Here is a 72,089-nt window from a genome sequence, read left to right on the forward strand (position 1 = left end):
TGCCAATCGAAGGTGTACTTCAGACGTACCGTACCCCTCTAAACGTTCCGTTATTTTATTAGACATATTCTAAAGGCAAGATACCACTCTTATGATATCTTCTGATAGGTATCATTCACTATCATAAGCTTTTCATTTCCTCCATCTATTCAATTCTCTACGAGTCTTTACCATAATGTTTTGTACACCCAAGCAGACGTTCGGTGTACTGGGCGAGAATTTAAGATAGGAAAGCTTTATTTACGATAAACGTATAAATCTCCTTATCACTTCGAAACGTTTACATGTTAGTTCTAATCTTGTAATCATACGTTTAGAATCCTACACACATAAGGTTTCCAGATCCGGTCGGCAACAGACCATGGATCCGAACAAATAATAGCATATATGACAAACATATATCATTTAGCACATAAAAGCATTTTAGGCATCTTTCCTAAAAGAAACTAGTGCTCGTGTCTAAAATATGGCAGACACTCATCTCACAATCATCACTTAGCATTCTAAGTTTAACTCTAGAAATCCTACAATTTCTTAGTTCGCTTAAACTAATGCTCTGATACCAACTGTGACATCCCCAAATTCACGGCCAGAAAAGACCGGTTTAATTTATGCTTTTGAAATAATTTCAGAGTAATCATTTGATTAAAAGTGTTGCGGAATTTGTTCCCAGAAAAACATAATAAATATGTTATCAAAACATTTCCGAAGAAATGTATTTTATTCACTTAAACCATTGGGATGTCATTGTCAATACAAAAACATAAGCATAAACAAAACTTACATTCATTTACACTAGTGATCTACTTCTCTTTTAATCTCTCAGTGTAAAGCAACTTCGTATTGATACCTGTGATACAAATAAACTGAGTGGGTCAGGCTTGGGAGCCTGGTGAGCATATAGGGTTTTCAACCCACAATAAATAATAAACTTATTAAGTTCTCAATCAACAATAAATTTATTAATTTCATCAACCAAAATAACCCTAATTACCCATTCCCATTATCCTCACTTTACGTCCCTAAAACAACTATCACAAGGGACCTAGCCTAAGGATTTTCACAAGGGGTGACAGCATTGCTTTTCCTCAGCAATTTATGTCAAACAAACATCCTAACATAAAACAACGAACAAGGTAACAACATTGCTTCCCTCTGCAATATATGTCAAATAAGACAAACACCGGGGTGACAACATTGTTTTCCTTCAGCAATTTATGTCAAATAGGCACGAAGTCACATCGTCGCCATGTGCTAGTCCATAGCTCTTATTCATCGACGGTATTTCCCACGGGAGTTCCCCCCCCCCCCCCCGCAATACATGTCAATGGGTTTTCCATATGCTAAGTCCATAGCTCTTATTCATCGACGATATTTCCTACGGGTGTTCCCCCCCGCAATACATGTCAATGGGTTTTCCATACAGCTGATGGACATACTAAGGGGTTTCCCTAGCCATACATGCCCTAAAGGCACTCATGAGGGGAATAGAGTACAGCGAATGAACACTCTGGTCCATTAAAACCTACAGGTTGCGAGCATGCTAGTGTTCCACAGACCGTCTAGAACAGTCCATGGTTGTCATCCCTACTCTGCTGAATGACGGGGGTCAACGTTTGGGTAAGGGCTTTTCTCATATTGCACCACTCACGCCAACGTTTGGGTAAAAGCTTTTCCCATAATTATTAAACCCTAATAATTAAGCATAAAACACATAATTCACATGATATTCACATAATTCCTTTTCATTTCTTCTAAATGAGTTACAAAGGTTAACCTAGGCATTAAGCAGAGTAGATCATGAGATGATCAGTGATATAGATCATGAGTTGAGAGTGAGTGGTGAAATATGGGAAAAGATTTTACCCAAACGTTGGTGTGAGTGGTGCAATATGAGAAAAGCCATTACCCAAACGTTGACCCCCGTCATTCAGCAGACTAGGGATGATAACCATGGACTGTTCTAGACGGTCTGTGGAACACTAGCAGGCTCGCAACCTGTAGGTGTTAATGGACTAGAGTGTTCATTCGATGTACTCTATTCCCCTCATGAGTGCCTTTAGGGCATGTATGGCTTGGGAAACCCCTTAGTATGTCCATCAGCTGTATGGAAAACCCATTGACATGTATTGCGGGGGGAACACCCGTGGAAATACCGTCGATGAATAAGAGCTATGGACTTAGCATATGGAAAACCCATTGACATGTATTGCGGGGGGGGGGGGGGGGGGGGGAACTCCCGTGGGAAATACCGTCGATGAATAAGAGTTATGGACTAGCACATGGCGACGATGTGACTTCGTGCCTATTTGACATAAATTGCTGAAGGAAAACAATGTTGTCACCCCGGTGTTTGTCTTATTTGACATATATTGCAGAGGGAAGCAATGTTGTCACCTTGTTCGTTGTTTTATGTTAGGATGTTTGTTTGACATAAATTGCTGAGGAAAAGCAATGCTGTCACCCCTTGTGAAAATCCTTAGGCTAGGTCCCTTGTGATAGTTGTTTTAGGGACGTAAAGTGAGGATAATGGGAATGGGTAATTAGGGTTATTTTGGTTGATGAAATTAATAAATTTATTATTGATTGAGAACTTAATAAGTTTATTATTTATTGTGGGTTGAAAACCCTATATGCTCACCAGGCTCCCAAGCCTGACCCACTCAGTTTATTTGTACCACATGTATCGATACGAAGTTGCTTTACACTGAGAGATTAAAAGAGAAGTAGATCACTAGTGTAAATGAATGTAAGTTTTGTTTATGCTTATGTTTTTGTATTGACAATGACATCCCAATGGTTTAAGTGAATAAAATACATTTCTTCGGAAATGATTTGATAACATATTTATTATGTTTTTCTGGGAACAAATTCCGCAACACTTTTAATCAAATGGTTACTCTGAAATTATTTCAAAAGCATAAATTAAACCGGTCTTTTCTGGCCGTGAATTTGGGGATGTCACAAAGCGTCACAGTAGACCACAAAATCATCTACTCCCTCTGGCAGGGTGAGAATCGGTGCCTCGCACAATCGCTGCCTGAGCGTTTTGAAGGCTGCTTGCTGCTCAGGACCCCAGCAATATACAACCGACTTCTTGGTCAGTCGAGTGAGCGGTACTGCTATCTTGGAGAAATCCTGGATGAATCTCCTGTAGTACCTTGCTAAGCCCAGGAAGCTCGGAATCTCAGATGGAGACTTCGGGACCTCCCACTGCATCACGGCCTCTATCTTGGCCGGATCGACTAATATACCCTTCTGGTTGACGAGGTGTCCCAGAAACTGCACCTCACGCAACCATAACTCACACTTGGAGAACTTTGCAAAAAGTCTCTCCCTCCTAAGTGTCTCTAGCACCTCTCTCAGGTGCTCCTCGTGCTGCTCCTGAGTCTTGGAGTAAACCAAGATGTCGTCAATAAACACTATCACAGACCAATCCAGCATCGGCCTGCATACATGGTTCATGAGATCCATGAACGCGGCTGGAGCATTGGTGAGCCCAAATGGCATCACCACAAACTCATAATGACCATAGCGGGTCCTAAAGGCAGTCTTCTGCACATCATCATCTCTGACCCGCATCTGGTGATATCCGGACCGTAGATAAATCTTGGAAAACCAAGATGCCCCCTTGCAGCTGATCGAACAAATCATCTATCCTCGGGAGTGGGTAACGGTTCTTCACCGTTACCTTATTCAGCTCCCGGTAATCAATGCACATACGGTGCGACCCGTCCTTCTTCTTCACAAACAGGATCGGGGCTCCCCATGGCAAACTGCTCGGTCTGATAAAACCCTTGTCTAGTAGCTCCTGCAGCTGCGTAGACAACTCCTGCATCTCAGGAGGAGCCAACCGATACGGTGCCTTGGCTATCGGAGCCGCACCAGGAACCAGATCAATCCTAAACTCAACCTGTCTCTCCAGGGGTATCCCAGGTAAATCCTCTGGGAATACGTCCGGGTACTCTCGCACTACTGGTACATCATCAACTGTCGCCTTACCCTTTTCCCGGGTATCCATAACATAGGCGACGTATCCTGCGCATCCCTGCTGGAAATAGCGCCTCGCTCTCGCTGCTGAGCAAAGAATCGGTCCGCGCTACGGCCTTTCGCCCTGAATCACTAACTCTCCCCCGCTAGGAGTGCGAACCCTCACCAACTGGCGCTCACAGTCAATCACTGCCCCGTTCGGGCTCAACCAATCCATACCTACTATAACTTTATTCCCTCATAAGGGAATAGGAACCAAATCCACCATGAACTACTCGTCATACAGCCGTAATGTACATCCCCTATGGACTCTCGCGACCCTGACGGTCCTAACATCGGCTATCTCAACATCAAGTGGACAATCCATCTCCCCTGGAGCTCTGCTAAATCGCTTGCTAAATACGAGCGAAACGAATGATCGGGTAGCCCCCAAATCAAACAATAACGTAGCTGAAATGCCGTTCACTAAGAACGACCCTATACACAAACACATAATCATGAGAAACAAATTATATCAAAAACAGAGATAAGAGGAAAATACATACCCGTCACCACATCAAGAGTCGCCCGCGCCTCCTCTGCTGTCAGCTGAAAGGCTCTACTCTTCGCCACTGGCGCCTCGGTCCGACCCTGACGGCCGTCTGTAATCCTCAATGTAGCAGGGGCAGGTGCCAGCACCTTCCTTGCTGCTGCTAAGCTCGGACACTGAGACCTCTTATGGCCCCTCTAATTGTACTGAAAGCAAATCAGGTCAGAAAGTGACGTGGTAATAACGGTAGAAGTAGCAATACAATCCCTGCTCATATGACCTGTTCGGCCGCATTTGAAGCAGCCCAAACTCCCTGCCTGCACGCCCCATCGTGCGACCTACCACACTTGCCGCAGCGGCCTCGGCCCTGCTGGCCCTTCCCTCGGGAATCTGTCTTGGGCCTTTTGCCCGAACTGTCTGAACCAGACACTACCTCTGGTTTCCTCTTTCTCTCCATCTCAAGATCAATCTCCCTCTCACGAGCCCTCGAAATCATGTCATCCAGCGTTTTACAGCTGGACCGGCTCACAAACTGTCTGATATCACTCCTCAACATCTCATGGTATCGGGCCTTCTTCATCTCCTCGTCTGCCGCATACTGAGGAACGAGAAGAGCCCTCTCCCTGAACTTGGTGGTAATCTCCGCCACTGTCTCCGTCGTCTGCTGGAGATCCTGGAACTCCCTAGCAAGCTGCTGCACCTCTATGACAGGTGCAAACTCGGCCCTGAACCGGGCCACAAAATCCGTCCAGGTCATAGCATCAAGGGCTGCATCATCCCCAATGACATGTCCGACCTCCTCCCACCAATCACGTGCCCTGCCCTTCAGAAGACAGGATGCAAGTCGGAACTTGTCCCCCTCGGGACATCTGCTAGTGCGAAAGGCGTTGGCCACATCAGCCAACCATCTGGTACTCGCAATGGGGTCTCGGTCCCCCTGGTAATCTGGAGCTCCACAAGCCCGAAACTCCCTGAAGGTCAAAGTACGTGACCCCATCATAGTCACCATCTCAGCGCGGAACGCACTCAACCTCTCATACAACAGCTCAAGAATACCCTCCTTGACCGATCCAAAGATCACAGGAGTTTGCTCAAGTATGCTACGCGTGACCTCTGAAGAGATGAACTCTCTGGTCTGCTCATCCAAATGCTCGGCTCCCGAGCCTGAACCTGATCCCTCTCCGGCACCTGAACTGCCGACTGCTGGTCTAGGGCGTAAAACCACCATTCTGAAACACATAATGACAATCGTCAGAAACACTGATATAACTAGAGGGATCACATCTACCACAAGTTTCCTGGTTTTGCCTCAGCCTTCCTCGATTCGAGTAAGGATACTCTGCTTTCAGTAGTACGGGCCCATACTACCTTCCACATCTATCCGTACTTTCCTCAAGAACTGCCTTGACTCCACCAAGTCCCTTCTACTGCTACTGATCTCTGCTACGCTCTTCCTAAGCTTGCCCTAGGGAAATCTCCAACCCACTCTCCGCCATCAGCTGCGTAAGAAGTCCCTGCTTTCTTCCCCTAACTAGCTCGCAAATACTATTACATATCACTCAGACTAGATAATTCTTCGAATAAGAGATCCTACCCTACAACGGTTGGACTCAAACAAGAGCTGCGAAATAGGGCTAGACCTAAACTTCTAGAATTATTTAGTCCTTGCAATATGTAACTTAACATATTTGTTTACTAGCTAGTGAAAGACAACTAGAACTCCTAAAAGCACAGAGCAAGCAGCATTCGGGCATCGAGTGCACATAATCAAGCATATACTACTCAGGCTATCCTCCTGTCTAATCTGTACTAGCATGCAGTTCTCATAAAGCTGAAACACATATAGCAGGCACATAAGGCATCCTCCTAGATCCTTAGCCCTAATCTAGCATGTTGTTCTACTAAAACTGATAATCATAACATAAACTTGTATGGGTAAATTGGGAGTACTTACTTGAGCTCGGCTGATTGCATGCACCACACCCTTTTCTCTTTTTCAAAACTCTTTTCTCTTTTTAAGTTTCTTTTTCAAAAATTCTTTTCGAAAATGATTTCCTTTTGAAAACCTTATACCATTTCCTAAGTTTGAGTTCAGACACACCCGAAAGCGTGCCCGAATCCCTCAAACCAAGGCTCTGATACCAACTTGTAACATCCCAAAAATACAACCCAAAAATTTCGTTTTCAAAACATTATTAAAGCCATCAACCATCCAAAATCATAAGTAAAATCATAATCATGTATCATAAACATCATAGTATCTGTCTCAAATCAAATCTCATATCCAAATATCATAGTCTAACTCCCATGCTGAAGACTGTGGTGTGTGCCATGTGATCATCCCGAGCCCTTCCCGGTGCTAGTGGAAGTACCTGAAACCAAAACTGAAAACAGTAAGCACAAAGCTTAGTGAGTCTCCCCAATCTACCACATACCATCTACACATAGCATGCAACTAGGAGATACGGGCCTCGCCCACACTCGTGGAGATACGGGCCTCGCCCACACTCCGCTAACTGGGAGATACGGGTCCCGCCCACACTCCTCTATCTAGGAGATACGGGCCTCGCCCACACTCCACTGTCTAGGAGATACGGTCCTCGCCCACACTCCACTATCTCTGAGGTACGGGCCTCGCCCATGCTCAGCTACTTCGAGATACGGGCCTCGCCCACACTCGACTATGATAAGGTACGGGCCTCGCCCACACTCAAATACTAAACCCAACATACAAGTATCACACAGACAACATGTAAAGCTAATCTACTGCTCATACATCATATTTAACTACTACTATGAGATACGGGCCTCGCCCACGCTCTGCTAGGATAGGATACGGGCCCCGCCCACACTCAGCTACTATCATATCACACTACGGGCCGGCCTTGGTGCCGTAGACCCGTTCCTACTGAAGGAGAACTCACCTCGTATAACTGGCTGCTGATATCCCGAGTGAGAAATCCCTGTCCGCTGCTCCGGCGACTCCCCGGCTACAATCACATAACATTCTGAATCAACTGATGATTCCTCATGGAGTAAATGACCAAGTTACCCCCTGGTCAAAGTCAAAGTCCTGGTCAGAGTCAACTTCCAGGTTGACTCTACTCGCCGAGTCCTACTATGGACTCGCCGAGTTCCCTAACTCGCAATTCTCTAACTCGCGACTCGACTCGCCGAGTCGGGGTGTAGACTCGTCGAGTCCTTCTACTTTTAGATCCTTGTTCTAACTCACTGAGTCCTCTTCCACTCACTGATTCAACTCGCAACTCTCAAATCGAAGAAATCGGGAGTTTGCACTCCTACTCGCCGAGTCCAATGAACGACTCGTCGAGTCCTATGCATGTCTTCACTATACAATTTATTCTAATCGATTCTGGTGCATCAAATTCATAGATCTGAGCTTCTAGGGCCGACATAACACGTAAAGTTGCCAACTTTACGTACATGCATAGAGGTATGAAGCTAAAACACCAAAATAAGCTAGAAATGGGAACCTAGGGTTTGGAAAAATGCCTTGCTTTGCATAAAGGTAGCTACTTTGAGCTCCTGGAGCTCAATGATGTCCAGATCTATAGTTCACTACCCTAAGGGGGCTCCAATCTCGAGTTTGGACCTTGAAATGTCCCAAAAGTGGCAAAACAAGCATATATGAAGATCTACTAGGAAAATAAACAAGGTAGAGGCTTTATTACCAGATGAAGTAGCAAATGGAAGCTAGTTTCTGGATCTCCTTCTTCTCCTTTGCACCTTCTCTCCTTCCTTCTCTTCTACACTTCCAAGAATACACCAAAACACTCAAAATCAAGAAGGAATCACTCAACTCACCAATGGAGGGCTAGGGTTTTGAGGGGGAACGCTCTAGAGGTGCTGGAGGCTGGGATGGGGGCTATAAGGACGTTTAAATAGGGTACAAATCCTAAGAATTAGGGTTTCATCCAGACTGGCAGACTCGCCGAGTCGGAAATGGACTCGTCGAGTCGCCCCACTAAGTCCACGTGCATTCCCGCTTCTACTCGACGAGTCGGGGCTACTGACTCGTCGAGTAACCTTTAAGAAAGGAAATTCAATATTTAAATTACATACCAGGAATGGGACGTTACAAAATGTTATGTTTTTATTTAAATAGTAAGTTTTTATTTAAAAAAATTAAAAAATTTTATAATTTATTTTTATAATTACTGAAAAAATGAAAAATAAAAAATAATAATAATAATAAAAGATACTCGAAAATAAAAGAAAAAATGACTTGGAAATTAAAGTGGTTTGGTGTGATGGTGTGGTGGATATTTGTGTTGTGTGGAGAGTAGTGTGGCCTATGATGTGCCAAAATTTGGTGTGAAATGGGTAACTCGTATGCAGCAACCTAAATATAAATAAATTGTTATTGTATTTCATGTTTAAAATTGAGTAACGAATGCGGTTTATTTAATAATAATAAAAATATGATATATTAGTTTGCATTAAGGATCAAAGGGCTTCTAACTCAGCGGTATCAGGTGGTGTTCTTCCTCTTTGAGGTTGAGGGTTCAAGTCCCGTCGTGGACATAGGTGGAATTAGGTGTTAGTTTAGGAGTAGATTATATATTTGTATTTGCCGGTTCAAAAAAAAAAAAAAAGTTTGCATTAAGGAATTATATATGAAAGTTTTTGTAGAGTAAAAGAGTAACTTGAGTAAAGGTTTTTGTGAATTTTAGGTAGAAATGAGATATTTTTTGCATTTTATGTAGCAAAGAATGAGATGTATATTTCTTATAAAATAGTCGGTAGATTAAAAAGTATGTAAGGGAAAATAAACAATAAAATAATGATAATAATACTAATTAATGAGTACCTTGTGAACAAGAAAAACCTAATGCAAATCTACATATGTGATGTGATCTTCAATCTTGGAGAAAACTATATATACATAAAATCAGAAGAAATGGACGTTGTTTATAAAACTGAAATTTAGGATTATAAGTATAATCGATAAATAAATAAATAAATAAATAAATGTCTTAATGAATAAACCCATCATTTTCCACTTAGTTTATTAAGTATATTTTGCTTATTCAGTAAAACATTAAATCCAAAATCATTTATCAAACATGCATTTTTCTCAAAAGTGTGTATGAACAACCATCCTTTTGTGCCTTATACTTGCCTTCTACATGAAAAGGAGGTATCACACTCATATCAGACAAATGGCTTATGCTCGATGGCAGCTAAGAGGGAGGCCCATGTATGTTGACCAATTGGGACGAATGTCAATATCACTTTTATTAATAATTGTGCTCCTTGGGATTTGCATTACAAGAAATTCTGTAGGACTCGCTTAGAGGATTGTTGTGAAGACGAAGTTTGGGTGGAATCTAAAAAGTTTATACGCCTTAATTGGAAAATTGACTTATCATTGAAAGAGAATTTGTCTTTGTTTAAATACACGATGGAATAAGAGATAACTCATAAAGTATAGGAGTTCTATTTAAATATAAAGATATGTATCGCTATCTCCTATTAATAATAGCTTTCTTCACTCTCCTTCAAGTTGGAGTGTGGAGATCACGACCGCCCAAATTGCCAAATAGATATTTAAAACGAACATTGCCAAGAGGTTTGGTAAATATGTCAATTGGTTATTCATCGCCACTTATTGCAACATGTTTTATCTCACCAAACTCGACCCGTTCACGAACAAAATAACAATCCATTTCAACGTGTTTTGTATATTTATGAAACACATGATTGTTTGTTATGTATCTAGTAGCTTGGTTGTCACGGTATAGTGTGGCAGGTCTAGATTTTGAAGCTTCAAGATCAGTTAAGAGCCATCTGAGCCACAAAAGCTCACTGACTATGGAGGTCATTGCATGGTACTCGGCCTCTGCAGAGGATCTAGACACCACATACTGTTTCTTTGTCTTCCAAGAAACAGGTCCCTCCTATAAAGAGTATAGTAATATGTTTTGAAGTTATTCAATTATTCAATAAATTACAAGCTTATATAAAGCTGATTACAGAGGTTGAGAAGAGCTATTCTACAGGAGGTCAATAAGGAGCTAATCTCGGATTTGTTGACTATACTTTTCAATTATACATTTCAAATACAAAATACAAATAGAGTTAATTATAAGTGTGTTTTGGTGAGTTGGGCTGCTGTGGATCTTTGGGCTGTTGTGGATCACTATTGGATTGCTGTTGTGAATCATTATTGGATTGTATATCCTTGATACGCCCCCGCAAGATGGAGGATCCATCGGAAACTCCAATCTTGGAACGATTATGTAAAAATGGTGCTCGAGTGAGAGGTTTGGTGAGCATATCAGCAAGTTGATCTTGAGAGTGCACATGCAAGACTTTGAGATGACCTGATGCAATTTGTTCACGGACAAAATGATAATCGAGAGCCACATGTTTCATTCTTGAATGATAGACTGGATTTGCACATAGGTAAGTGGCACCAGTGTTATCACAAAACAAAGTTGGTGTAGTGGGAGAAGATACGCCTAGTTCACGTAGCAGATTTTTGAGCCAAATGAGCTCGGCTGAGGCATTGGCAATAGCTTTGTACTCAGCTTCTGTTGAAGATCGGGAAACTGACTTTTGACGTGTGGACTTCCATGAGACAATATTGGTGCCAAGGTATAGTAAATACGTTGTTGTTGATCGGTCCGCGCTGTGAACACCGCCCCTATCAGAATCGGAGAAGACCGAGAGGGTTAGGGAGGAATTGCGATTAAGAACAAGACCATGATGGATGGTACCTTTGAGATAACGGAGGACACGTTTGAGTGCTTGCCAATGTGTTTGGCGAGGGTTGTGCATGAATTGCGAAAGTTTGTTAATAGCAAATGAGATATCAGGACGAGTAAAGGCAAGATATTGTAAGGAGCCAACTAGTTTGCGATACGGAGTGGCATCAACGGTAGGGGATTGATCATTGAGGGATAGAGGTTCAGTGGCACTTAGTGGGGTAGTGACATCTTTAGCACCATCCATGTGAAATTGACTTAGGATGTCTTGGATATGACGATGTTGGGAAAGAAAGAGACCCGTGGGAGTGGGAATGACTTCAACTCCAAGAAAGTGATGGAGCATTCCAAGATCCTTGAGAGAAAATTTCATATTTAAGGCTTTGATGAAGTGATCAAGGAAGTTGGAATTGTTACCGGTGAGCACAATGTCATCTACATAGACCATGAAATAACAAGTAACATTGTGTTGGGTATAAATGAATAAGGAAGCATCAGCTAGAGATTTCTTGAAACCGAAATGAAGAAGGAAGGTGGTGAGTTCGATGTACCAAGCTCGCGGAGCTTGTTTGAGGCCATAAATGGATTTTTTTAATTTGCAAATGTGATTTGGGTATTGGAGATGAACATATCCAGGTGGTTGAGACATAAAGACTTCTTCATGAAGTGTCCCATGAAGGAATGCATTATTGACATCGAGTTGTCGGAGAGGCCAATTGTTTGAGAGAGCTATGGAGAGTATGGTTCGAATGGTCACAGGTTTTGTAACAGGGCTGAAAGTGTCGAAGTAATCTTTCCCGTATTGTTGAAGAAAGCCCTTAGCAACAAGTCGGGCTTTGTATTTGGATATGGAGCCAATTTCGTTTTATACGGAAAACCCATTTACAGCCAATGGGTGTGTGAGAGGAGGGAGGAACTAGATCCCATGTGTGATTTTGAAGAAGAGCATTGAACTCAGAATCCATGACATTTCGCCATTTCGGGTCTTTGAGTGCTTGAGTGTGGGTGGAGGGTTCAAGTGCAGGAGGTATAGGATGTAATGTAGTAGTATTGATAAGATTGTCATTGAAGTATTTTGTGTTTTGTTTTCTGTTTCGGTGAGGATGAGAGTTAGCTGGGGCTGCTGGTGGGGATGGTGGTGGAGGAAAGTTTTCTGGAAGTGGTTCTGGGGATGCCGATTGCGGAGATATTGGTTGTGGGGAGGGTGGTTGGGATTGACGATCCAATGAAGGAGTAACAGGAGGGGATGTAAATTGAGGGGTAGAGTATGGTATTGTGCGAGTAATTGGGAGTTGTGGACAGCAAGGTTCAGGTTGGGTTTTAGGTTGTGTATTGGGGATAGAAGAGGTGAGAGTACAAAGAGAATAGGCTGTAGGAAGTGTAGCAGGGGTCTCGGTTTGATATGGATAGACATGTTCAATAAATTCAACATGACGGGAGTGGAAGAGGCGGTGAGAAGTTGGTTCATAACATTTGTAGGCAGATTTTGATGAAGAATAGCCTAGGAAAATGCATTTGGCAGATCTTGGGTGCAATTTGGTTAAAGAGTAAGGTTTTAACCATGGGTAACAAAGACAGCCAAAAGGCTTGAGTTTCTGATAGGTGGATGTGATGTTATGAAGTTTGTCATATGGAGATTTAAATTGGAGAATTGGGGTGGGAAGACGATTTATGAGATGGACTGCGGTTTGAAAAGCATGAGTCCAAAAAATGAGAGGTAAGTTGGCATGATGAAGAAGAGAAAGACCAGTTTCAACAATGTGTCTATGACGTCTTTCTGCGATGCCATTTTGCTCAGGGGTGTGAGGAGGGGTGGTAAAGTGAGATATGTCATTTTGTTGAAGATAAGAGGTAAGTTTAACGTATTCACCACCATTGTCGGTGAATAGAGAAACTAGTGGAGTGTTGTAGTATTTTTCAACGAGTTTATGAAATTGAGGAAATAAAATGGAAACATCAGACTTGTGTTTCATGGGATATAACCAGATGTAGCGCGAGTAATAATCAACAAATGTCACATAATAGGTGAAACCATCATTAGATAGTTGAACAGGGCCCCATACATCAGAGTATACAAGTTGTAATGGTTTGGATGCTTCAAGAGAATTAGAACCAAAAGGTAATTTATGACTTTTATTGATTGAGCATGAATCACAATGAAACGAAACAACTGAATTGTTATTACAAGATAAACCTAAATGACCTAGAAGCAATTTGAGAACTTTAATTGACGGATGTCCAAGCTTGTGATGCCAGGAACCAAGAGATTGAGCTGAAGTGATTGTTGAATTTATTCTTGGAAGATTTTGAAGTGAGCAGATTGCTGCATAGTAAATATCATTAATGTTCACCCCCCGCATGAGAATTCTGCCCGTGCGCAGATCCTTGACAAGAAAGAAAAATGGAAAAAAATTCAACAGAAACTTGGTTAGATTTGCAAAGTTTTGCAACAGAAATAAGATTGTTGCGTAATTGAGGAACAAAAAGGACATTGTTTAAGGTTAGTGGACGAGAGGAAGTGGAAAGAGTGGAATGACCAGTATGAGAGATAGATAGAGTTTTACCATTGTCTAACACAATTTCATCGGGTCCTCCATATTCAGATAGGGTATGAAACGACGCGGGATTGGATGCAACATGATAAGATGCGCCACTATCGAACATCCAGGGTGGTGTGGAAGAAGTCTGACTCGCAGAGGTTGTGTTGACCATTGGGCTTTGTGGAGAAGTCATGGAGATAGTTATGTTGTTTTCTTTAAGAAACCGAGCTAATTTCCTGCACGCTTTGGTCTCATGACCCGGGATATTACAGTATTGACAGTACGTGGCATTCCTAGTACCTTTCTGATTGTTGTTACCTCCATTAAATTGATTAGGAGGACGGGATGGATGAGAGCCAGGATTGTTGGTGTTGTTGAACCTATTAAAGTTTCGGTTGTCATAATTGGGCTTTGGTGGATATCGATTGGAGTGTGTTTGCGTATTGTTGACTGTGGCGATAACAGGTGGAGATTTGGTGTCTTTTAAAGTACGCTCGTGATCAATGAGTTTCTCGAACAGATCAGGAAACTTTATTGGGGTATCTCTGATTTTTAGGGCAGAAACGATGTGAGTGTATTCATCACCAAGTTGGCCCGATATGTGAACTACCAGATCTTCTTCATCTACTGGGCTTTGGGCTAAGGCTAGATCATCCGCAATGTTCTTCATGTCATGTAGGAATTCAGTGATTGAGCGTGTACCTTTAGGGTTATTAGCGAGTCTTGACTTCAAGGAAATAATACGTGATCTTGAAACACTGGCATAGCTTTCTGTGAGTCGTTGGAAGGCTTCACGTGCAGTCTCAGCAGAGGAGACAACTGGTTGAATGGTCTCTGAACAGCTTCCAAGGAGAGCTCCTAAGATGATTTGATCCTGGCGAAACCAAGGAAGGTACGATGGATTTGCTTTTGTGTTGTCTGTGGCAAGAAATTTAGATGGGGCTTCTGTGTCACCAGTTACATAGCTGTCAAGCCCTAATCCAGTTAGGGTTGCGATGACTTGCTTACGCCAGACTGGGAAATTGCTTGAGTTGAGTTTTATGGGGAAGTGAGTGTGAGTGGTGACTTCGACGATTGTCATGGCTGTGTGCGATTGCTGGGTAGTGTAGGAATGGATCGAGGTTTGAAGGAAAAACTCGAAGGAGCTGTTTTGGCTCTGATACCATATAAAGAGTATAGTAATATGTTTTGAAGTTATTCAATCATTCAATAAATTACAAGCTTATATAAAGCTGATTACAGAGGTTGAGAAGAGCTATTCTACAGGAGGTCAATAAGGAGCTAATCTCGGATCTGTTGACTATACTTTTCAATTATACATTTCAAATACAAAATACAAATAGAGTTAATTATAAGCGTGTTTTGGTGAGTTGGGCTGCTGTGGATCTTTGGGCTGTTGTGGATCACTATTGGATTGCTGTTGTGAATCATTATTGGATTGTATATCCTTGATACCTCCCCCCCCCCCCAAGTGATGAATTAGCCTGTCTTAGATCATCGTGTGAAGGGGCAGCCAAGCCAATCGGAGTCGCAATAACCTGCCAAGGTTAAATCTCCATTTTTCGGGAGAAAGATTCCTTGTCTCGGTGTTGTTTTCTATATACTGAAGTATTTTATTTGCAGCATCCAATGGGGAGAAGAAACAAATTGACTAAGGGTATTCACTGCAAGAGTAATATTTGATCAGGTAACTTGTAGATAAAGTAACCTCCCAATGAGGCATCGGTAAGATCCAGGGTCGACAAGTGGTGTGATGTTGGACAGATTGAGTTTTGCATTCTATTCCATTGGGAATGAACTAGGCTGATAACCCTCCGGTCGGCAAGGATATCAAGAGTGTACTTCCTTTGACTCAGAACCATGCCATATGTGGTTCGAGTACCTTTTATGCCAAGGAAATATTTTAGAGGCCCCAAATCCTTTATGCTAAACTGACCACCAAAAAGGTTTTGATTTTTGCAATATAATCATCATTGTTTCCAATGAGAATAACATCGTCAACATATATAAGAGTAGCAACATATATGTTATCTTTCTTATAGGTAAATAGAGAATGGTCAATCCTAGAATGTTGGAAACTAATATGATATAAAGCATTGAACTTATTATACGGGTTGCGAGAAGCTTGTCATAACCCATAGAGTGATTGTCACAACCGACGAACACATGTTTCGCCTTTTGTTGCAAATCCTTGCGGTATCTTCATATAGACCTCTTCATCAAGATCGGCATGTAAGAAGGCATTGTTCACATCCATTTGGTGAATGAACCAATGCTTTTGTACAACAACAACTAACATGGTGCGAACAATGACTAATTTTGCAATTAGTGCAGATGTTTCATGGAAGTCTAACCCAAGTGGAAGGAGTCTCACCTTATGTCACTCTACTTCTCATATTGTTTTGTAATTGATTTTGTATACCTACTTAGAATCTATAGTCTTCATTCATGGGGGTAATTATGTCAAAACCCAATTATTGTTGTTTTCAAGTGCAGTGATTTCTTTCTGCATCGCTTCGCGCCACTCAGAGTGCATAATTGTTTGAGAATAGTGCTTAGGCTCATTATGTGTATAGATAGCCATCAAGAAAGCTTTATAATCATTAGAAAACTTTTCATAAGAGACAAAGTGAGAAAAAGGATGTATCGTGGAGGAAGCTTGATTAGCGTTGGCTAGAGAGTGATCAATGGAGAATGGTAATTTCACTTTGTAATCCTTATATCGTTGCGGCTTCGTTCGGTTCCAATGGGGTATGTTATTGTGATTATGTTCGATACTAGGAGAGTTTTGGTCCATGTTTGTCTCATTTAAACCAATGGTGATAGGGCCGTTTGGAGATCGTGGTTCATGATCATCTCCATTTTGTTGATCAACATTAGTGTGGTGTAAAGACAACTCATCATGTTGTCTTTGTTTTTTAGCATCTTGTTGATTAGGAACTTGACCAAAATCATCAAATACATCATTATCCAAGTTGTCATCAGTAGGTAACGGCTCATTTTCCTTTTTATAAGGGAATTTTGATTCAATAAATGTTACATCTCGTGATACAATAATTTTATTGTCCCTTAGATCAAATATCCAATAACCCTTTTGTGCTTGCAGGTAGCCAACAAAAATCCCCGGTCTCCCCCTTTCATCAAACTTATATTGTCCCACTTTAGTCGCTTTAGCATACACAAGACACCCAGAAGTGTGCATATGATCATATTTGGGCACCAGATAATGAAGGTGTGTGATACACACCCATATATCACAATGAATTAAATCAAAACAATTAACACTTTTTATTGAACTATCAAAGAAAGGGAGTCTGGTTTGTTTAGCCCTTACACATGTGTAACGCCCGCAGATTCGAGCTAGTCAATTTAGAGACAATAAGCATCAAAAATGAATTTTTTTTTGGAAGATTATTTAAAAGGAGTAATCTTAACCAAGTTGTAGTATATGTTACAAGGGTTCCGTACATATAAAGAACGCCGAAATCCGAGTTATAACGAAGAAGTTATGGTTCGTCGAAGTTTCGCGACAAAATCGGCACGACGTTGTGAGACGTAAATAGTGAATTTATGATAGATGACTTTTTAGCCTTAGCAATCTAAACCAAAGACGTAGTGTACGTTAAACCGAGAGAGTGCATAAAAAGAACACCCAAATCTGACTTCGTATGAGGAAGTTATGATTTTTCTAAGATTTGGCTTAACAGTGCACAGCCCGGAATTCGAATTTTAGATCGAGCGGTTTTTGGCCAACGTGACCTAAATGAGAGTTGAATATCTCATTAATAGGAACTCGACGATAAAAATATTGATGAAAACGGAGTCCGTATGAAAAGTTACGAATTTTACGCGGTCATTTAACAGTATAATCTCCTCCTACTGTTAAATTTAAGATCAGTCGAGAATTAGCCGACGGAGTTAAAACGAAAGTTGTAGATTTTATTTTTACCTACGCGTGGATAAAAAGAACGTCGAAAACAGAGCTCGTATGCGAAAGTTATGAATTTTTGAAAATCGGTTGATTTACACCTTGTGTCAGCACCAGGCTCAGCCTTGGTGTCTCCAGCTGGCTCACGACGTGAGCACTAATGACTCACGACGTGAGTGACCCCAATTCAGCCTATAAATACATGAATGAAGGCTACCGAGTTCCTCACACCTCCCATCACTTCTCTCTCTCTCTCTCTCTCTCTCTCTCTCTCTCTCTCTCTCTAGCCTCTAACCCCCCCCCCTAAAGCCTAGGTAAACCCCCTAGCACCCGAAGGAAGCCCCGAGGGTCCCGAAGGCTCCGAGAAAAGAGCTTTTCGGTTCGGAAACGTTGCTCCAGCGAAGCCCGGTTTTTAATAATAACTCGTTGTAAGTGAGATACGCCTACCATACTTTAAATATAGCTTATATATAAATATAATATCGTTATAGATGAGATTTATCAGTGATTCAAAGTCGTTATATTGATTGATCTACTTACAGGAATGATGTCTAGGTTGTGATTTATTGAGGTGTTTAAAGTGGGATTTCCAAACAATATACTTCATATACCAAACGGACCCTACCTCCGATATGATCCTACCTGGTTGTTCCTTACTTGATAGATCATGAAGTAGACTTTGAGTTAACGATGAATCTAGACTAATAATTAGTCGCAATAAAGATTAGACTAAAACTTAGCGATAATAATGCTAGGTTTCGTCGAAGGAAAAATAGAATCGTTAGAAGCGAAGCGCTGCCCGAGTTTGGAATCATCACTTTAACAAATGAGTGCATAGTTACTTTCATCTTACACATAGATATGAAGTATTTAATATAAATTACATGCTATGTGTGCATATTATCTGTATACTTGCTATCTATGCTGGATGAACGATTTTATACATGTTTTAAAGGATTCAAACTGTATACGTATTTTATATCTACAAATTATGTTGGGTAAAACATGGATAGATGAAATATGAGTTGGATGATGAGATGAGAGGTGATATAGACCATGAGATAAGGGCGGGAGGTGAACAATGAGAGGAGCCTTTTTCCCAAGCGTTGGACCTGTCATCTAGCAGAGTATGGATGACAACCACGAACTATTCTAGACAGTCCAGTGGAACACTAGCAGACTCGCAACCTGTAGGTGTTGTGAATGATGTGTTCACCCGGTGTACTCTAAACCCTGGCGACTATGCAACTTAGTGTCCGCTATATAAACGTTGGCGACTATGCGACTTAGTGCTTGTTGTATAAACCCTGGCGACTATGAGACTTAGTGCCTAGACCCTGGTGACTATGAGACTTAGTGCCTAAACCTTGGCGACTATGCGACTTAGTGCATGTTGTATAAACCCTGGCGACTATGAGACTTAGTGCCTAAACTCTGGCGCCTATGTGACTTAGTGTCTGTTGTATAAACCCTTGCGACTATGAGACTTAGTGCCTAAACCCTGGTGACTATGCGACTTAGTGCCTGTTGAGTAAACCCTGGCAACGATGGATTTCGTGCCGATTCCTTAAGATGATCCTTAGGAATGAATGAACGAGGAATAGCTAGTTCTTAGGGTAGATCCTTAAGAGTAAAGAAGATAATGGGGATGGGTAATTGAGTTGATTGTTTGATGTTTAAACATAATAATTATATTATTGTGGGTTGAAAACCCTATGTACTCACCAGGTTTCCCAACCTGACCCACTCAAGCTTATTTGAATCACAGGTGCCGATACGAAGTTACATTACACTGAGAGATTAAAGAGACGTAGATCACTAGTGTAAATGAATGTAAGTTCTGTTTATGCTTATGTTTCTGTATTGACAATGACATCCCAAATGTTTTAAAATGAATAAAAATACATTTCTTCGGAAATGCTTTGATAACGAATTTATCATGTTTTACTGGGAACAAATTCCGCAACATTTTTATTAAAAGAAGTACTCAGATTTTTATAAAGCATAAACAAAATCGGTCTTTTCTGGCCGTGAAAATGGGGATGTCACAACATGAGTCACAATGCTCTAAATCTACGATAGTTCCTATAGAACAAATATTTTAAGGTTTACTTTTTGGAGGCATGACCTAGTCTCTTGTGCCATATCTTTGTGTTCATCCTTACTTACATGATCTTTACTCTTTCATCCATTCCTTCCATTTTGTATAGACCACCCTCGCATTTATCCATGTCGATCAGCTTCCTCGAGTGTAAGTCCTGAATAAAACAGAATTTTGGAAAGAAAGTCATAAAGTAATTTAGGTCATTGGTTATTTTGCTTATGGAAAGTATATTGTATTTAAATTTTGGTATGAACAAGACATCGTCAATCTTTATGTCATTTGGTAATTGTGCACTACAAAAATCGTTGACTAGAACATTGTCACCATTAGGTATACTTACAGGTATGCCACTGTCGGTTCTCTTTAAGTTTGAGAGATTTGATTCACAACAAGCAACATATATGGTGGCTCCTTAATCAATGATCCAAGTAGGTTTGAAATTAAATTTACCTGTCATGTGATCTCTGGTTTCTGAGTATCACCTAGTTGCTTCAATAGTTTGGTATATTGCTCAAGAGTGAGTCCATATATGGGGCTAGTTTCCTGTTCCGCGTTTGCAACTTCGGGTTTTGCTTTATCGCCTTTCTTGGTTTTGTATTGGGTTTCTTTTGACGTGTGTCCCACCAATCAGGGTATCATATCTTCTCAAAACACCCTTCAATGGTGTGGCCATTTTTCCCACAATGCTTGCATTTCATGTTTTCCCAATTGACCTTCTTTTTTCAGTGTGGATTTTATTAGCAACAACAGACAAATGCATCTGAAGAGCGGCGGCTTCCATATTTGTTGTTCTTGCTGCGGTAATGTTTCGTTGTTGCTCGTCTCATTTTTTGCCACAAGGTGATAATTAGTACCATGAGAAGGCATTGGTTTGGTACTTGGTATTTGGGTTTTAACAATGTCGAAGACATCATCAAGTCCCATGAGGAATTCATAAATGTGTTCCTTCTCCTTTGCTTCAACTAGTCTCTTTCGTAAATCGCACCGTACACATGCCGCAAGTGCATCTTGGTGTTGGAAATGTCAATTGGATCTCATCCCATACGCCTCTTAGTTTTGTAATAAAATAGGCTGAAACAGATTGATTATCTTAACTCATTATTGTTAGGGGTCTTTTTAACGCATACGCAAGAGGTGCGCTTTCCTTCCCGAATCTTTCTTCCAAGTCATTCCAGATTTCTTACGCTAGTTTTGCATACTTGACACTATTGTGTATCTCTTTTTCCATTGGTGTAGTCAACCAACCCTTTAATATGGCGTCGCTTCGTTGCCAAGCATTCAACTCCGATGATCCGTCATTAAGTTGGTTTATAGCCCCGTCGATGAATCCTGCATGATTATTGGCAAACAAGAAGCCGTTCATCTCTCTTGCCTAGTCGGCATAATTGTTGCCGTTGAGGCATTCATTAACATGTAGTTGTCGGGGATAATTGTTTGGGTGGATATAGAATGGAGAATTTGGATCGGAGGATGGTTTATCGGTGGTGTGTTTCCTCGCCACTCCCTTTGCCGTTGTCTCCGGTCATGGCGGTATTGTTTTAGGGTCCGCAGGCTAGAGAACTTGCTTTGATACCATGAAAAAATTAATACGTTAATTGGAAAATTGACTTATCATTGAAAGAGGCTTTTGCCTTTTATAAATACACGATGGAATAAGATGGAATAAGAGATAAATCATATACTATAGGAGATCTATTTACATACAAAGATACATATCAATCTCTTCCTATTAATAATAGATTTCTTATTGTTATGGGTCGGTTTTTGGTCGGTCTGCGGAATAAGTATAATTTTAATGAATTCATTCACAAATTGGATTTTCTTATGAACGCGTGGTCATGCATAATAGTGAATACTACGGATCTTCATCTTTTAAATTATTCCATTAGAGGGTTTCGAGAAAGTTAAAAGTTTCAAGGGGTTTGTAATAGTGTTAGTAATATTGTTTGCTCTTTCAAAGACATCACGCCAAAGGTTTTGATTTTCAGGTGTATTTTCATAAAAAGGTTGGCAATGGCAATTCAGGTGTATCTTCTAAAATTTACCCAACATTAACTACAATACCCTGTTAAAAAGGCATAAATAAGACAATTTTGAAAATTTCATTAACGACTAAAAACAGACAAATTGAAAGACCGAAATAACCTTAACATATATTAAATTCCATTTCATTTTCTTTCAACCAAACACATAACAATTTACATCAATCCCTTTGAATTTTCAATTCTTTTGATAGATTTCATTCCTAACAAAAAAACGTTTCGTCTAAATATCATTTTACCTTTTCCAAACCAAAATAAAATTAAGTCCTTTCAACATGGTCCAAAAACTATTAAAAAAAAAGATTAACAAACATGATACAAACAACCGAAATCAATTGGTACAAACATTTGATAAATGACGTGACACATGACATGATCCTTTAATCTTGAAAATCTTGAAAATGAGAAACCCTGATCTTGATTTTACTTTGACCCAATTGCAAATGACAATTTTGGGCGTGATTTGTTTTTACCAAGTAGTTTTTGTTGTTTTGCACGTTCTTCCTCCTCTTGTTGTTTTTTTCTAAGTAATTCTTCTTCTTTTTGTCTTTGGAGTTCTTCAAGTTCCCTATATCGTTCTTCTTCCCTTCTTTGTTGCTCCATTGCTTCCCTCCTTTGACCTTCTTCAATTCTCTTTCGGTTCTCTTCTACTAACCTCTCCAACTCTTCTTTCTCTTTTCGCGCTTGCTCCTATTTTTATTTTTTTTTATTTTTTTTTTAAATACGAAAAACAACCCCTAAAAACAATTTTAAAAATTCAACAAATACCTCTTTTCTTGTAGCCTCAATAACTGCAGCTTCTTTCTCTCTCTCAAGTTGCTCTACAACATCCCTCCCAACTTTCTTCCTTCCCTCCTCCAATCGTATCTTAATTTCCATCTTAATATATTCAGAACTTAATCTTTCTTCAACTTTCTTCCTTATAGCTTCCTCCACTCTTCTTTCAGTTTCTTCCTCCAATAACTTCAATTCCGCTTCTTTTTTACGCCTGATAAAAAAAAATATAATATAAAAAACATTAAACAAAAAATAGGTCATTAATCGTTTATTCACAAACCAATATGCTTAAGCATCTAAAGACACATTTAATTTTCCATATTTCCAATTTTCATCCGTATTTGTTTGTCTTGTCTTTTTTTTTTACACTAACAAATGACAAACTGACCTTTATGTCGACAAGAGCAATATTTATAAGCGTATGTTTGTGTATGCTTTATACCTTTAACGAGTTCCTGATCCAAACAAATCATAAATGAGGCATCCAATTCATCATCAAATAAAACAATTAGTTGAACAACTATAGCTGAAGTATGATAATATCTTCCTTCAATATAGCCTGTGGAGAAAAATGTCAAAGTAACCTTTTTGAAATTTTAAACCCCATTGTTTATAATTTCATGTTTAGATTATAATATAAATCTATAAAGCTAAAATCTAAAGTTTCCAACAACACATTAAGGCACAATCTTGGCTCAAATTATCAGTTCAAAATGTATTCTCGAATGCTAAATATCTGAAGAGAAAGATACAACATCAAAGAAGAAAAGTATTTGCAAGATGAAATGAGAAGGGATAATACAAGAGTTTCTAGCAAATGATATACCTTTTCTTTTGTTCATCTTCTTCTAATTTGGTTTTTTCAGTGACAACTTTGCGCTCAATAGGGGCAATAATGGGAGACTTAGGTATAGGAGACAATGAGGTGCTTCTACTTTTTTGTCTTTTATGACGCCTTGGTGTTGGTGAGCGACTCTTGTGTCTTCTAGGAGATATTGATCGGCTTCTTCGTCTATAAAAAACAAGAAAACAAATGAGAAATGGTTTATATGTTTAAAAAAATAATAATAACAGATAAGACCATAATACCCACCATACTGTCTGACCTAGCACAATAGAGATAAAAGCAATTTACAGTTACCTCTTATATTGCTAAGTACAAACTGTGAGCTCCATCTTTTATCACAAGAAACCGCTAAATGTCACAATCGAGCAAGAAAAGAGCACGAATCAGCACCCATCACCTGCTCACTCCCCATTTGGAGGGGAGCAATTGCTTTATTATGTTTTTTTTTTGTTATGTTACATTTAGTATGCTCTTCACAAGACTCTTCTATATGCCTTTTCAAGATTTAGTTGAAGTCGGATCTCTTACGAGATATGTTTTCAAGTCAAAAACTTGGAGAAAGATTTGAGAGTCATCAAAACCAAATATCACAGGTTTCATATGAATACTGCTACATGTCATTTGAGCATTAGGGGGAAAGCACATATTGAATTCAAGTAAAAACCCAATGTTTCTGGTGAAAGCTCCTGTCAAATATGCAGTCCATATCTATTATATCATAGCTCCACCCTATGATGAAACTGAAAGTTCCTCTCTAAATTCTTCCTCATGACTGAATAATAAGAACTGTGTTTGTACAGAAACAATCTCACAAACATGGTATGGCTGCAGCATCCTAGATTTGTAAAGATATAAGCCAGGTACCAGAGAAAACCGAAAAAAGTTCTTAAATTTGGAGAGTTAATGCTCTTTTAAGCTCGATAAAGCCAAAACCAATCACATAACTTTAACTATATGTCACATATCATAACGCCCAAACTTCACTCGAAGTAAAAGATAAGAACTTAACTATGACAAGAAAGTTGACTACTACACAGAAATATAACTGTTTAAAATCATAGAGAACTGTTCATAAAACTCACAAAAGTGTACTAAGAGGTAAAAATCTACATTCAGTTGACTGCTAAAAAATCAAACGCACAGGGATTAGGGTAATCTTAATCGGGTATCAATCACCTGCTATGAGAATAAGGAGATCGGCTGCTTCTATCTCTTCGGCTTCTGTATCGGCGGCTGCTATACCTGTGTACCACCGGCGACGGTGACCTTGAATACCTCCGCCTTTTATACGACGGTGACCGAGACAATTCCCTATCTCGAGCCATATCTCCACCAATAGATTATATCTAAAACAAAAAGTATCTCCTGAAATTGTAGTATTGTTCCGATATTAATACAAAGTTTTATAAGAATCAGATTGACTGAAATTATAGCGAAAAATTATAGAAATTTCGTATTGGTAGTTGAAAATTCTGACGAATCATAATCACGAATTCACCTGTCAAGACGATTAGTAAGATGTGCAGAAGACGATCGTACCTGAAAAGGCGTTGGAACCCTAGAATGTAGATTGTGTCCTTTTTTTTCCTTTCAGTTTTAGAACTTCAATCCTAACCAAACACGGATGAGAAAGACAAAATTACAAAAATGTCCCTATGGTTTGCCAAAAGTAACAAAGTTAGTCCCTATTAATTTTTTTTGATGCAAATGGCCCCTTTGGTTTGCAAAACTTGCACAAATGGCCCTTTTTACTAACGCCGTTAGTATTCAGCCGTTAGGGACTGAATTAGCAAGGGTATTTTCGTCTTTTCAAGTATAAAGGGACTGGATTCGCAACTTTAGGTAAACCATAGGGACCATTTTTGTAATTCTGTCTAAAAATGATAAAAAATAAGGGGAGAAGAACCAAAGCTCTAACCAACTAGCCTAGAGCCAAACTTGTTATTTAATTCCGAAAATTAATTAATATTATATAAAAACGTAAATAATTAATAATAAAAAAATATTTAGAAAAAAAAATTAATAAAACAAAATATATTTTTAGCATATTGTAAAAAATATTTTTTACAAAAAATTTACTTTTTTTTACGTATTTGTTTTACATAAAATATTTTTTTAATGTATTTCAAAAAATACGTTTTCGTATACTATGTTATTACATTGTTATGATCCTAAAACATTATTTTACGTTTTCATATAAAAATACGTTTTTTTTTTCTTTCACATAGAAAAAAAAAATTTACGTATAAAATATGTTTTTTATATATTTAAAAAATACATTTTCGCATAAAATGTTTTTACGTAAAAACATTAAGAACGTGATAACATAACGTAAAAATATGTTTTAAGATCAAATCAAAACGACTTATATTTTTTTACGTAAAGCAAACTAAAGACGTTAACATAATGTAAAAATGCGTTATTTTTTACGTAAAAATGTGTTTTTTTTACGTAAAAATGCGTTTTTTTACGTAAAACAAACTAAAGACGTTTTTTTTACGTATGGGTGATTGATCCCTCACCCATATAACGTTTTTTTTTTTACTTAAAAACGTTAACGTGATAACATATTATATGAAAACGTATTTTTATGCATTTTATGTAAAACAAATACGTAAAAAAACAAGTAAATTTTTTGTAAAAAATATTTTTTTACAATACACAAAAAATATATTTTGTTTTATTAATTTTTTTGTCTAAATATATTTTTTTATTTTTTTATTATTAATTATTTACGCTTTTATATAATATTAATTAATTTTCAGAATTAAATAACAAGTTTGGCTCTAGCCTAGTTGGTTAGAGCTTTGGTTGAATAAGGAGGGGGAAGGATGTCCCAAGTTTGAATCCTCCTCCCCTCATTTTTAGACAGAATTACAAAAATGGTCCCTATGGTTTAACTAAAGTTGCGAATCCAGTCCCTTTATACTTGAAAAGACGAAAATACCCTTGCTAATTCAGTCTCTAACGGCTGAATACTAACGGCGTTAGTAAAAAGGGTCATCTGTGCAAGTTTTGCAAACCACAGGGGCCATTTGCATCAAAAAAAATTAATAGGGACTAACCTTGTTATTTTTGGCAAACCACAGGGACCATTGTTGTAATTTTATCGATGAGAAATAATAACTGTGGGAATCTAAGGGGCTCTTTATGACATTAAATGTAATATAGTAATGTTTATCAAGTTTTTATTTGAAATTGCAAATTACTCCCTTAAATTTTAATTTTACCTTTTTAGTCTAAAAACTAAAATAAACCAACACATTTAGTCAAATCTATGGTCTAGAAAGAAATGAACTGTTAATTTATTTATGTTATTGATCTAAAAAAAGTTAGGCAGTTTTTTTCTGCTTCTAGTTGAAGGGAAAGGGGAAATGATCAAAAGCTTATGTTTTTATAATTTTGTTAATAAAGAAAAGTTGTCGGTTTGTTTCTTTCCAAATGAAGGAAAAAAACTTATGTTATCACAAATCCGTCATAATATTTGATAATGGTAAGAAATTAAAAATATGAGACATTTTTCTATCATAAAACCTTTTAAAATCTTTTCTTTTCTTTCCCATTCTCTATCCTTTTGTCAAAAAAAAAATATTGAGAACATTGTGTAACATTTAGAATATGTTTAGCAAAACTAGGTGGTGGATTGCTATCGGAATTTGATAATCGATAGAATTGTTCAACAAAAGTAGATGTTATCTTTTAAAAGTGTAAAATTACCTACAAACCAAAAATAAAAAGCTCCCAAAATTACTTGAAATAGCTTTAAGATTTTAATCTAAAAGTTCGTATTGCCGAACAAAACTTTTTTTATTACTGAGTTTTTTCTTAAATTCTAAAAACTAAAAAATACTCAAAAGTTGGTTGTCGAACATCCCTTTAATAAGCTCATACCTTCCCTGAAACGAGACTTATTTCTAGTTATAGATCTTAACGTGGGGCATTGGGGCATACCAAATATAAAGATATAATTACAAATACTTATAATTCTATTCTAGTAATTTGAACATGATATAGTTAAATCTCAAACTGGATTTAAAATTTAGGAATAGCTAACATGATAAACCTTTGGTGAGAATGTTAGCATATTAATTAGGGTTTGCCTACCAATTGTTATATATATATATATATATATATATATATATATATATATATATATATATATATATATATATATATATATATATATATATATACCGATTATGTATTATGTAGGTGCGTAATTGTTTACATGATAGCTTTTTTACGTATCATACTATCAGATGTTTCATTCAATTTTGTAAATATTAGACCCCGCTCCTCCAACAACATCAATACATTATCCCAATTCTGCAGTTTCGCACCATCAATAGGCGTGTCACCGTCCTTGTCTTGTAGTGTACTGCATAAAACCCAACAAAACTACTACTGTTAGTGATACTGATATTGATACTGATATTTTGATGTACTGTCAATATTTTGATGTACTGTTTGGGTTGGTGGTTTCATAAGCTTACATGTCAGCACCATAATCAAGCAAAAAGGCAACACATTCTTTCTCTCCATAAGCAGCAGCATAGTGCAAGGGGGTGTCGTTATTATTATCTAAAGCATCAACTTTGGCTCCAGCCTCAAGGAGAACTTTTGCACATTTCACCTACACAAATATATAAATATATAAGCAATAAAGAATTAAGTAATTAATTAATTTAATGGAAGGAAGATACTAAAAATATTACTTCCCCAAATCCACATGCGAAATGCAAGGCTCTCCTTCCCTCTGAATCTTCCTCCTCCTTGTCTGCCCCATAATATAAAGCTCTCATTAAACCCTATATTTATTTCACCAAACATTCATTTTTTATTTTAATTTCAACTTATGATATCGGTATACAAAATACAAAAATGCACCACATACTTTCACCATTTTGTCAACTTAGCCCCTTAACTATTTTCTTTAATCATTACACCATCATTTTTTACCCATGTTTTTTATAAACAAATAAAAAAAGTAGAGAAAAATGTTTGTGAAGATTGTGTACCTGCAAATTACCAATAATAGCAGTCTTATGAACAATACACTTTTTTTTTCAGCATCAACTTTTTTGACTGGAAGACTCATTTCTTCACCAAATTTAATCAAAAGATCTTTGGCATTCCAGTATCTAATATTTAAGCACAAAAAGGTTATTAAAAAAAACAATGTAAAAGTGTATAATGTTGTTGTAAACAGTTACCTTTTAGTAATGTACTTCCATCGATTTGTTTATTATAGCATCTTACTTTCATTTCTTCACAAATACCCGATCAATATCATAGCAATGTCATATATACATAAAAGATAATACACAAACCAATTTTCAAAGTACAATTTCTTAATAAGAAAAAGAGTAATTAAAAGTAAAAAGTTGTAATAAAAATGAAATGCAAGTAGGTTGCTATATTACACAAATAAATGAAAGTATGTTGCTTAAATGCAAGAAAATAGCAACATACTTCCATTGATTATGTAGCATCCTACTGTTACTTCTTCCTATTACAGCATTGTATTTTGAAATGAGAAAAAATCTAAAAGCATAATGCTTTAATAGAATAAAAATGTAAGTAAAATGCTATATTACAAAAAAAAATTAAAGTATGTTGCTATTTCTTGCATTTAACATTTGTATTAATCATGATATGCAAGCTTGTTCACCTCATCATTGCAGTTAGACCACCAGTTTCAATATCTTCCAAGATATGTTTCAAGGAAGGATCCTCTTTCATGCTAGCCATCTTTTCTTCAATTTGTTTCTTATGATGTGGATTAGATGCACTCTCAACATTTAACAAGTTTAAAAGATTATAAATTCTCAACATCTGAGACATTGAAGGATCCTGCAAAACATAAACAAATGAAATCGTTTGTAATTTGCAGTGTTTTTTATATGAACTTAATGAATGTAGGTAGACTTTTGTAAATTCAACACAATAAGAATAAGGTGTTGTTTCTTTTCGACTTAATGAACTTAATGAGAACGTCTTGATCAGGTAAGCTAGCAAAAGAAAGGAGTAACATACATCAAGTAGGGCAGCCATAGATGAGAAGTCAAAGGGAATTGCAGGAAATCCAGCTCCTGGTACAGATGTGAATTAGAAGATTACAAAATCAATCAAGAAAATATTAACTGATCAACATCTATTTCAAAGAGAACATCATTTAAGTGGATTGAGAGGAACTAGACTCATTCAATTCCCAAAATAAGAGCACTCTGACTCCTAGAGAGCTAATTGTGAGCTCATAAACCCTAATTACACCATCGATTAATCTTTTATCAATCATCATCTTAAAGCAATCTAAAAGTTTGAAGTTGATATAGTCAACACAAAGAAGAACAAACCGGTGTCGATTGTAGTAGGTGTGGCATCAGGAACCTTCTCGTTCACCTGCAAATGAAACATAATCAAAATCATCGATCAACAAAACTTCGCACAGGTGTAAGTCGATTCAAGTTTAAAATAAATCCAGACATTCAAATTTGACGAAGATTAAGACTACAGTGAATCGAACTGTGACGTGATTGAAAAGAATAACAGGTTTATGCAAATGGCATCTGATATGATAAGGCGGCGCATCATTTGATTAGGTACTGTGTTTCCCCCTTCTCTCCCGAAGATCAATCACAGAAGGTTGAAAGAACAAAAGCGCGGCAAAATCAGGCGAAATGTAACGATATAAATATGGAAAATATAGTAATAAAGCAATCAAACACGAAGAAAAGAGTATAATTAACAAACCTTCGATATCCTTCTCCTCCGCACATCATCTGCTAGCTTAGGTCGCTCGTTGTCACCCTTGCTTTCACATCCATCAGCTTCTCCTCCGTGAACATCTACGTTTCCAGATTGATCTTCATCCTCGAATTCTTCGTCCTCTTCTTCATCATACTCATTTCCAACATCGTCGCCATCATTCATCGATTGCTGCTGCTCTTGTTCCCGCTTCTGCTTGTCGTAGTACTGGACCTGAACGTTCCCTTCATCATTCATCTCGTATTGAGCCGAGTGCGATGGTGGTGATCGAAGTTCAGAGTCTATGGTCTTCCTTCTAGGTCTGCCCTTGATCGGATTTGTATTGATCCGATTTGACGAAGGGTTAGTGTTTCTTCGTGCAGTCATTTACCCTTTTTCTCTCGAATCGTTGAGTGCAGACAAGAGATGCAAACGGGGGCGCATTTAGACGGATACCACATCCATCCCCGCCCCCGCCCGACTTAATCCCGACGGATTCGGGTGAAAAAATCCCCGTCGTATACGGGGACCCGTTTGATAAATAAATTCCGATATTTTTCTAAAATCTAAAAAATATATAAATAATACTAAGCGAAACTTGGAAAAGCACACGAGAAGGAAAACAAAGCCACAATATGTCAATATAGACTAGCCATTAACAACGAAGAATACTAGCTAAACAAAATTAAAAAAAAAAAAAAACTTGGCTTGCTAAATTATAAAATTTATGACAACAACAAAATGAGTGTGGCCAAGGTTGCATCAACCACAAAAAGAAATTAACACTTTGAATATGAAGAAAAGCAAATCGCTGAAGGTAAATACTCATTGGTTTTAGGAAATTAGAAAAGACACTAATGGTATTTAACGAAATTTGGATTTTCGATAAATGCTCCAAGTAATTATAGCAGACGATTCAATACTCTAACACATTTAATAATATTTAGTAAAACTTTGAATTCCAATATATATATATATATATATATATATATATATATATATATATAATCGGGTTTTAAATGGAGCGGATAGTAGCATAACCGTCCCCGCCCCGTCCCCGCTTCGGGTAGAAAAATCAAGACCCGTCCCCGCCCCATTACCCGTTATAACGGACAATACCCGCCCCGTTAGGGTCGGATACCCGCGGGTACCCGAATCCGCGGGTCAAACTTGCATCCCTATGGCTTTAATACCATTCGGAAATTCTGGGTAAGTAGGGGTTGCATGCCGCGAAACCTTAAAAAATTAAAATGGTGTAATTGAAAAATTATAGAGAGGATTTTATGGGTCAACCCATCTATTAATTGATTTCAAAAGGCCCAACATTTTTATTTAAATGGATAGATATTTCTAATCCAACCTAACCTTTCAAATAAATTGGTTATCATCGGGTTGATCCGTTTATGTAATTCCTAACCCAACCTATTAAATATATAGGTTAAACCTGAGCTAACTCATTTAAAATAGAAAAGTAAATAAATTAACTAAAGATTAAACCACTTAAATTAGTTCAAAACGTAAGTAAACTTTCAAAAGTATAATAAATGCTTAAATGTACAATCCTAATTCATAAACACAAAGAAATTGTTCAGATAACATTAAAGATATATAATTTCGAAATGATTTTAAAAAGTCACTAGTGTTGTCGGCGCAAAGAAAAAAAATAAGAATTATGATTGCATTTTTTAAAACATAAATAATAATACAACATTGTAATTTATAAATTATATATATATATTAAAGTTATGAAGAAAAGTAACAGTAAACTTGCCCATTTTTTGTCAATTTTGGTCCCCATACTTATGTTGGTTATTTCTACCAATGTATTTGTCATTTTTTTATTTTTATTTTTCTTCCATCGTTGTTTTTTTGTTAAAGTTGCTTCCTGTCAAATGTTTATGGTTTCCACGTGTAATTATCTACATTGGGATGGACACGTGTTTCTGTTTTCGAACGTATGTCCAGCTCCACCGCCTTTGACTGCTTTCAAACTTTGACATATTCTCGATTCTTCTTCAGTTTTTCTAGCCGTACCATCTCGGATAAACATTCACATTTTCTTCCTTCTTCTATCTAAAAAATTGTTCATTAATCTTCCAAAATCCTTTCATCCTTTCCATTTCCCATCTCTTGCCTCCGACCCAACCTTCTCCTCTTTCCTCAACAATTCAACGTATTTCTTTCACTGTCGGTCACTTATAGATTTGGACCGATCGGATACCACCGATCGGAACTGTGTCTGCAACGACTTATAGCCCTAAACATAGAGGGAAACATTGACTGCGATGTACTCCAAGTCTGACGATCGCCAACTTTAATCCCGACTATTCGGAGTGATCAATGGTCCGCGCCTGAACGTTCTTCTTCCACGGATTCCATCATCGCACTAAACAAACTGCAGGTTCCAGTCCGATTTCACATTTCACAGTTCTCTTTCTGTAAGTCCTACACCCAAAAATGGTATGTCTTCTCAAAATTAGGGCATTCTTTTTTTTAGTTGTCGTTAGTTTCTTCATAAGAAGGCACCATTTATGTTTTATAAAATGTTTACAGGCGGAATCTCAATATCATGCAACTTTTTTTTGTTAAAAGGTCATGATATTGCCCTATTGCATTCCAATTTTCAACCTATTATTAATACTGCTTACTTCTTTTTTCTCACTTTTACGGTTTTACCCCTGCAGAACATTCAAAAGATGGTGAAAGATGGTATTGATACATGGGCACCAAAGCTTGTAGTCAAAAGGGCAATTGTTGACTTTCCAGCCACATCCACTTTTAATATATACAGAGCTTGGATTTCAATGATGTATTGGGTTGGACTAATTTACACCAAACTTAACTTAACCTTTCGCAGGTAGAACACAAGAAGTAATTTTCTATTATATTAAGGTTTGTGAAAAGAAGGAGATTGGTAATAAAAGCGGTGGAACGCACATGGATGCCAAAAGTAAGTATCTTGAACTATATTAATTGTTAAAGGTTAATAATAATAGAAATTACTACATTTTGTTCTGAATCTTATGTAGACAGGTAAGTTGATATAATTTCAATTTATGCCTTACAATTTCTAACAAGTTTTTAAAACTTTCTAATGCCATTTTCGATATTTTAGGGTCAACTGTTAGCTTATGTTAGCTTACAGAAAGTAATATGGAGTGAAAAATAAAAGCAAAGTTGAGGTAATGAGAAAGCAAGAAAGATTACAATAAGAGAGGTAGTGGAATTGGCCTTAAAAGTCGCAAGAAAGATTACAATAAAAGAGATGCTTACAGCTTATGTTGTCATACCAATATACCAATATGGCTTGCAGTTGTTCCATATGTTTTATGGATCTACCATTTAAATACTTTTATAACATACAGAGCGAGAGTCGACGTGGTTGGGCACTTACCTACAAAGCTTTTTAGTAGAACTCCGGAGGATGCAATCCCCACGTATCTGAAACAGCTTCAGCAACAGAAAAGCAACATATCATTCCTTCAGTTTTCTTAATTTTCATAATCTATTATAAAATGTAGACTTGAATAATGCATTGTATTTACATAATATGTGGCCTTTTTCATGTAGGGTTTAGATGGGGTTGGTGTACAAATGAATTTAAATTGAATGCAAAAAAATAATATTTTATGCACTTAAATTTCTTCAGTTAATAACAGGCATGCATTGAGAGCACATATGTTATGATCCAAGGTCTTGATATCCCGAGCGTTGCCCTTCTTTGTGAAGCTGATGTGATTGGTAAGAACTAATTGATCCATTACCGAAAGTGTGTGTATTGTTGATTTGTAGGTATACGAATACTAATACTCAACTGGTTTTTAGAAAATTGTATTAAAACATTGTCCATATTTTTATACTGCTTATGTTTGTTTTATAGGGTCTTCGTATTGGCCATAACCTAGCCTTACCCATTGCTTTATTTAATATTCGAGAGGTAATACTTTACTTTTTCTTAACAGGGTGTTGCTGCCGCACTTGCTATTTACTTTGCAACACAAAAGGGTCATTATATTATAGCATACTACATTACATTTGTGTATTTGTAAATGGGCGAAACGTAGACAATAGCAACATACTTTACTGTATCTACCAATTAGAACAATGTACTATACTTCCACACAAAAGCGACACCTTCCGACCCCCGCAACGCGGGGGTCACCTTTCTAGTTAATAATTAGATTAATACATGGTAATATTTAAATTAAATATATATTGCAGTTAAATGGGTTGGTGAGTTGAAAACGGGTTGACAACATTTACCAACCCAACATGGGTTACGCGGATTAACCCATTTATCCTAAATAGGTTGAAAATCTCAATCCAACCTGCTAATGTTGAGTTGGGTTCGGGTTGGATTGGTGGGTTGGGTCTATTTTTGCCAGCTCTAAAAATTTATGTAGTTACAAAACATAATTTATAATAAAGTTTATAAAAATGAAAAAAAAAGTTTAAAAAATATGTAAAAACAACAATATTTAAAATCTGCATTGTATATCAACAAACTACGGTTTCTAAGAAAAAAAACTAATTTTGTAAAAGTAAATTCATAAAAAGTTGAAAAAAAAAACTATGTAAAATTGTATAAAAACTTTGTAAAAATATAAGCTTTAAAAACACACACAAAAAGTTATAAAAATTGGGAAAATTTTGTAAAAAATGTTTGGACAAATTTGTAAAAATCATCATTTCAGTGATTAAATCATAACTCCATTTACAAGTCATGACTTAATCATTTAATGAACTTTTATATCAAAATTAATTATTATCTATGTATAACTCATCAATATACCACTTAATTGATTAAGGTATAAGCTCATTTTGATTTAAACCCAATTTCATCAAATTAGAGTTCATCATCCTTTTTCTCAAATTTAACAATTCAACCATGATTTTAGCAGAAGATGCTTGAGAGCATGATTATAATGTTAGCTATACTTAATGTTAGATATACTGTAACGCCCTGTTCCGAATCGATTCCTAGTCTAAGGTTGTGGCCCGAAGATCGGTCATCATAAGGATTATGGCTTTTGAAAAGGCAAGATCTAGGCCCATTTGGGTGCGGGTGATGTATTAGAAGTGATCCGGGTGTTCGGTTCGTGTTTTGGAGCTTAGGGTATTTCGGTATAGTGTCAGTTCGGGTTTTTGTGGAAAATTGGTTTTTGTTCGGAAGGTCTTAAGAAAGGTATGAGTTGATATAAGTGTAGGGCTTCTTGTTATCTTTCCGTGGATATAAGGATCGTCAGAATCGGGCTTATAACGAAGAAGTTATGGCCTTCGGGAGTTTCGCGGTTTTCAGGCTTAGCCGAGTACGCGGGGCGTACTAGTGAAGAAGGCAGTACGTGGGGCGTACCTTGGAGTACGTTGGGCGTACTGACCAGGATGGTCGCGAATGATCTTCGGAGTACGTTGGGCGTACTATATGTACGTTGGGCGTACGACAGTCAGATCAGAACTCTATTTTAGGGTCTTGGACCCTATTTAAGCTCATTATCTCATAACCTAACCCTAATATCTTCAGCCTCCATCCCTCTAAGCCCTATAAATCGACCCTTAGCCCCCATTTGAGTGATTGTAGAGCTTCAAAGTGATTTTTGTGTGTTTTGGTGCTTGATGAGGAAGAAGGAACTTCTTGAAGAGTCATTGTTTGACTTGGAGCTTTTTGATCCAAGCTTTGTGCACCTAGATCTATCTTCTGGAGGTATAAAGTCTTAACCTTGACATCTTTTTCATGTAGATCTAGCTAAGTGGTACATTGTTATGGTTTTGGTCCCTTTGAGGTGGTTCTTGTGAGTAGAAGTTACTCCAGAACCTTTGAGCTTCATATTTGGTCTTTATTGAGGTTATGGAGTTATAAAGTTTGGATCTTGATGGGTAGAAACCTTCCATGCATGATTTAGTAGTCATTTGATGAAGTTTGGGACTTAGGGTTTTTATTTGGGCCCCATTGAGTTATGTTAAGTCATAAAGTTGGAAACTTTATGACTTAAGAAGTCCCTTGAAATCAGATCTGGAAGTTTGGACTGAGGTCTTAAGGTATTAATAAGTTTTAAGACATTTTGGGAGTGATTTTGACCTTTTGGAATTCATCTTTGGTGTTTGGGCTTCATTAAGCCATGCAAAGGCTTAAAACATTAGACTTTATGGATCAAGTCACTTATATTTTGCTATTATGAGGTGTTGGACGTCTTGACTTAATGGATTAAGAGCTAGAATTGAGAGTTGTTCATCAGGAGGAGTACGTTGGGCGTACAAGCCTGTACGCGTAGCGTCCAAGCTCTTAAGCTAGTACGCTTAGCGTACAAGCTGAGTACGCCCGCGTACTCAGCAGAGTGGGATTTCAGGTTTTAGGCTTTGGTTTGGGCCATCTTTTGGGCTTTGTTGTTTTGGGCCCTGTTGGGCCATCAGGTTTTGGGTTGATATTTATTTGTGGAGGCCCACTATGGTTTTGGGCCCAATTTAGAAAATTGGGCCATGGATTCCTATCAACATGTTACATCTCTCGTAATAATATCTGCTATGAAAAACAAAAACAGGTGTCACACAAACACATAGAACTTTATAATGAAAACCTAAAATATCAGAAGTACAATGGGGAGAATAAGATGGGGAGGATGAAGATAAATAAATGGAGTTCTCGAAACATGCAACTGTAACACCCATACTTTTTGTATAATAAAATACAATGGTTTTGAAAACATTATTTTATAAACTTTGAGTAAGGTTTACAACAGAATCCAACGAAAACCTAAAACAATTTACTTGTTATTTTAAAAATAATTTATCAGGTGTATAACTGATAACTTTCAAACCATACTAAAGAAGTGAATTTACATAGATTACAGAAACCATGTTCAATTTTAATCCTTTAAAAGCCCACTGCCAACAATGCAATCACAAATCTTCTAGCACTTCATATCTAAATCTAGAATGCATGGCATTTAAAAAAATATACGTAAGACAATAATGTCTCGTGAGCTACATGGGTTAGACAAAAAACCATTATCAATCATTTGAACAAACTTTTCATTTCCACATGCTTTATACGATTTAACATATGTTCACAAAGTACATATTCATAAACATAATTAACTCTTACGGGCCTTCTCGAATCATATATTCAGGTTCGCATAGTCATTTGATTATAAACTAGTCCAATCATTATTAAACATTTGATAAAACTCTTCCATTTCAACTTACTTTATACAATGCAGCTTACATGTATGTAATGCATGATTAAAATCAAAATGATCTTACAGGCCTTCCCGTATCACACTCACGTATTGATATACGGTCCTTCGATTACATATCAATCCAAACCTTAAGGTAAATTATAGAAATAACACCATATCAATCCTAACCAAAATAGGAAGAACAAATCAACTCATTGAAGTATCAACTTCTACCTCATGAAGGGATGTATAGTCCCGGTAGAGTCGTCCCTTATCCTGTTATTGGGATATCGAAATTGTTCGAACACTATAATTATGCACTCGTATCCAATGTATCCAAAATCACTAATTTCCTCTTTGTGACTCAATCAGATGTATTTATCTTCTTTTATTTAGCAGTCACTAAATACTAACTTGCATAATATAAGCAATTTATCAAATCAAGTATTTAGATATCAAAATCTTTAACGTAAACTTATATCACTCTTTTATCTTTCAAAATCATGTATACTCAATAATACTTTTACTAAGAGTTTCTTTATTCAGAAATTTCATATTATTCAAATCCTTAAACTACTATTTTGAAAAGAGCTCATTTACCTCTCCATCACTACTTTTTCGTTTCAAAAATATTTCAAGTAATACATACTCTTTCAAAGAGTTCATTTGATTAAACCATTACACTAAAAATGTAACGCCCGCAGATCCGGGCTAGTCAATTTAGAGACGATGAACATCAAAAATGAGTTTTTGATGAAAGGTTATTTAGAAGGATTAATCTTAACCAAGTTTTAGTATATGTTACAAGGGTTCCGTACATATAAAGAACGCCGAAATCCGAGTTATAACGAAGAAGTTATGGCTCGTCGAAGTTTTTCGGCAAAACCGGCACGGCACCGGGAGACGTAAATAGTGAATTTACGATGGAGGACTTTTTGGCCTTATAAATCTAAACAAAAATTGTAGTATACATTAAACCGAGAACATACAAAAAAAGAACGCCCAAATCTGACTTCATGTGAGGAAGTTATGAATTTTCTAAGATTTGGCTTAGCAGTGCACAGCCCGAAACTCGAATTTTAGATCGAGCGGTTTTTGGCCTACACGAGCTAAATGAGAATTGAAGATCTCATTAATAGAAACTCAATGGTAAAAATACAGACGAAAACAGAGTCTGTATGTAGAAGTTATGAATTTTACGCGGACATTTAACAGTATAATCTCCTCGTACTGTTAAATTTAAGATCAGTCGCGAATTAGCTGATGGAGTCAAAATGAAAGTTGTAGATCTTATTTTTACCTACGCGTGGATATAAATAACGTCAAAAACGGAGGTCGTATGTGAAAGTTACGGATTTTAGAAGTCGGAAGTGTGTTGTGCGAAAATGGGTGATGTGGCACAATCTTGGCCATTGCTTTCTCCCCAAGTCTTGCCACTAGATGGTGACATGTGGCACCAAGTTCAGCCATTTTCACCCTATAAATAGAACCTCTCCCACCCTCATTTTCTTCACACCTTTCCCATTCTTTCTTCTCTTTACTCTCTCTCTAGAACCTCTCTCTAGCCCCGAAACCCCCCGAAAAGCCTAGGGAACCTCCCTAGCACGAGGCGGAAGCCCCGGAGTGCTCGACGGCTCCGAGAAGAAGAGCTTTTCGGCTCGGGAACGTTGCTCCAAGCAAAGCCCGGTTTTCTATAAAACTCGTTGTAAGTAAGCTACGCCTACGCTATTTTTAATATAGCTTTTATTTAATTATAGTAACGTTATTAGGAACTTATAATAAGTACTTGGGCTATTATTATGGGTTATATAAGTATTGTTTAACGCTTATATAATAGTAATAATAGCTAGACTATTAATTAGTCTCGACGAATAATAGACTAAACTCTAGTGGTAATAATATTAGGTTTCGTCGAAGGAAATTATTTTTTTAAGAAGCGAAGCGCTGTCTGAGTTCAGAATCACCACCTTTTCAAGTGAGTGCATAGTTACTTTCATCTTACACATAGATATGAAGTATTTAATATAAACTCTAGTGGTAATAATACTAGGTTTCGTCGAAGGAAATTATTTTTTTAAGAAGCGAAGCGCTGTCTGAGTTCAGAATCACCACCTTTTCAAGTGAGTGCATAGTTACTTTCATCTTACACATAGATATGAAGTATTTAATATAAATTACGTGTTATGTGTGCATATTATATGTGTTCTTAATATCTACGAGGGATGAACGATTTATACATGTTTTAAATGATTTAAACTGTATATGTATTTTATATCTACGAAAATGTTGGGTAAAACATGGGTAGATGAAATAGTTGATGTGTGATAAAATGATGAGAGGCCTCAATGTTTAAGATGACCTAGCCATCTAGCGGAGTATAGATGACGACCACGGACTATTCTAGACAGTCCAGTGGAACACTAGCAGTCTCGTAATTGTAGGTGTTTTTGAATTACGTATTCACTAGGTATTTTTGAACTAAGTGTTCACCATATGTTTTCAACTAAGTGTTCACCATACGTTTTGAACTACATGTTCACCAGATGTTTTGAACTACGTGTTCACCAGATGTTTTGAACTGCGTGTCCACCAGATGTACCCTGTTGTATAAACCCTGACGAGTATACGACTTAGTGCCTGTTGTATAAACCCTGGCGACTATGAGACTTCGTGCCTAAACCCTGGCGACTATGCGACTTAGTGCCTGTTGAGTAAACCCTGGCAACGATGGATTCCATGCCGATTCCTTAGGATGATCCTTAGGAATGAATGAACGAGGAATAGTTGAATCTTAGGGTAGATCCTTAAGAGTAAAGAAGATAATGGGGATGGGTAATTGGGTTAATTGTTTGATAATTAAAAATAATAATTATATTATTGTGGGTTGAAAACCCTATGTACTCACCAGGTTTCCCAACCTGACCTACTCAGTTTATTTGTATCACAGGTGTCGATATTAGGTTACATTACACTGACGGATTAAGGAGATATAAATCATTAGTGATAATGAATGCAAGTTCTGTTTATGCTAATGTTTCTGTATTGACGATGACATCCCAATATTTTAAAATGAATAAAAATACATTTCTTCGGAAATGCTTTGATAATGTATTTATCATGTTTTTCTGTGAACAAATTCCGCAACATATTTTTCAAAAGGATACTCTGATTTTTAAATAAAGCATAAACAAAAAAAAAATCGGTATTTTCTGGCCGTGAAAATGGGGATGTCACAAAAAATTACTCTAGAAGCATTTAATACTTCAAACTCAAGTTATGCTTTTATCTTTTAAAAATCGTTCGAGGATATGAAATATTCCTTCTAAATCATCCATTGGAAAAAGACATATGTACTCACCTTGTTAGTTAGTGAAAACTAACTATCACCCTTTTATTTCACTTGGCGCTTCTTCGCCAACTTTGCATGAAACAAATCCCCTTGCCAAAAACCTATTCAAATAACACATTAAAACTCTTAATAACATGACTCGTTCCATAAAGAGCTTAATCCGATTCCATATCCAAAATGATCATTCACGTGATCACATAAATTTCATGTTACAACTTTTTGTCTAAAAATCAATTAAACTCCACAAATATATTCTCTACATGTCTTAATTCATCCGGGCATTAACTTGATTTCACATATTTCATCAAATTCATTCATAGGTGTTCATATGCTTTAACTATGTGTTAACTTCAATACTTCAGTAAAATTAATTGTACCCCACGAATAACTTGTTTATATGTCTTAATTCCTTAAGCATAAGCTCAATTTTTATTATCTAACATATCACCCACTTAGGGTTTGAGCTCATCCATTTCCAATTCATTAAATTAACCATAGACTAGTGATAATAAGCTTAAAATCATGATCACAACACTTGAAACAACATTATACTAGCAATTCAAAGCATTTGTAGCTATTACAAGCAATTCCTATAAGGTTCACGAGCTCAAGCTTGTTAGAGAAGATGCTCTAACCTTTTGATCCATTAAATAGAGGTTTGATTCTTGTTTTCCTTGAAATCACTTGATTAAATCTTCAATTCTTGGTGGAAAGAGCTCCAAAATTGCCTCAAGAGGTTGTCCTATGAAGTGGGAAAGATTGTGATAGTTTGGCTACAAATGAACCTTTATCCTCTTTCTTTTAAACATCGTCCCGATTATACGATCACGTTACACCATCGTGTAACTCTACAAAGGCCCCAAACTGGTAATCTACTTCTTAGAATCTTGTTTTAGCATTTTGGCATACTTACACGATCATATAATCATTCCTGATGACCAATATTAACATTTTACTCTCATTCCTTCCTTTTTTGGTACTTCGGGATGATTACATTACCGTGTAAGGTCTTCACACGATCGTGTAATGCCCTCTGGTACACACTTAGACAATGTATTTTATATTATATACTTCTACGACCCATAACTTCCTCATACGAACTTATATTTTGATGAATTTAATATCCACCGAACCGTGTCAAAGTGAACTACAACTTTCTTATAATAAGTTTCTACCGAAAAGTTATACATTTATTTATAGAATAATAGAAAATACAAGTTATAACACTAAGTTATTTTTTGGGTCGCTATAGTCTCCAACACAAGGACTTTATGTGATATAATAGGGTCATTATAGTTTGACACAAGGACTTGTGATATAATAAGCCATAATTATAACTTAAAATGGTGGCAATAATTTTGTACGATTGGCAAGGAGCAATTGACATCAATTGTTCAAGAAAAAACGACCACAATGAGTAATTGTACAAAAAGACACCTGGACTCAACCTATCCAATCCGACAAACCACATGGATCGGTGTAAATTATACAAAATACATGTTATTTATACATGTTGTAAGGGTTACACCTCACAACATAAAATAATAGTGTTGTATGATAAATCAGGACGCCCGACGCAGTTTGATAATCCCCATTTCAGTGCCTAAATTTTGTATGGATAAAGTGGTTTTTATACAGAAACTTGGATTAATTTTTAAATAAAAAGCCAAAATAATTACTAGGACTCGAACCCCGGTTCAAAACCATGCTTTTCTAAGAAATCTAGGCTTCAACGACTTGCATGTAACTTGAAATGTGCCTTCCTATAAAGTAATCTATCTGACCCTAATTTAATATTTGAAATCCACTACCGAAACCGAATGAGGCAGAATAAAAACATGAAACTTGACTGTTTTGTTATAATCATTCACTCTCTACAAAGGACAGACGATTGATTAAAGAGGTCAAACATGTGATTTGACTAAAAAAATAGCACAAGACATGTAGCATAACAAGTTGGAATGAAAACCAAATCATTTCCATTACACTCACCAGTCACCAACACCCTCAAAAGCTTATACTTAAAGGAACGCATCCTTTTCCAACAGCTTCAATACATCGTTCTGGTTGTTCAGTTTTGCAACATCGATTGGCGTCTTCCCGTCCATGTTTTGTAGCGTACTGCATAAAACCCCCACAAAAATTAATTCAAAATACTGTCAACCGTCAACTGTCAACCGTCAACTGAGTGGTTAATGAACTTACACGGCAGCACCGTTATCGAGCAAAAGAGCAACACATTCTTTCCTTCCATAACCAGCAGCATAGTGAAGGGCGGTGTTTTTATTCTTGTCTAAAGCATCAACTTTGGCTCCAGCTTCAAGAAGAACTTGAGCACATTTCACCTGTAAAAAAAATATAAATATAAACACTAGTGATCTCGTAAATTTTAAAAAAAAAAAAATAATACAAATACAAGAAAATAAAAGAATAGCCACCATGATTAAAATCTATATTTTCCTATGTACTATGGTTTTTAACAAAAAGCAGAACAGGACACGACACGACAGAATATGACAGACCTTTGTACTGTGTTTGGCATGCATTGGACTAAGACCGGAACTAATGTCAATGGGACAAAAAATTGCATTTTTGTTCCCCACCCAAAAAGGTGGGACAGAGACTCGCTCTCAATCTCTTGCCTGTGCAAAAGACGTAAATGCCCTCCTCTTTCTCGTATTAGAAAATAGCCTTAGAAAGCTTGTTCGGTGTGGTCCTTACACTTGATTGGACCACACAGAAGAACTAAGACAAGCTTTTCTAGGGCTATTTTTTATGATGAGTACGAGGAGGGCCTTTACGTCTTTTGCACAGACAAGAGATATAGAGCAAGTCCCTATCCCACCTTTTTGGTTGGGACAAAAAAATGCATTTTTGTCCCATTGGTGTCAATGTTGGTCTTGGTCTTGTCCAATGCATGTCAAATGCAGTTCAACTTGTTTTGTTTGTATTGCGTAACAAATGGGTCCCACAATACCTGTTAGATATAAAATAAATATGAAATCATGGGGATAGTTAGTTTTCATGCTGCTCATGTATTTTTTTTTTTTCCATTGACCTTGTGTGTATAAAGAATTCCGTTTACACATTTTGTAATTATTTGGGCATGAAAAACAATACAATATTTATAACATTTAAATTAATGTTTACCTCTCCATATCCACATGCAAAATGCAATGCTGTCCTTCCTTCCGAATCTTCCTCGTCCTTATCTGCACCAGACTCTAATGCCTTCTTCAGACCCTATTTTTTCAAAAAAAAAACATTCAAAACATAATTTTCATCCAACTTTTTTGGCAGGAAAATTAGAGAAAAATAAATTAATACCACTATTTATCCCCTTAATTCTTTACTTCAGTGATTAACTAAAACATTATATATTTCTTATTATTATTTTCTCCCTATTCATTTTTTGAAAGAGAAAAAAGGAAAATGGGCTTTTGTTTTAATAAGTTAAATCATTAAACTAATTATAAAGTAGATTACTTTTTTATTTCCTTTTTAAAAAACAAAAACAAGATTTCTGAAAAATGTTTGTAGTACCTCCACATCACCAGTGCTAGCAGTCTGATGAACAATAGAGTCATCTTCATTTACTTCTTCTTCTTCTTCTTCAGCTTCACCTGCTCCTGAATTTCCACCAAAAGCTGTTGGATCTCCTGTCACTGGAAGACCCATTGCTTCACCAAGTTTTGCCAGAACATCTTTGTCATTCCAGTACCTAAAATCATACAATAACTTACTTTTTTTACCAACATTCTTTCTTTTCATTCATTTGCTTATTATGCAAGCAAGCTTACTCACTTCATCATTGCAGTGGGCCCACCAGTTTCTATATCATCTAAAATATGTTTCAATGAAGGATCTTCTTTGATACGTGCCATCCGTTCTTCAAGCTGATCCTTTTGAGCTGGATTAGATAAACTCTCAAGCATCTGAGACATTGATGGATCCTGCCAATTCCAAATCCCACACAAAATCATAAATCCTTTTGTAAATTTGTAGCATATTATTTATTATATAACAACCTTTTAAGAAACTAAACAAAATACCTGCATCAAGGCAGATCCAAGGCGTTCAGCCATGTTCATGAATTGAGGGTTTTGCATAACCTGTTGCATGGTGGAATAGTATTGTTGTGTATCAAATTGAGGGAGACCTCCTGCTTCACCTCCATGAAAGGTCTTCTGGAGTTGCTCTGCCATTTGGTTGAATGATGGATCTTTTGCTATTTGTTCAGCTAATTCCTTTACACTTGGATCCTGCATATATCAAGAAAAACAAAAGAATATGCTAGTGTACAGCTATTAATATACCTAGGTATTGTTTCTTTTTGACTTAATGGACTTAAAAGGAGTTACATTAAGTAGACCAGCCATAGATGAGAAGTCAAAAGGATTTGCAGGAATTCCAGCTCCTGGCATAGATGGTATTGCAGGTGTTGCTCCAGATTTGGTATTTGAGGAGCTTGATTCAGAGGGAGTTTTCTTCACAGCTGGATCAGTCTTTTCTTCTGAATACATTAAAGATATATATGTAAGGATTTAAAGAGTTCGCATAGAAAATAATACCCAACACAACACCTATGTAAGGAAGTCAACTTTAATAACCTTTTCCTTCTAACTAACTTTTTATTCTGGTCTATATTCGTTCATCAAACCTCTAAACACATGCTTTAGAAGATTATAAAACCAATCAAAAAGATGTAGGTAGTAGTTAAGGCTTGAGGTTGATGCTTGATAAACCAAATTCTGTGTCACAAAATATAATCAAATAATATTATCTGATCAATATCTATTTTCAAAGAAAAACCTTAGTTCCATCTTCGCCTTTAATTGATTGAGGAGCTAGACTCAGGGAAAGGGATAGGAACCCTTCACTTCCAGGATAATCAGTCCCTATTTTTCAATGAGAACAATGATTCTTTTACCTAAAACGAATAATCAGTCTCTATTTTTAATAAGTTGCTTACAATGAACAGCCTAAATCTGTAATTCAACTACAAAAGAGCTGATCGACTTAATAAAAAGCGTAAATTGAACAGCCTTTAATCTTCTATCAATCATCATCTTATAGCAATCTAAATATTTGAAGTTGATCTAAATAATATTCACGTAAAATCAAGGCACTATAATAAAACTAAAAACACACCGGTGTTGGTCTTAGGCTTGACATCAGAAACCTTTTCGTTCACCTGCAAAAGAAAAAAAAAACAATATAAAATCATCAACGAACTTCTGCACAAATACAAGTCGATTCAAGTTAAAAGGCTCCATAAAACCGAATTAAACAACCAAAATAATAAAGAAAAGAGAGAACGAATCCATTCAAAATTTTACAAAGTTTAAGGCTACAGTGAATCGAACTGTGACGTGACTGAACAGAAGTACAATTAACCAGATTCAAAAGAAAAACTAAACAAATTGAGCTCAAAACTGAATCACTTTACCTCCGACATGACGAGATTGCGAGGATAATCCTCCGTTATCGGGTGGGGAAACAAACTCAGATGATGAAGTGGAGTCGACAAAAAAGGCAGAGAGGAACACGAAACTGTGGGCCACTGCAATCCTCGCGTCTTTGACGAAATGAACGGCCTACGTACGGCTATGCCTGTTTACTACAGGGCTTCGTCGGCCCATCCTCTTTTGGGCCCATCCTATTTTTTCTCATAGACAAGTAAACAGGCCCAATAAGGCAAAAGCCAATAACTAATTCACCAATTTTGGTTAAGATTACACAAGTTGGGTTGGATATATTTTTCCTATAATGTAGTGTTACTCGGATTTTAACAGAATAAACATAATGTTTCAAATATATGATCGCGAACTCTAAGTAATGTTTTTTCTAACATAGAACATCACTGTGAATACAATTCCTGCTTCATAAGGAATTGTTATAATACGTCCAAGGCTCTCTTTCAAATCAAGCTCATATTTCTTTGGAAAATAGTGAATGTTTTTTGTGACTGATCAACCATGTATCAAAAAATTATTATCGATAAATAGTCATGACTCATGAGGCAACGTGTTTGGATATATTTAAGAGTTTGGAGATTCTATCTGTAGAGTATTTGTATGATATTTAAATAAATGATATGAAGACAATAAAACAATGACAAGAAAGTTGATTTGAATAAAATAAGCAAACTCCAACGACTTCTTGGATTCAAAATTCACACCTTGTTATTCTATTGTAATTGTTTTGGTTTTTCCCTGTGGCTATTTGCTTGTTCAATTAAAAAAAAAAAAAAAAACTTTCTTTTTTGACGCCTGAAGAATCGATGAGTCTAGATCAGGGATTTGCACATCATAATCGTCTTAGAAGCTATAACTTAGCGTCATTTTCTCAACTTAAACGGCCCTGATGATAGAAACAACAAGGTCAATGTCTTAAATTGAATAACAATGACAAATGATAAAATATGTCAAAGTAAATATCATAGATAGAGCAAAAATGAAATTGCATTTACCAAAAACCACCCTCTCTTATAAGAAAAATACAAAGGCAAAATGGCAAGCCATAGTGACCTTGATAACTGCGCTAGGGGATATTGTAAGTCCGGTCCGCCTTACTTGCATCACCCCTTCAGAGGCAAAATGATGTGTCGCTCTCATTCTATCCATGCGATACCCCCTCTCATACTTAGTTACATCATCATATTAACTACATCAACCTCACTCTTTCCCTTCAATGTGTTTCTCTTTTTTTGCGTCGTCTTTTCAACTTGAGCTACCATAATGATAGAAAAAACGAAGTCAATGCCTTGTTCATCAGACATGATAAATTGAATAACAATGACAAATGATAAAATATGACAAAGTAAATACAATAGAGGTAACAAAAATGAAATTTCATTTACCAAAAATCAACCCCTCTTATAAGAAAACTACAAAGGCGAAACGGCAAGCTATGATGACCTTGATAACCGTGTTAGGGACATTGTAAGTTCGGTTGACCATAGTTGCATCACTCCTTTCAGAAGCAACACAACAGGTCGCCCTCATATATATATATATATATATATATATATATATATATATATATATATATATATATATATATATATATATATATATATATATAAACTTAACAAAAAAATATTAAAAGTCTAACTAATTAAAAAATACAAAATTTCAAAATTTGGTCATTTTGATTTGCAATTTTTTTTTTATCTAGTCCAACGATTTCTAAATTGCACCCCCCCCCTAGGTTTAACACTTGTTAAAAAGGTATGTTAACCTTCTCATGTGGCCTTTACGTGAGGGCATTTCTATCATTTCACAATACCTTGTAACATGTTATTAGTTTGTTTCCCTTTTATATTTGAAACCCAAGCATCAACTTCCTCCCCAACGTTTATTTTCTTTTTCATCATTCATCATTCACCATGGTTATGTGTTTCTATGTTAGTATCATAGTAATGATTACATCCTGGGCATCCATCAACCCTAGTTGTCGATTTTATTCGTGCCCTAAACATGTTAGTATACTTCGTTTCTCCGAAAGCTTTCATTACAATCAAGGTTGTAAAAATCGTTCGACGGTCGACTAGTGTTAAAGGATTAATTGGTATGGCGAGGATTAATTGTAGATTAATCGGGGACCATAGATTATTAATAAAATATTAAAATTAATCAAATATTTATATATCTTAAGAAAAACAAGTACTTCAAAATTAAAAAATAAGAAATTTTGTAACTAGAAATTTTAAAAGTACGAAAATATGAACATTTTGGTATAATATTTGAAATTTTGAAAAAATTTGAGTAAAAAAAAGGTTGATTTTTTGAATTTTTTTATAAATTTTTAAATTTTTTTGACTTTTTTGACTTTTGTTGATTTTTTTTGACCGATTAATCCCGCCAACCCGATTAATCCTAAATTTACGATTAATACCCTTATCCTCGACGGTTGGAGAACGTCAAGCGATTAATCCACGATTAATCGCCGATTAATCCCGATTTCTGCAACCATGATTACAATACATATCTTTGATTCGTATCACTTTATATTTTAAATTGAAGGAATCAAAGTGTGATTTTATTAGTTGGTTTGATTTACCTGTATGTGAAAGGTCAATGACAATAGTTTATGGGTTGCTTAGAACACAAATAAATTATGTGTTTTAAACAACATTCTTATGGGTGAAACTACAAAGTTGAAGACGTACCTTATTTCTAGTTGTTTTTTTCTTGGTGGCTATTTTATCGTATATTTAATTGGCAAGTGTTAGGTTATGGGGTTTTTGGATTATGATGGTATGTTAAGTAGTCATTATTTTTGCAAATTCACCTTATGTTCGTATGTATAGGTAAATTGTGGTTATATTGCTTAGAAATTTAGTATTAAGGGAAACATTTATAATGATCAAGGTTTTGAATTATGTTTGTGGTGGATGCATTGGTGTTTGGGATTAGAAAACAATAATTATAGGAAAATATCATAACTTAAATGAGAAATTTATAGGTTCACAAAACTATACCTAAAGTGATCATTTCCATATTCAAAGTAAAATACACAAATTAAAGCATACTAACATCCACCGATAAGCAAACTAAAATACCTAAATTAACCATTTCAATAATAATCTAAAATGACATTTTTTAAAATCAAATCAATACCCAAAATTTTCATTTGTATATTTAAACTTGACTTAAAATTCAACAACCTACATTTACAAACATAAACTAAATTGATCATATGGTTGTGTATCAAAAGAGTGTCATATTCAACACACAAAATATACATAACCAATTCGAAACACAAAACGTATATTTTCCATAGTAGCCTATGATTTCATACCAAACGCATAGTCATTAAATTACATAAGCACGTTACTTCAGAAGTTGCAACCAAAAGAGTAACATTGTGTTTATCCATATCTTAACTATTACTGTTGAAAAAACAAAACTACCATAACCACTAACTATATATATATATATATATATATATATATATATATATATATATATATATATATATATATATATATATATATATATAATCTATCTAACTACTTTATAATATATACATAATGGTGGGACCCATTAATTTTAAGACAATGTCTTAAAAACAAGAAGAAGAAATTTAAGCCATTGGATTTTATTTGAATTTTTATTTGAATGATCAAGATCGTTTATAGTCAATCCATGTGAATTAAATTAGACTAATCAAAACAAATTTTAAAATATGTACAAATTTTAAAAGAGAATTTACAATCAGTTATGCATTAAGAAACACAAATGACTTTAAAAAAACGGAACCACTTATCAACTTTGTTTATTATAAATGGCACTATAATGTTTGTTTTTTATCTCCAGAAAATACCCTCTTAACCTCTCTCAAAATGTGAAAAACCCTAATTTTTTAGCAGCCTCCATCGTTCCTTCATAGACCACATCTCCACCGCCAGCTACAACTATCATTTACACTCTCATCGCACCACCTTCCACCATCCCTTTCCTCACCGTCCATCTCTCCCTTTATTCACTGCTTTAACCACAAACATCCACCATCTCTCACCATTAAAACCTTTGATCTAAACCCTGGATCTAAAATGCACCTCCACCGACACCACAAGTGTCTACTGTAGTTTCCTCTTATTATCAAAACCCTAGATCTAAAATGCACCTCCGCCGACACCACCACCACCGTTCACAAATGCCTTCTCTCCTCATTTAAACTCTAGATTTTAAAAACACCGCCGCCACAACTGTTTCCTGTTTACTGCAGGCTTGAATATGCGATATCATAGCCCACCATTGTAGTTGCTCGCTCTCTATTTCTTTGTCCCACTCACCCTAACCATATTTGTTATATGCACTATCAGTAAACATCTTCCGATATGCTTACCCACTGTGCCTCTTCCACCACCAACGAAACCACTGCACATATCTTCTGATCTAATTGTGAATATAAATGTTAGTTTGTGATTTTTGTTGTTTCTTTTTCTTCGATTCATCCTAGAAATCACACGTAAGTTGTTGCTTTTTTGTAATTTTGTTTGTAAAATGAATGAATATGGAAGAGCGGTGTTAAACATGTTGGTGTTGCAAAGTGATTTGGTTTGGTTTTCTTTGATATTCTTATCTCTGTAGACAAATTATTTGTTATGTATAAAACCTCATGTCATTATGATTGTCGGTTTTTTGATTAAAAAGCATATGAAAAGCTTTAACTTTTTTTTCTTATATAATTTTTTAAAAATAAACGTATATATTAAATGACTAAATATACTTCAAATTCATATAAACATTGTCCAAAGTTGAAAAAAGTTGATTTCTTGAGAAGCACAAACCACTCTACACAAGAACCAACAGCTGCACCATAAAGTACATATTAGAAATGAAACAATCCGGCCAAACCCATAAGAATGCAACAAAGTGTAGAATTATCATGTAGCTACTTATGTTGTATAAGTTCAACACTATCGATATCTTGATGTTAGGTGACCAAGGTTGTGTTTGGCGCGCCACAGCTAGCTGATTTTTCGAGCTTTTTTATGTTGTCGTGTTTGGTAAGCCAAAAAGTAGCTTATAAGCTAGCTTTTTGAAAAGCTACTTAGACTAGCTTTTTATGAGCTTTTTTAAAATTTTCCAAATACACCCCTTAATTAATTATAGAAACACATACTCCTACATGTCCTTTTATCTAATTTTATATATTTCAGCTAGTTTTACCAAACGTTATTTTTTATCAGCTAGCTTTTCAGCTATCAGCTAGTTTTTTATTTAACAGCTAGCTTTTCAGCTAACAGCTAGCTTTTCAGCTAGTACGTCAAACATAGCCCAAGTACTAGCTTTAAAAATAGATTACTGTATCGCTATTTACTTTGTAAATTACAAATTTAGTCCTTGTGGTTTACATGAATATGAATTTTAGTCCAAGTTCCGATCTTTTGAAATGGATATTCACCATGGTTTACACAACCTGCACCTAACGAACTTTATAACAAATACTAAAAACTAAGAAACAAAAAAAACTTTTCTAACATCAAACAGGAAAGAAAACCCATTAGACTAATTCCATCTTGGTTTTTTTTGTTTAATTAAATGAAAAGACAAATTATTTTTACACTATTTGAAAATTTTCTATAAATCATTTATTCTTTCATGGTTCCAACAATAGTAATTGAATAAAGCTTTAGTTATCTCGAAACAATGTATTATTTTAAATAACTTTTGCCCCATATTAAGATTTGAATTTATAAAACATGGAACCTTTTTAGTTTTTTTGTATTATAAATAATTTTTGGCCACATATTAAGATATGAATCTACAAAAATATGACAGCTTTTTAGTTTTTTTTGTAATCAATATGATAATGCTGCACCTCTTTTTCATAGAATGAGTTTTCAGGTTTTTTTCATCACATATTATAATCGTTTTTCTTTTTCATATTTCGATCATACATAAAAATGAAACCGGTAATAAAATTTGGAATACATATTTTTTTGGGATAATGACTTAAAAGGGTAATGTATTTTTCGATTTGTACACATTTAGTCACTGAGTTTTTTTTTTCGTCCACATTTACCCCCTTCAACTTGTTAAACTGTACACATTCAATCCTTATGATCGGCCAGTCCAGGTTAGCCGGTAAAAATGACTTAATAGGGTAATATATTTCTCACTTTGTACGCTTTTAGTCCTTAATATTTTTGTACACATTTAGTCCTTAAATTTTTTTTTGCAAAATAAGTCAATTTTGTTTTTGTACTCATTAAATACTTATGAATGATTTCTTTAGTTTTTTCTCACGAAATCTTACGTGGGAAATTCATTAATGAAATGTTTGGGCCTTTTGATATTTATGTTCATCGCGATCTCAACTACTTAGTTGCTTAGGTCGTGTGTTCTGAACGTCATAACTTCTTCATACGATCTCAGATTTTAACGATCTTTATATCCATGCGAACGATCTTTACATCCATACGAGCTCGGATTTTCGATTTTTTTTTCGTTTATAGCTATTTTTCATGTATCAGCAACACCTATTTCATCTCGACAACACCTACGATGTATTCTTGCGTCTGCCCCTGTCCATACGCTTTTTTATGAATACATGTATGGATGTTTTTTTTTATAAAATCGTAAGTAAAAATATATTACATTTTAACAGGAGTAATCTTAATGAAAAATGAACACGTGGATATAAAGATCGTTAAAATCTGATATCGTATGAAGAAGTTACGACGTTCAGAATACAAGACCTACGCAACCAAACAGTCGAGATCATGTTGGACATAAACATCAACCCCAAACAACTCATCAATGATTGTCTCACGCAAGATGACATGAGAAAAACCTAAAGAAATCATTCATAAATACTTAATGAGTACAAAAAAAGGACTGATTTGAAACAAAAAAATGTTAAGGACTAAATATGTATAAAAATATTAAGGACTAAATGTGTACAAAATGAAAAATATATTACTCTATTAAGTCATTTTTCCCGACTAACCTGAAGTAACCGGTTATAAGGGCTGAATGTGTACAGTTTAACAAGTTAAAGGGTAAATGTAGACAAAAAAAACTCAGTGACCAAATGTGTACAAATCGAAAAATACATTACCCTTTTAAGTCATTATCCCTATTTTTTTATCATGCTTCTATTATGTATTTTATAAGCCACACCCCATTTCAATAACTTTTTCTAACGGCTTGAAAAACTTTTTATTTATTGATTTTGTTATCAAGAATATGAAAAGTTATTGTTTTTTTTTTATTTTGACAAATTGATATATATTCAAAATAGACAAAACTGCAAAATTGGTCCTTGTGGTTTGCAAAAAATTTTGGATAGGGTCCAAAAAGTTTATAACTTGCATGGAAGGTCCAAAATCAGGAATTTCCTGTGAATTTGGTCCTAAAATTAGAAATGTCCTGTGAATTTGGTCCATAACAAATTTAAAAAGACTATATTACCCTTATCATTTATTTTTTACATTTTATTTATTTATTTTAGTATTTAATGAATTATAAAAAAAAAGTAAAAAGAAAATCCCACCCCACCTACACCTCTCCGGTCTCCTCCGTACCCACATTCTCCCTAACTCTCTCTTTGACTCTATTTCCCATCTTCTTCATCAGTCGTCACCTGCAGATCAAAACTTAAACTCATACATATGAACATAAAACCCAACTAAACCCATATGGGTTTTGATCATCGATCTAATGAAAAAGAGAAAACCGAACTAGAATCTCCATTACAATTCAACTAAATTACAATCTTCACAAAATAAAAAAATCAATTTGATTAAATCTTTGTTACAGTATCATCAAAATTAGTACAATTTTTAACATCTCAAGGCCTCCTCTTCAAATAAACAACACATAATCATCATCTCTGATCCTTCATCTTCGTTCACCATCAAACACATTTCGAAATGAAAATAAAACATCAAGAACACTTGGGAGTATCAAACCCAAAACCATCCGTTACCCCAATGACCGCTTCTGAAAACCCTAAAGCCCCTTCACCAGACCTGATAGACTTCGCAGATGAAGCTCTCCTTCCACCGCCTTCGTTCCAATGACGTTAAAGTCTTGACTTTTAGTCAAGGGTCAAAACTTTCCCTCCAAGGACATATACAAACTCTAAAAATCTACAAACTGGAAAAAAAATTGACTCCAAGTTGTACACGACAACTAGGTTCTTATGGTGATCGGAGAAATGGGTTCTGGGAAGACAACTCAGGTGACTATGTATCTAGCAGAAGCAGGGTACACCACCAAGGGTAAAATTGGGTGCAAGCAACCCAATAGAGTGGCTACCATGTCTGTCACAAAAAGAGTTTCAGAAGAATTCGGGTGTCGATTGGATGAAGAAGTCGGAACACGATATTGAGTAGATGTCGCCGATGGAGGCTTGGCTAGAGGCGGAAGATGGCTTGGTCTCGCCAAAGACATTTTTGAAGATGAAGATCGAATAGACATCTGGGTTAGGTGAGTGAGAGAGAGAGAGAGAGATAAGGGATGGTACGACATAGGTGGGGTAGTGGGGCCAATTTTTTTCTTTTCATTCTTAATTTAGAGTATTAAAATAAATATGAAAAATATATAAAAAAAACAAATAAAAAGGGCAAAACGGTCATTTCAAGTATTTCTGAACCTAAACCACAGAAAATTCTTGATTTTGAACTTTTCATGCAAGTCGGAAACTTTTTGGACCCTATCCAAAGTTTTTTGCATACCACAAGGACCAATTTTGCAGTTTTGTCTTCAAAATACTTGGATGAAATAGATATGTGTTTTTACCGGTCAAATGAAGATAAAAGGAAAAGGTTTCAAAATCTTTGATATTATTTTCTTGAAAATGACTTTATTAGGGAACACCGAGATGAAACCAATTTTCGGCCGAAAATTAATTGGCGGAAAAAACCAATCGTCGCCGCCGCATCGCGCGGGTACACCACTAGTATATATATATATATATATATATATATATATATATTACCATCATATTACTTCCCGATTCTTTGTTTGCACCTTCACCCCTACATTGACTATCACCATCCCTCATTATGACTTTTGTATGTTCTTGTATTGTGACTTTGTTTTTGCATTCTCAACAGGTTATATGTATATGCGTCATGATTAACTTCTCAACATGACCACCACCACCTTATTTTTCTTATTTATGACTACCATCTTGACTAGATTTTTGGCTTTGGCTCAACCTTTCATCCTCACTTTGCTTCCGCTTCTTTTTTTGTATCCTTTCATGCTAGTGATGTAGAGGAGGGTTGGTTTTTTTAGGACATAAACTACTCGGTGACATATATCTTGCTTTTATTGGTTCCACCCTGAACATATATGTTTTTTCCATGCATTTAGTTAGTAGATTTTGTATACCCATTAGGCTAACAATAAACATCCCTTTCAAAATCTTTGTTAAATCTTTGTTGTTACTCATTTTACTTGGTTTGGGAGACATGCAATAAGTTACCAAATCTGTTGTCCCATATTAACTATACGCCTTTATGAGCTTGTTATACACCCATATATTGAGTTAGAGTGAAGATGCCTTCATCATACTTCAAAGCCGTTAATCTAAAATATATCCTTGCTTATAGGATTTTGAAATGTTAATATATCACAAGAGGGACAATGAAGCCTAGTTCACGCGTTATTGTTTCCATCTCATGAACTGAAAACTCATATACATAAAAACAAATCGATAAACTGAAATCTGACCATCATCACATCCAAGGGCGGTTTTAGTTAGGTGCCCAGTGTAGCACTAGCACCATCTAACTTTCCCGTACGCAATGGAAATTTTTTCGAATTTTTTTATCTATTGTGCCACTATGTAAAATAACCCGACAACTACGTAAAAAAAAGAAATGAGGAAGGCTTCATAAGGTCCAAAATTAATGCATAGGAGGTTTGGGGACAATTGTTTTATGTGATTCTCGACATAAACAGGTTCACAAATGTTGGGAAGATTAGGGTTTGTAGTGGAGATCTGGATACCGACTTGGATCGTGATATCCCTTTCCGAACTGATATTTCTACCCTATGCCTGGGTTACAAGAAATTCAGCCTAGGATAATCTAAGTACAGAAATCGTAAGCCAATATGCTAGAGGATTCTGTGAAAGTGTGATGAAAAACGAGAGCTTAAGATCGTAACCCTCTTCTGAAAAGAAGAGTCGTTTATATAATAAACGCTATTAGGGTTTCATTAGGTTGGGCCGTCATTAGTTGCTTTGGAAGCAAGTAATATTAATCCGGATTTAATGAGGATTTAGGGTTCCCAAAACTAACGAGTTTCGTTAGTTTTACCATAAACACCCTCAAGAAATTGAATTTTCCACTATGGTCCCATAGGACCCCAGCCAGGGGCTCTGCCCCTTGGACCCCGCTAGGGGCGTTGCCCCTAGACCCCGCCAAAGGGGCGCTGCCCCGGACCCCCGACTAGTCGTCGAACCGACTTCTAATTCGATCTTATACATGCGTGGACTTCGCACAACCCCGTACATATAATAGAGTACAAATTATGAAGCCCCTTAGCTCAAATGTTAGTTCCAATTACTTAAAATGACATGGTGACACTAAAATCACCAACAACAAATGGAAAACCTATGTCTGCTACCGCTGCAACGAGATGCAGAGGAAGAAGACACAAACTTTCGAAAATTGTTAGTTCTGGTCCCTTAGGTTCAGTCTAATGGCAGCTTATACCCTAAATTCGAAATATATATTCAAAACTGATTTCGGAAAAATGCACAAAACACCCCTGGACTTATAAACCCTAATTAATTAAGTGAATTGATTTATTACTATTATTATTATACCTTATTTATTTAATTAGTTTGTCAAACTTATAAAACTTAGTTTTTTTAATTATATAATTTCTCGTAAAAATATATCAATCCTATTTCGAAACAATTAAATAGAACGAGCGTTACAAAATAAGATGCTATAAATACTTTAAATATGAAAAAGAAGTGAAAATAGAATGATTTATTAAACAAAATAATAATATTATGTTGCTATTAACATAACTACAACACAACTACAAAGGTTATTAATAGCAACATGCTTTTATATTATGTTTGACCGGAAAAAAAATAATTTCGGCAACACCTACTATCAATTCCTGCGTTCTCCCCTAATCACATCTTATGCGTAGAAATTTAGTAAACTTCTCACCATGATGAAGTTCCATGGAAAACAGTGCGAGATTAGCTTCTGCTATACAAAAAAAATGTAGTACCTTTGACCATTGAAACCAAATTTAAATGGCTTTCATGTACTTATGTACTTAATCGAGACATAACAATTTACCATATATTTTGCGGGTGTCAAAGTTTTGATCCAATGGACGAATGGTCCATATTTTAAACACATTTTAAACATTGTTGCTAGCAAAATGCAAAGATATAATTATCATAGTTTCTAGAGATAATGGGTGATATTAGAGAAGAATGGTGTGTTTGCCACGGAGCTTTTGAAAGCGTTTGGGAGCTTCTAGCTTTTAGCTTTTGACAAAACGTTCTAGTTTAAACAAAAAGCTTCATTTGGCAGTACGAGCTTTTAGCTTTTAGTTTAAACAAAACGCTCTAATTCTAAAAGCTACTTCATGTAGTGTTTAACAAAACGCTACTGAGCTTTTGAAATTACTTTTCATAATTACCCTTAAAAATCTATTTATATTTATTTATTTTTAATCAATTGTCCTTTTATGTAATTTTATATATTTCAAAAGCTTCCAGCTACTTTTGGCAAACATTCATATAACAAATAAAAGTTATATCTTCCCGCTACCAGCTACCCTCTACACGCTATCAGTTACCCGCTTCCAGCTAACAGCTACTTTTGCCAAACACGCCCAAAGACGGCCACTTGGGCAACATAAATAAAGGGATTATAATTGCAAACATAGGCTTAAACTAAACTCATTATAGCAGTCTTGGCTAGGGAAATGACACAACAAATTAGGATTTTAAAAAGAACTAAGCATCAATCTCACTTAAACGTGAAAGACTCATTACATACGAGCTTCTCTAGTAACCTGAAAAGAGGGAAGGATGAAAAAAGAATGAAGGTCCCACAACACATGAAAAAGTTTTAATAGGACTTTTTAACGTGACCAATTTTACAATTTTATCATTAAAAATTTATCTCTTTAAGTTTTTATTTTTTTAATCAAATGGGCTCAAGGCCCAATAAAATATCTAAATAATCCTAAAGTGAAGTTAAGTTATGAACCCATGCAGCCCAAATTACACTTCTACATCTATACACAAGTTAAGTACAACTGAAAACCAAATGCAACCCCAAACGCATGAGACACCCGTCTACGATTAACGTGGTTGTTCCTCGATCTTACCAGAATTCAGCAATCGATTGATACTCAGAGGAGTAGATATCGGTACACATAATTCATCTATATACGTAATTCTACATATAGAGTGAAAATGGCGGAGAATTCTAGGTTATTGTTGCCGATTTTCTTATTGATGTTACTATTGGTGCAAAAGGGTGAATCTGTATGGCTGAATTTACCTAGATCGGGAAACAAGTGCGTGACGGAGGAAATCCACAACAACGTCGTCGTCGTCGGCGATTACGTCGTTATCTCCGATGATCACCTTCATCCCACTCCGACCATCTCCGCTAAGGTAATTATAGATGTGTGTGTCAATGTATGTTTTACTCTCCTAAGCACCTGCATGCCGGAACTCAAGAAACCCTTTATAATCTGTCTGAGGTTTTTTTTGGAAATTTATTGCGTAGAATTGTGTGATTGAACAATGACTTGTCGATAATTCTTAGGTTTTAGTTCATGAATTTTGTGCCTGTTTTTCACCTTTGAGTTGTTGGGAAAACCTTCTTGAAAGTTTGAAGTAATTATAATCATTCATCCCTCCCCCAAATTTGTTTTTTTAAGAAATAAAAGATTGAGTATTCACTGATTTTGAAAGGGTAATTTGGAAGCATGATATTTAACTTTATGCTAAATAACAACAATGATTCTTTTTCCCCCTGCAGAAAGAATTATAAGGTGGAATCTTCTTTTAGGGGACAAAAAGGAGTATATGATTGATATAAAAATTTTAAACCAATGATCTCCGAAAAAATAGTTGCATTATAATACTTACCTGATTGTCATAAAGTTTATCTTTTTATAGACTTCTAAAACCCATAACAGAATATAAACCTCAAAAATACTCATTTGTCTTCCAGAATCAGAATGTTACTAATATACTACAGATTATGTTACACTGCATAATCTTTATCTTATCTGACTACTATGTTTTCTTTCTTAAATTTTAATAGGAATTACAGCTAAAGTGATAATTATGGTTTTTTATTACTTTAACAGGTCACATCACCTTATGGAAACATTCTTCATCATAAGGAGAATATAACACATGGTCAATTTGCATTCACATCAAGTGAAGCAGGTCAATATGTGACATGTTTTTGGCCAGATCTCCCTAATCAAGGTGGTGCCTTGAGTGTTAATATTGACTGGAAAATTGGAGTTGCAGCAAAAGATTGGGAGAGTGTTGCTAGGAAAGAAAAGATTGAGGTGTGAATAAACTTCTTTTTTCCCTATAAAAACATCAAAGATGAATAAGGGTATTTTAGAAATTTGACTAATTGTCACACATTTTGGTGAAAATTATCATACACTGCAAGTTATGGCTTGAATCTTGATGTTTGTTTGAATTGATTTATAGGGGGTTGAGCTTGAATTGAGAAAGCTTGAAGGAGCTGTGGAGGCCATTCATGATAATTTGCTATACCTCAAGGGCAGGTGAGTTTTCTTACTATGTTCATCTATTCTAATAAGTTGATAACAAATTATTTTTATTTTTATATTTTTTTAAACAGAGAGGCAGAAATGAGAGGAGTGAGTGAGGCTACAAATGCCAGGGTGGCATGGTATAGTATCTTTTCATTGGGTGTTTGCATTTTGGCTTCTTGTGGACAACTATGGTACTTAACGCGCTTCTTCCAAAAAAAGAAACTTATCTAGATTTTTCAAACCCTTTATGGTAATATTATGCAGCAGGACTTAAGTTATAGAATCATCGTTCCTTTTTTTTTTTTCCTTTTAATATTGATTATGGTGGATTCGAGATTCTTGATACTATATGTAGAGATATATAAAGATTATCCTTTTTATGTGTGATTTTCAGATAGTTGGAATTAGTTTTTATGAGTTATGACCACATTATGGGCGTGTTTGGCACGGAGCTTTTGGAAGCGTTTGGGAGCTTCTAGCTGTTAGCTTTTGACAAAACGCTCTAGTTTAAACAAAAAGCTTCGTTTGGCAGTACGAGCGTTTAGCTTTTAGTTTAAACAAAACGCTCCAAATCTAAAAGCTACTTTATGTAGCGTTTAACAAAACGCTACTGAGCTTTTGAAATCAATTTCCATAATTACCCTTAAAAATATATTTATATATTTATTTATTTTTAATCAATTGTCCTTTTATGTAATTTTATATATTTCAAAAGCTACCGGCTACTTTTACCAAACACTCATATAACAAATAAAAGCTACAGCTTCCCGCTACCAGCTACCCGCTTCCAGCTAACAGCTACTTTTGCCAAACACGCCCCATGTTTGTCAATTTTATAGTTACTTACTCGTAACTTATGTTTCTTTATCAATTATAGCAATATGTAAGTGTAACAGATGAAGTAGAGTTCCAATATAAATGACCAACATCTGTTTTTAGCATTAGCTATGTGATACCTTGAATGTAATGATCTCCCTCCCATGTAATCCAAAAAATACAACAGCTAACCCAAACTCAACAATGTAAGGGGGGAAGAGTAACAACATAGGGAAATCCATATGTTAATAACACATGATTGGAAGACCTCATAACACATACGGAGTGTCCATTGATCCCATCTGTAATGATATATGGTTGTCATGATACTCTATGGATGACACACAACAAAAGCACATCAAATGTCACAACCACTCAAAAGAACACAATAAGTCACCTACACCCTACATGATATGAAATAACTAAATGCATAACTAATAACTTGCCAATAACAGCAAGTAACCTAGTGTGTGGGCAATCAATAATAAGAACAATAATAACAAAACATAAATTTCAGCAAACAACAATTTTAGAAAAACAATAACCTACAATATATGGTATATGTCTATATGACAAATGTATACACTATACAAAACCCTAGTCTTAGAAAGTAGCAAGGATAACAACAATTACAACATTAAGAAAGGCCCAAGAATGGTTAAAAACTCTAATATATACAATGGAAGTTGTATGCATATTTATGCTCATATTCCAAGGAAACTTCTCGACACAATCCATAAAGTCGAGGACATGCAAGAAAGTAACATATATTTGGAATAAGACTAAATAGTATGGGCGCTGGTATACCATAGAAATGGGTTCATAAATTTTATTGGTTGTAGACATGGAAAATATATATAGAGTGACGATTGACCCTGGCTTATACATGTAGCTAAGGTTTAGGTGTCCAACTATACTAAATGCACCAAAGCATCATAAAACAAGCTGGTAGATGAAAGAATAAGAGAAAAAGAGATGAAGATGAGCAAGTATGATGTAACATCCGATTTCGAGAAGCTTTTTATCCGGGGATTTATGGACATTAATGGATCAAGTTAGGGCCCCGGACTTCAAGAGTGTAATGGTAAAAGTGATGCTTCCGGCATTTTATTGAATTTAGGATTTAAGTTCGGATGATTTTAAGTTGAAGGATGTCACACCCATAAAATTTCAGCAAATTTAAAACTTTTTAAATCATTTGAAACCATTCAGTTATTACAATTTGTTTTCAAAATAGTTTATACATCAGAGTTCCCAGAAATCATAATCATCAATCGAGGAAGTGTACGGTCACGCCTTTGCCTCCCCGCGGCCATCCGCTGAACCTGAAACAATAAACTGAAACTGTAAGCCCGAAAGCTTAGTGAGTTGCCCCCAAAATACCAACCTCATATAACCATAATCATATCATATCAACGATTACAAAACAACATGCATACTGAACCCTCAGCTTGACTGGACCGCCTTGCAAGGCCTACAGTCTACCTGGATCTATCTCGAGCCTTCGGTATGACTGGACCGTCATGCAGGTCTACAGTCTATCCGGACCGCTCGTCGGGTATGTTGGCCTCAACCGCACGAAGCACGACCCCGCCTCAACCCACCCATCAACAATAACCATGTGCACATAAATAACATATACTGGCATATACATAACAGTCATATCGATCTAACAGATCATCAATCATAGCAACATCCTATAACCAGGGTACCGACCTAACCAGGTCACTAACATAGCATCATCCTATATACCAGGATACCAATCTAACAGATCATAATAGCATAGCAACATCCTAAACAGGATACTGACCTAACCGGTCACTAGTATAACATCATCCTATACACCAGGATACCGATCTAACAGAATCATAATAGCATAGCAACATCCTAACCAGGATACCGACCTAACCGGTCACTAACACAACACCGTCCTAACTACTACGACGCAGATCTAACAAACCCATAAGTATATCATGCAAATACCCGAATACAAATCTGATAAAGGGTCGGCCTTGGTGCCGTAGACCCTGTTGATATAGTGAGGATAACTCACCTTGCAACTGCGGAACCGAAACACGAGAACACTGGCCCGAAGCACTGCTCCAAACTCCAACACCTGATGCCATCAATGAACCATGACATAAATATCCAAAATACCATAACACCCCTGAAGGTCAAACAGGTCAAAGTCAAAGTCCTAGCCAAAGTCAACCTTCCTGATTGACTCTACTCGCCGAGTCAACCCATCGACTCGCCAAGTCACTCCATGACTCGTCGAGTTTAACGATCTCTGAGTCCTATCATGACCAACTCACTGAGTCACCACTCAACTCACTGATCTGAGTCTTAACCAGAAGAGGTTGGGGTTTTGCGTTCTGACTCGTCGAGTCCAAGAACAGACTCGCCGAGTCCATGACAATCTTCAACAAACTTGTCGAGTTGTTCCTCCAACTCGTCGAGTTCATGCCTATCTTCAACAGGCTCGCCGAGTCCAAGAACAGACTCGCCGAGTCTCTTCACTCCTTTATTCATGCAGAGACTTTTCGAGTCATGCAGGGGCTCCAAACTGTAGATCCACACTTCTAGGTCATGACTCTCACGTAAAGTTGCAAACTTTACGTGAATACAAGGTGTTATAAGCCCAAATCACTCTAGGGCTAAGGTTTAAGACAATGATGCTTCACCAACAAGCCAAGGGCTGATACTTTGTGAGGTTCTAGACCAAGACAAGTCTAGATCTGAAGTAGCAACCTCAGATCTAGACCCCTAACCCGAATTAGATCCTTACCATGCCAAAATGGCCCCAAATATCATTCTAGAATAGATATAAATGCAATAGAGTCAAGGTAACAGCTTGTTACCACTAAAATGTGCCCAAGCTGAAGTAGATTCTGGATCTACGCAAATCCGTTGATGCTCTACACTTTGATTTACAAGCCTTCTTTGCTAGAATCTCCTTCCAAAGCTTCCAAGTTCACTCCATAGGCTCACACACGATTCTAGGGTTTTCTGACTCTCAAGGGGTGACAAAGAGGCTGAGGTGAGGACTTAAGGTCCTTTAAATAGGGTGCAAGCCCTGAGATTAGGGTTTTCTCTTCCCAGCACCAACTCGTCGAGTCCAGCTTCCGACTCGGCGAGTTGGTCACTTAATTCGCGACCAAAACCCGATCCGACTCGACGAGTACTCGCACCTACTCGTCGAGTAGCTTCTTCAATGTACACTTTAAGCCCTTACATCATATTTCTGAAATTTGGGATGTTACAACTCTCCCCCACTTACATTAGGCTTCGTCCTCGAAGCCTACTGCAGTATACGTTACCAAACAACTTACTCGCACTGCAGACTCCGATTTCCCAATTATCTCAGGTCCACCCAGACCCGACCACTACACCCCCTTTAACATATCTCCTACTCGCGAGGCACCCTTGCCAACACTCCAAGCCGACCATCGGCCTTTTCTTCTTGCGGACAACACATAATAGCCAAGTACCACCCGATGATACTATTCCTTCCTGTCAGGAACACACTTCCGTGACTTGCAACTACTAGGTACCACCATGACCCACTGGGTCCTCCCACAGTGTCAAACTACCCTTCCCTTTCCAAACTAGAGATAGCCCGAGTAACTCGCAATGTTGGGACCCAATCCATCCTCTTCTTGAATCCATTCTCTCTCGTGCTGACAGGATACTGCATCCTTCAGCTTCTAGAAATTCCCATGAATTAACCAGCTATATCTCATAACCACTCGCACCTGACCCAATCAGCCTCGGGCTGGAATACCAGGCACACCTATAACGGGTCCAGTCATCCCTAGGGTGGAATACCCACTCATTCTCACGCATGTTTGGCCCAATCAACCCTCGGATTGGAATACCAAACGCACCGGGTCCAATCAATCATATGGTCCGGTCATCCTCATGATGGAATACCCTAGGTTGGAATACCACTGCTCACATAACCCATGCCTACAACCATACTTGAAGCCCAAGGATCCCAACCTTGCAGCTCCCTCTATCTACTCTGACTCGACACAACCGAGTACAACTTACCCAAATCTCAACAATACGCTTACCTCAAACTTGCTACAACAGGGAATATAACTAACACGATCTCTACGCCCACGACCTATGACTGGAATACCCTTACGTGGTCCTCAGCATAAGTCTGGATTGCTTCTGAGCCCACCTCACGAGTCTGGTATGCCCTCCCCGGCCCTCAGCTCATGACTGGAATGCTCCCGATGACCGATCGACACTACTGTCGTCACTTTCGTTTCCCAACACTTCGACCCTACATATATCCACTTTCCTCCGCCACTCGAAGGGCCTAAACGACGCTCCTTTCATCAACGCACAACATACGATGCGAAAATTACTACCACACACGAGTCACAATGGCTCAAATCAGCAACAACACACCTACCACTACCGGCCAACCAGCACGGCCCTCATACCTAACCCATACCGCTTCCTTCGGGTTAGCATAACAACATGCCTAATCAATCCAACTATCGAGTCGAAAACTCTCAGGGTTTGCCGGCCTAACGCCTCAACCCTACTGCTCCCTTCGAGCCTCCGTGCCTACGACTTACAGTCGGCCCGCACCGGGTATCTTGGCCTACTGCGTAGAGCAGGGCCGCCTCAACCCTATCCAAATGCCATAGACATTCATGAGAAAGATCTAACCCGGTTCCCAGAACCGGAATGACAGGATATTCTAATTCCAAACCTTCCCAAAACTGACGAATACCCATTCAGATCCACTCTCCGTCTCCAACTGGAGTATCACCCGATCCAAGATGATGAAACCTCGGAGACACTCCGAACCGATGAGATCACCAAGATCCTTTAAACTCCGTCCGACCACTAATAACACTTCCGATCAACCAAAACACACCGGAGTCCTCGACCTACTCCAACCGCAGGTTCAAAATTTGGAACAAACCCATTGATTGCTATAGCATAGCAGCCTACTCAATACCCGAACATAGATCTACTAACATATACAGAGTCTTCAGCATGACTGGACCGCCCTACCAGGCCTTCAGTCTATCTGGACCACTCTCAGAACCTTCAGCATGTCTAGACCGCCTATCTGGGCCTGCAGCATGTCTGGACCGCTCTGAACTGTTGAGCATCTCCCTGGACCACCCCTCTTGATGCTCTCTCTCATGCATCCTGTTCTCACCCACTTGGGGCTTCGAACTTCTGATCTAGTCTGTGGACTATATCCCCAGCCCAACCCTAGGCCTCATGTCGATTGTCCACCCTCTCGGAAATCTGTGGTCTGTTCCCTGACCCGCGTGTCTACTACACACGCTAAATAACCCGCACTCCTGTGTTGAGTGTATTGTCGAGCCCTGGCAGCTAACAAAACCCTCAATCTATCAATCCAAAAACCCTCAGAGTCGAGTACACCCTCGACCGAATACTCGAACTGAACTCAAACCATGATCAAAACTCCAACCTGATTTCCATGAATTTTGTTATCTATCGCCGAGAAGACGTGATACACATGCTGGGGAGTTTTACCAGACTCCCAACTCACACAATCCTCCAACCAAACAGCCACTTGGTTTGTCTTCCTTCCTGCCAACGATGCGAGACTTATCCCATTTTCAACACCGCTCTTGCTTCTGTATCCCGGGACGATTCTCCCCCACTTAGATTCGACTAAGTCTTCACAATACATGGACATTGGGGAAATTCCCAACCCTTCTCACTTTCCCACAATTGATCCGATGACGACCAACTATTTCCCAATTTGTCATACACTTCTAATAACCAGATGGACACTTACTGCATCCCAGTGCAACCGACAGTCACTAATGCTTGAATGGCCCCACCCTCATGTCCTGGAGACCAAGAGATAAATTCAGCAAATAATACCCCAGCCACGAACCACTTCCCTTGTTGCTTTCCTCCGCCAATCAATAATGCTTACTAAAACCACTGAATCCTGACAATGATGAATAACCATCTTGTGGGACCCTGTCCACAGACCTCCCACATAATACCCTTCTTCCCAAAGCATTCCAACAATCCTCCCGCTTTCGACTCTAGAACTCATCATTCAGGGCCTCGCACCCTGACTCACTCACCAGCTCAATCATCCACCGCTAAACTGCAGTAGCTGAAACAACCTTTGCCCTAAACCAGGCTACAATTACTTCCAAGACGTAGTCTACAATCCCGAAAGTGCAATAGATCGCACCAACAATCCTTAGCGTCTGATACAAGAGATCCAATGCGAAATGGACTTCCAAAACACTTATGCTACATCGACCCACCCGCGCTTACCAGCGCTAAACCATTGTCATCAATCCCGACGACCAACTAACCCCGAGTTAGAATACAACCTGATCTTGGGGTCACAAGCCTGCTTAATTCTTCGAGCTCGTAAACTGAAAGGGCACAATCCTTGCCCTAGAAAATAAACCATTTTAATTCCAGTTGCATAACTCCAGCTGAACATAATCATTACTCCTTTTCGGAGTCCCCGCGACTCACATTCCGGCCTCGAACAAAACCCTCGAAGCCTCAATCTAGAATCGCATGTTCTAGACTCTCCCGCTTAACTCGCAGACTGTAACAATTACAGAACACCTCACTGATCCCAAGTAGTTGCAGCTTTCTGCTCCTCAGAATACGTCCCAATAACAAGTCCCCACCAATTCTTCGCCCCGGACCTTAGCAGGTTCCGAGCGTGCCTGACCTTCTGGTCAGTAGAACATGAATATGTGAAGCAACATCCCTTCACGTCATATGGTACCTCATGGCTATGACCGGGTCCCAAACCCTATCAAAAGTCGGGGCTTCGCATCATCGAAGGCCCGATACTAGAAAGCCTAACTGGCTCCTCCCCCTGCCGTTGTTACAGCTGTTATAGCTGCCACGACAATCGTCTCGGCACTAGCTGCATAGCGCTCGTCGAAATACTCGACCATAACGGTCTTGATAGACCCAAACATCTCCGTCAACTGTCCCCGAACAATCTCAATCACCTCCTCCCGGATGATCTCACAGACACGACCCTCTAACAATGCGGGCCTATCCTAGCTGCCAACTCCCGACCCTAACCTGGGTCCGGTCTCAAGACGTCTCGTAACCACCATTCTGGTAAGACACCAGAAAGATCTCTGATAATGCATAATATAACAGGGGACCAACTCCTTACCCAACCCTAGGGGTTGTGACTTCCTTGCTACGCGTATGGGTCCTGTGCTTTCAGTAGTACGGGCCCATACTACCTTCCACACCTACCCATATTTGTCTCAAGTATCACCACAACACCCTACTAATACAGATAGCGAGCGCTCAATCCTCACCCCTAGAGGAATGCTAAATATCTCATAACTGGCCTCCTGGCCTCACACAACCCATCCATCCATGAAACTTCCACCAACCCCTGCAGCACTAGTGTATGCTAGCCATACATAACGCTGGACCCTATAGACTTTCGAATATCCAATCCTACCCTATACCCTAATCAATAAGAACAGAACATAAGGCCATATCAAACATTCTCAGGCTATAAGATCTTAATTATATACAGCTGTGATGCATACACAAGACAACTACAGTAATGATGTCAATTTCACATAAGGGAAACCCTAGGCTAGCAGGCATCATGTAATCATGCAATTCTATCATGCAATTCCTGAAGATCCCTAGCCTAGTACTAGCATGCTGTTCTAACATATCACAATATCAAATAACTGTATAGTATTTTGGGGTCTACTTACTGGCTCCGGCTGATCGTACACTTTACATCCTCCTTTACTTATTTTGAAAACCATTTTAAAAATCATTTAAAAATCATTTCCTTGGTTTGAGACTGGATTCACACGAGTGTTCCTCCAATTCACTCGAACCAAGGCCCTGATACCAACTTGTCACACCCATAAAATTCGAGCAAATTTAAAACTTTTTAAATCATTTGAAACCATTCAATTATTACAATTTGTTTTCAAAATAGTTTATACATCAGAGTTCCCAGAAATCATAATCATCAATCGAGGAAGTGTACGGTCACGCCTTTGCCTCCCCGCGGCTATCCGCTGAACCTGAAACAATAAACTGAAACTGTAAGCCCGAAAGCTTAGTGAGTTGCCCCCAAAATACCAACCTCATATAACCATAATCATATCATATCAACGATTACAGAACAACATGCATACTGAACCCTCAGCTTGACTGGACCGCCTTGCAAGGCCTACAGTCTACCTGGATCTATCTCGAGCCTTCGGTATGACTGGACCGTCATGCAGGTCTACAGTCTATCCGGACCGCTCGTCGGGTATGTTGGCCTCAACCGCACGAAGCACGACCCCGCCTCAACCCACCCATCAACAATAACCATGTGCACATAAATAACATATACTGGCATATACATAACAGTCATATCGATCTAACAGATCATCAATCATAGCAACATCCTATAACCAGGGTACCGACCTAACCAGGTCACTAACATAGCATCATCCTATATACCAGGATACCAATCTAACAGATCATAATAGCATAGCAACATCCTAAACAGGATACTGACCTAACCGGTCACTAGCATAACATCATCCTATACACCAGGATACCGATCTAACAGAATCATAATAGCATAACAACATCCTAACCAGGATACCGACCTAACCGGTCACTAACACAACACCGTCCTAACTACTAGGATGCAGATCTAACAAACCCATAAGTATATCATGCAAATACCCGAATACAAATCTGATAAAGGGTCGGCCTTGGTGCCGTAGACCCTGTTGATATAGTGAGGATAACTCACCTTGCAACTGCGGAACCGAAACACGAGAACACTGGCCCGAAGCACTGCTCCAAACTCCAACACCTGATGCCATCAGTGAACCATGACATAAATATCCAAAATACCATAACACCCTTGAAGGTCAAACAGGTCAAAGTCAAAGTCTTAGCCAAAGTCAACCTTCCTGATTGACTCTACTCGCCGAGTCAACCCATCGACTCGCCGAGTTCCCAACTTCAGAAAACTCTTATATCATAACTCGACTCGCCAAGTCACTCCATGACTCGTCGAGTTTAACGATCTCTGAGTCCTATCATGACCAACTCACTGAGTCACCACTCAACTCACTGATCTGAGTCTTAACCAGAAGAGGTTGGGGTTTTGCGTTCTGACTCGTCGAGTCCAAGAACAGACTCGCCGAGTCCACGACAATCTTCAACAAACTCGCCGAGTTGTTCCTCCAACTCGTCGAGTTCATGCCTATCTTCAACAGACTCGCCGAGTCCAAGAACAGACTCGCCGAGTCTCTTCAGTACTTTATTCATGCAGAGACTTTTCGAGTCATGCAGGGGCTCCAAACTGTAGATCCACACTTCTAGGTCATGACTCTCACGTAAAGTTGCAAACTTTACGTGAATATAAGGTGTTATAAGCCCAAATCACTCTAGGGCTAAGGTTTAAGACAATGATGCTTCACCAACAAGCCAAGGGCTGATACTTTGTGAGGTTCTGGACCAAGACAAGTCTAGATCTGAAGTAGCAACCTCAGATCTAGACCTCTAAACCGAATTAGATCCTTACCATGCGAAAATGGCCCCAAATATCATTCTATAATAGATATAAATGCAATAGAGTCAAGGTAACAACTTGTTACCTCTAAAATGTGCCCAAGCTGAAGTAGATTATGGATCTACGCAAATCCGTTGATGCTCTACACTTTGATTTACAAGCCTTCTTTGCTAGAATCTCCTTCCAAAGCTTCCAAGTTCACTCCATAGGCTCACACACGATTCTAGGGTTTTCTGACTCTCAAGGGGTGACAAAGAGGCTGAGGTGAGGACTTAAGGTCCTTTAAATAGGGTGCAAGCCCTGAGATTAGGGTTTTCTCTTCCCAGCACCAACTCGTCGAGTCCAGCTTCCGACTCGGCGAGTTGGTCACTTAATTCGCGACCAAAACCCGATCCGACTCGACGAGTACTCGCACCTACTCGTCGAGTAGCTTCTTCAATGTACACTTTAAGCCCTTATATCATATTTCTGAAATTTGGGATGTTACAAAGGAGATTAGATGAGATTATAGGGTTTCTCATTACCTTTCCGAGCATATAAAGAACGTCGAAAACGGATTAGGGACACAGAAGTTGTGATCGTTAGAACTTATAATTTTTTTGGGTTAAGCCGAGTACGATGGGCGTACCGGGCAAGATTGATCGCGGAGGACAACCTGGTACGATGGGCATACGCGACCCAGACTCAAACCCTAATTTTGGGTCTTGGACCCTATTTAAAGGTCTTAACTCATTTTCAACCCTCCTTACCTTCAACCTCCACCCTCTTAAGTTGTTTCTATGAAACCCTAGCCTCATTTGAAAGATTATTGAGCTTTTGAGTGATTTTGGTGGGTTTTTGGTGCATTTGGAAGAAGAAGAACTCAGTGGAGAAGTGTTAGTTGTCTTGGAGCTTGTAGATCCAGACCTTGTTCACCTTGTTCTATCTTATGGAGGTATAAAGTTTCAAACTTGATGGTTATTTGATGTAGATCTAGCCTTAGGTCATGATATGAGCATATTTTGGTCCCATGGTTTGGATCTTGTGAACCTTTGAGCCTATTTTTTAGTCATTTTGAGGTCATTAATCTATAAAAATTGGATCTTGATGAGTATAATCCTTCCATGCATTAGTTGGTGGTCTTTTGATGAAGTTAGAGATCTAGGGCTTTAGTTTGGATACCATTAAGCCATGAAAAGTCATAAAGTCAGGAACTATATGACTTAGGACGTCCCATATGAATCAGATTTGGAAGTTATATATGTTGTCTTAAGGCATTAAGAGGTTTGGAGTTAATTTTGGGCTTTAGCATTATACGCTGGGCGTATCAGGTTGGTACGCACCTGAATGGCTCTTGGGCCATTTTTGGGCCTTGAGTCATTTTGGGTTTGGGCATTGCTTTGTTGGGCCAAGTATAGGAAGGGTAAATTAGTTTTTTACCCATTGGTATGATAGAATATGAATTTGGATTTGGGGAAACTGTCTTAATTATTGATTAAGACAATCCTTGATTTTATTGCCACACAATCCTTTTTTTTTGTTATCAAATAAGAGCAATAAGATTAGTCCTAATTGGGTAGGTTGACTTCAAAGCCTTCTTAATGTTTTAAACTAGGTTTTGGTTATCTGAGACGTCTTGTTAGACTTCTTTTATAAAATTCTAACGTTCCAAAAAAAATGAAATTAAATATGACAGAATTGTTGATGT

At 37.3% G+C, this 72,089-nt stretch overlaps 4 protein-coding genes and 1 pseudogene across 5 annotated transcripts; 1 reads left to right on the plus strand and 4 right to left on the minus strand.

Moving 5' to 3' along the window:
- Positions 1 to 16,248: 16,248 nt before the first annotated feature.
- LOC145139885 (uncharacterized) lies at positions 16,249 to 16,992 on the minus strand. The gene has a single exon (XM_079073557.1). It carries the CDS (start codon positions 16,990 to 16,992, stop codon positions 16,249 to 16,251), a length of 744 nt encoding a protein of 247 aa, XP_078929683.1.
- A 4,971-nt stretch (positions 16,993 to 21,963) lies between these two features.
- LOC145136742 (arginine/glutamate-rich 1 protein) lies at positions 21,964 to 25,114 on the minus strand. The gene is made up of 5 exons (XM_079070852.1): positions 25,028 to 25,114; positions 24,665 to 24,853; positions 23,468 to 23,653; positions 22,633 to 22,852; positions 21,964 to 22,554 (listed from the first exon to the last, which is right to left on the minus strand). The coding sequence occupies exons 2-5, from the start codon at positions 24,811 to 24,813 to the stop codon at positions 22,288 to 22,290; spliced, it is 822 nt and encodes a 273-aa protein (XP_078926978.1). The 5' UTR covers positions 24,814 to 24,853; positions 25,028 to 25,114; the 3' UTR covers positions 21,964 to 22,287.
- A 2,543-nt stretch (positions 25,115 to 27,657) lies between these two features.
- Positions 27,658 to 30,692, minus strand: LOC145141393 (uncharacterized; annotated as a pseudogene). The gene is made up of 8 exons (XR_013722629.1): positions 30,242 to 30,692; positions 29,845 to 29,890; positions 29,525 to 29,580; positions 29,160 to 29,341; positions 28,507 to 28,629; positions 28,204 to 28,296; positions 27,982 to 28,121; positions 27,658 to 27,866 (listed from the first exon to the last, which is right to left on the minus strand). The product of XR_013722629.1 is annotated as an uncharacterized LOC145141393 (transcript).
- Positions 30,693 to 42,577: 11,885 nt separating this feature from the next.
- On the minus strand, positions 42,578 to 46,334 carry LOC145136739 (ankyrin repeat domain-containing protein 2B-like). The gene is made up of 9 exons (XM_079070849.1): positions 46,206 to 46,334; positions 45,908 to 45,950; positions 45,118 to 45,269; positions 44,809 to 45,018; positions 44,561 to 44,709; positions 44,300 to 44,477; positions 43,907 to 43,999; positions 42,962 to 43,101; positions 42,578 to 42,877 (listed from the first exon to the last, which is right to left on the minus strand). Exons 1-9 carry the CDS (start codon positions 46,212 to 46,214, stop codon positions 42,778 to 42,780), a joined length of 1,074 nt encoding a protein of 357 aa, XP_078926975.1. The 5' UTR covers positions 46,215 to 46,334; the 3' UTR covers positions 42,578 to 42,777.
- A 12,180-nt stretch (positions 46,335 to 58,514) lies between these two features.
- Positions 58,515 to 60,428, plus strand: LOC145135860 (transmembrane emp24 domain-containing protein p24delta3-like). The gene is made up of 4 exons (XM_079070065.1): positions 58,515 to 58,888; positions 59,593 to 59,802; positions 59,954 to 60,030; positions 60,108 to 60,428. The coding sequence occupies exons 1-4, from the start codon at positions 58,685 to 58,687 to the stop codon at positions 60,250 to 60,252; spliced, it is 636 nt and encodes a 211-aa protein (XP_078926191.1). The 5' UTR covers positions 58,515 to 58,684; the 3' UTR covers positions 60,253 to 60,428.
- Positions 60,429 to 72,089: the final 11,661 nt, after the last annotated feature.

Source organism: Lactuca virosa, chromosome 9 (assembly GCF_052849685.1).
Source record: "Lactuca virosa cultivar CGN04683 chromosome 9, Lactuca_virosa_CGN04683_v6, whole genome shotgun sequence".
Classification (NCBI taxonomy): Eukaryota; Viridiplantae; Streptophyta; class Magnoliopsida; order Asterales; family Asteraceae; genus Lactuca; species Lactuca virosa.

Bases quoted from the DNA above. Each gene is read 5' to 3' on its own strand.
- LOC145139885 (XM_079073557.1), bottom strand. From the start codon at position 16,992: ATGCACACTTCTGGGTGTCTTGTGTATGCTAAAGCGACTAAAGTGGGA.
- LOC145136742 (XM_079070852.1), bottom strand. From the start codon at position 24,813: ATGGCTCGAGATAGGGAATTGTCTCGGTCACCGTCGTATAAAAGGCGG. The intron at 22,853-23,467 runs GTATATCATTTG...TTTTTTTATCAG, and splicing joins GAAGATGAACAAAAGAAAAG to GCGTAAAAAAGAAGCGGAAT. The intron at 22,555-22,632 runs GTATTTGTTGAA...AAATAAAAATAG, and splicing joins TTGAGGCTACAAGAAAAGAG to GAGCAAGCGCGAAAAGAGAA.
- LOC145136739 (XM_079070849.1), bottom strand. The intron at 43,102-43,906 runs GTAAACATTAAT...TTTTTTTTACAG, and splicing joins TTGCATGTGGATATGGAGAG to GTGAAATGTGCTCAAGTTCT. The intron at 42,878-42,961 runs GTAAGTTCATTA...GGTTTTATGCAG, and splicing joins CTCGATAACGGTGCTGCCGT to TACGCTACAAAACATGGACG.
- LOC145135860 (XM_079070065.1), top strand. From the start codon at position 58,685: ATGGCGGAGAATTCTAGGTTATTGTTGCCGATTTTCTTATTGATGTTA. The intron at 58,889-59,592 runs GTAATTATAGAT...TTACTTTAACAG, and splicing joins CTCCGACCATCTCCGCTAAG to GTCACATCACCTTATGGAAA. The intron at 60,031-60,107 runs GTGAGTTTTCTT...TTTTTTAAACAG, and splicing joins TTGCTATACCTCAAGGGCAG to AGAGGCAGAAATGAGAGGAG.